The 72089-nt window shown below is 42.7% G+C and overlaps 1 protein-coding gene across 1 annotated transcript; it reads right to left on the minus strand.

The window, feature by feature from the left end:
* Positions 1–12688: 12688 nt before the first annotated feature.
* UQCRFS1 (ubiquinol-cytochrome c reductase, Rieske iron-sulfur polypeptide 1) lies at positions 12689–16773 on the minus strand. Its single transcript, XM_073307763.1, has 2 exons — positions 16495–16773; positions 12689–13477 (listed from the first exon to the last, which is right to left on the minus strand). The coding sequence occupies exons 1-2, from the start codon at positions 16703–16705 to the stop codon at positions 12867–12869; spliced, it is 822 nt and encodes a 273-aa protein (XP_073163864.1). The 5' UTR covers positions 16706–16773; the 3' UTR covers positions 12689–12866.
* Between the last annotated feature and the right edge of the window lie 55316 nt (positions 16774–72089).

Below are 72089 nucleotides of genomic sequence, written 5' to 3' on the forward strand. Positions count from 1 at the left end.
TTTCTAGCATGATACATATGGTAGTTACACAATAGAATTCGTGTCCGCTGGATCCAGAAATTCAGCATCAACTAGGAATGGGCTAGACATTGGTCTGAGCCTCATCTGACTTAGATTAGTGTAAATCAGGAGTGACACTGTTGAAGTTAATGCAGTTACACCATTGTAAAACTTCTGTGAGTTCAGAATAATTCCCAATATATCCACGATTCGTTAGGTAGAATTGTTGTGGAATGTCAGAACTTCCAGTAGGATGGAAATTCCATTTCTGACCAACCCTACTGCTGACCTAGCCTGTATTCAAGTGAGCTATAGGTGAAAGGTTCTACATTTCATTATGTATCCAATGTATCATTCATTCCTCTCAGCATTATCTACGTCCATATTGGATACATCTCTATATAATCTATGTAAGAGTTTTTTCAAAATTCTGAATTCGACTGTACACTAATTTCCTAATTGTGGAAATTGTGCATTAATTTCTTCTGCCAGAAGAATGTCTCTGGCAGAAGAAATGATCTATCCCCTACTAACATGTAAGGAGGCTAGAAGTGGCTGGGAGCATCTGTACATGATGCCATGTAAACCAGTGCCTCTTAACATAGGTCACCAGCAGAAGGCGCATTCTCTGGTTTGCTGGAGAGGAGATGCATGAGCATCAGGAGGCCAGTCATGGATATGGAAGTCTTGGGTGATGGGACAACTTCATACCCTTTTAGTGACCGATGGTGGTAGACATGCCCTGAAGTGGAGTGGGAAGGAGGGAGGACCATCTCTCACACCTGCATGGATGCACAGATGCTGCTGTGCCACACGATCTGAGGCTCCTCACAGCTCATGAGCCTGCGTTGAAACCCAAGAGATGTGACAGAATGAGGAGATCTGTCCCCTCCCCCTCCCAAAGGGGATTGCCTAGCCAGGTTCCTGCTTTGTGATCCCCACCGGGCTTCTTTTGTCCCCCTGTGAGTCTCCCTCTGATCTGGTGATTAAAAAAGTGAGAATTGAACCTATGACCCTTTTTTGTAAGCAGTATGTAACTGAGGATGAGAACTGGTTTCCCTACATTTGTTATAGCTTATCCTTAATAACTATACTACTAGTATGCTCCTAAGGCATGTATTGTGAGGGACATAAGGATGGCATATCTGACTCCTTTGGCACCAGAGAGAGGGAGAAGTACTGATCATTGGCAGGTAAGCAGCATCACTATCAAGACTTCTGATCCCCAGAGTAAAAAAAAAGCAAAAAAAAGCAAAAAAGCAAATTATAATCCTGATTTGTTTCAAATCCTTTAAGGCATATTTATTTGTCAACATTTTCCCAGAAAGGCATGTAAAGGTATATGGTGCCTGAAATCAACCAAGAGGCAAAAATGAAGGAGAAGAGACTTAAAGTGAAACCAAGTGGAAGAAAACTGTCACAGAATCTATAAGCGATGTTCAGATTTCTGTTAGTATACTTTTTGTTTTGACATCCTGGTCCATCTCCTGCCTACCACTTTGAACTGTGGCACACAGCTTCTATTAACATTGCCTAGGTGTACAGCTGGTGTCCTCCACAATGTAGTGAAGAATGAGAAGGGTTCACCAAGATCCGCATTGTTCCAAGCCTTGGAACAGAAGACTGGTTTCCTAATGGCATTAAATAGAAAAGAGGAGGCTTTTTTTAATAACTGTTGTGGGTCATAGCTTTAAACAAAGAGGATCAGCAAGCTCCCAAGATGGAAAGAGTTAAAAAAGAAGACCGGTGCTTCTTTTTGAGGTGGTGTTGGCTTCAGCAACTTTAGCAGGCATTCTGTTTTTGCAGCACTGGTGGGACAGCTGTAGTGAACATGATTTTCAAGCTTCTTGTAACCTAGAAAACAGTAGCCATAGTAAGGCCATTCTAATGGAGTGGGAGTGTGTCAAAGTGGAAGCGTTCAAACACCCACAGAATCTTTGGGAATACAAGGTGTCTGAGCCCAGAAATTCATTGTTTCTTCGGAATGGAATGAAAGTCTCTCCAAGACTCCAGCTAATGTTGTTGTTTAGATAATACAGAAGGGTGTAAATATTTCATCCACCATGGGTTTCGTGGCCATAAAAAAACAAAACCGCCAATCCTGTGCACCTTAGAAATCCTAGTTGGCAGCAGTGGTCAATATTTCTGCTCAATTGCATCTCAGCCCACCAGCTAATGGCAGCATTTGATTGGCATTGGTGTGCAGCACTGTATGAGGACAACTAGATATATCCTTTATACCATATGTGGCTTCATTTGGGAGTTTCTCTCTTGCAGTTTTTGGTCACAGAAGTAATTGAAAACTTTCTTACAAATTGTGGAACAATATTTGGAGGCTAGCAGTCACTAAATTCCTTTCTACCTGGTAGTACTTCATTGCTCCTCAGCTTCTGGAAGACCTTGATTTTTTTTTTTTTTTTTACTAACTGTTGTACATTAGCCCCATTATACATGCTTTCTGTGTGGTTTAAAGTTGGTAACTGAAAGGAGGGCTATGATTGTGAGATATCCATTTGCTGAGAAATCAATACCTGAGCCTTCCCGGACTCTGAACCCTGAAAAGAAAAAAGGAATGCAAAAAGAAAAGGAGTACTTGTGGCACCTTAGAGACTAACCAATTTATTTGAGCATGAGCTTTCGTGAGCTACAGCTCACTTCATCGGATGCATACCATGGAAACTGCAGTAGACATTATATACCCACAGAGACCATGAAACAATACCCCCTCCCACCCCACTGTCCTGCTGGTAATAGCTTATCTAAAGTGATCATTAAGTTGGGCCATTTCCAGCACAAATCCAGGTTTTCTCACCCTTCCCCCCCCACACACAAACTCACTCTCCCCTCTCATGTTATAATAAATTTGTTCAGAAATGTGTGCAGTGTCAGGACACTGCCTTATTTTTATTCACAAGGTTTTGCCATTAAGACAAATTTGATGTAATTTACATAGTAGTTTCATTAGCACCCAAACAAGGTCTTGTTGTTTTATATCTATTTGATAGAGCAAGGGGTTAAGAAACAGGACTTCTGGGTTCAATTCTGTATTCTTCAATGGACTTTGTAAGTAACTTTGGGAAGATAAATTAACCTTTTCTGTATCCTGGTATCACAACTATAAAATGGGTACAAAACATAGGCCAAACTTGATTGCCACCTTATCTCACAATAAAAGTTGCTTTGTTCAGAAATGTATTAATGGTCAGGTGTTGTATTTACATTTGAAAGCTTTTGGCAGTAAATCAAAATCAATCCAGGTTAAGCAGCCTGAAGGCTGCTCTAACTGGTACCTAATGGTAATAGACTTGAGAGATGTCATGGCACCTGGGAATCACCATGATGATCAGGGATGCCCTAGTCATAATCCATTATGCCACCCACATTTTCAGTACTGGCCTCATGGAAAGGAGTGATACAGAGCAGAACAGGGGCTCCTATCTCTTATGCAAAAGGAATTCTATAGTGGTCAACTAAATGAGCTTTAGGGCAGTTTTGTGTTGGGGAAACATCACAAAGTTGACCTATTGCAGCCCAGGATCTGGCCCATGGTTTGCGGCCATTCTGTGCTCTTCTGCAGATTTTGACACTGGGCAGATCAACTTACCAGTCCCCCTCTCAGTTTTCCTTTCTCTGCAATGGACTTGGTCTAATTTAATCACAGAGTTATGAGACTGATTTTATTGGTAAACATAAAGATTGAGATGACAGCCTCAAAATTTCTATGTAAATACTGTAAGAATAATTGTAATTATTTAGTCTGGTGAGGTGTATATAGTGTAGCACTCCTTTATGGCACAATTATAGCTGCAAACAATTTCCCTAAAGAGAGAGAGTGGTTTGGGGGTGCGGGGGACGGGGACGACTAATTTAAGGCAAAACAAAATAAGGTAAAACCTACAAACTGATGTCTAACCACTTCTTTATTTCTACTATTGAGTTTTCTTGCTGTCACAGCTGTAGTTTTGCAACTCTGTTCAATCCCAAAGATTAGAACTTTAGGCACAGACCTGTTGACACACGGGTTCTGTGTGATGTGTCCTGACAGAAAGCAAATTATCCAAAAGGCAGAGAAGAATCTGAAGGGTCCTCTAAGTTCAGCATTTTCTGGCTCACAACTATTTTGTGATGTAATAAAACAGAATAGAGAAGGCATTCAACAGAACAATAGCATAGGCTACTTTCAAGGTTCCTTCCCCACTCTGAACTCTAGGCTACAGATGTGGGGACCGGCATGAAAACCCCCTAAGCTTATTTTACCAGCTTAGGTTAAAACTTCTCCAAGGTACAAACTATTTTCCTTTTTCCCTTGGATTTTATTGCTGCCACCACCAACCATCTAACAGATATATAACCGGGAAAGAGCCCGCTTGGAAACGTCTTTCCCCGCAAAATCCTCCCCAAACCCTACATCCCCTTTCCTGGGGAAGGCTTGATAAAAATCCTCACCAATTTGCATAGGTGAACACAGACCCAAACCCTTGGATCTTAAGAACAATGAAAAAGCAATCAGGTTCTTAAAAGAAGAATTTTAATAGAAGAAAAAGTAAAAGAATCACCTCTGTAAAATCAGGATGGTAAATACCTTGCAGGGTAATTAGATTCAAAACAGAGAATCCCTCTCAGCAAAACCTTAAGTTACCAAAAGGCACAAAAACAGGAATATCCATTCCATTCAGCACAGCTATTTTATCAGCCATTTAAACAAAACAGAATCTAACGCATATCTAGCTAGATTACTTACTAAGTTCTAAGACTCCATTCCTGTTCTGTTCCCAGCAAAAGCATCACACAGACAGGGAGAACCCTTGTTTCTCCCCCTACCCCCTCCAGCTTTTTAAGTATCTTGTTTCCTCATTGGTCATTTTGGTCAGGTGCCAGCGAGGTTGTCCTAGCTTCTTAACCCTTTACAGGTGAAAGAGTTTTTCCTCTGGCTAGGAGGGATTTTAAAGGTGTTTACCCTTCCCTTTATATTTATGACAGCTACAGTCTGGAACTGGAAGAAAAAACAAGCTCCCAACATGGCAAAGACAATTCAGCAAGCTCACAGTGCTAAAAGAAATAAAAGGCAAGGTGAGCAGACTATCTTTGGGGTTCTGTTGATCTTAGCAACTCTGGCACATGTTCTGCTTGGCCATGTTTGGACTGTTGGTAGTGAGTTTGCTCAGTATCTTCATGCTCCTTATGACTCATTGAAGAGTAACAGCTACATTAAGACCATTCTAAAGGAGTTGACATATATTAAAGTGTGGGGCCAAGAGCCACAAAAACGTTGGGAACGCAAGGCAATTAATCCCGTATCATTGGTGCTGATGGACTGTGTGAGGGACTTTCCTTGGCTCTCTATGCTGTATGCATACAGAAATATTTCTGCCTTTCATCCACAAAGTGTATCCTACCTATGCAGAGGATGTCTGCACTAAACTTTTAGACCACAACGATCCTTCCTGGAAACAGTGGACAATATTTCTGCTCAAGTGCATCTTAGCACATCAGTTAATTACTGAGTTTGCTTGGCATTGGCAGGAAGACCAATAATGGACAATAAGATTTATCGTTGTTCAGATCGCGTGTTTATCTCTTCTAGAGTTACTGACTTTCAGAAGTCTCTGGTCAAAGAGGGAATGGAAAAGTACTCCTTACGAAATGTCGAAACTTTTTTGGACAGCTCTAATTGACATAGCATTTGAACTAATTTTTTCTATTTCACCTTACTTTATCCTGAAAATGTTTTATATTGTATTGTACTTTAGCACCATTTTACATATTTATTTACTGGTGAGAAAAGTTCAGTGCATGAAAATGGAAGGGCTGCTTTGACTAATGTTGATATCTATTCCTTTATTAAGAAATGAATAATTGAGTCTTCACAAAGTCTTCAATAATAAATAAAAATATGCTTTCATGTTCATATATTCATGTTCACAGTTTTATTATTTTTGTTCACTAGATTGTAAGCAGAATAAAATTTGATTCAGTTTAAGTAGTGGGTTAACTAATTCCTAAATTAGGATGTGTTTTCTCATATATTATAGTTTAGGGAGAAGGTGTGAGAAGCAAATCTTACGGATTTTATTCCCAATTCTGCTATCAGCTTACTCAAAGTCACAAGGCAAATAAGTTTATTTCTCTGTGCCTCACTAGCTCCATCAGTCATGTGGATAAAATACTTTCCTACCTCCAAAGATGCTGAGAGATTTCAGTAATTAGATCCTTACCCTTCAAACAATTTTATACTTAACTTTAAACAGGTGAGTTGTCCCAATGAGCTAAGTGCAGGATTGGGGCCCTAATGCTAATAAAATGCTTTACTTTAAAAGTCATTAAGTGCACCTGGATGGGTAAGGCTGCACCTGGGAATTATACTGTTCAGTTTTCTTAAATTAATAGAATCTGCATAATTTTTTATAATCAATAAAATTGTAAAACATTGTGAAAGTTAGCTAAGATTTTGTTGCATTAGCTAAGGTGTTGGCATTCAATACTTGATTACAAATGAAAATACACTAAGTACTATCTGTTTATAATTATCTAATCTTCAACAGTAGTATAAGTTGCTGCTTTGATGTTAAAACACCATTCTCCCCCTCTTATATACCATTACAGAGACATTCTTAAAGAGAAAGGTATGGCAGCTTCCCAAGATAGCATATGGGTTTGTAATTCAGTGAGTTCACAATAAAGAAATAATAATAACTGGAGATGTGGACACAGTGTTGGAGTTGTGTTGATGTTAGCAGTACTGGCAGGTATTCTGTTTGGTCATCATTGGAGCAGCAGCAGTTAATCTGCACAGACCTTCATTTTCATTATAGGCTAATGAAGAATCGTCAAAATAGAGACATTCTAAAGGAGTATGTCAAAACAGCAGAAGTCACTTGGCCATAAAATCTTTGGGAATACATGCAAGTTAATGCCACTCAGTCTTTCTTTTGGTGCATGGAATTGGATACCATCCAATCGAGTATGCTGTGTGATTAGCAGTTTAATTACACAGAAACATTTCTACTTTTCATTCACACCGTGTATCCTCACCATGAGTACTACAGCACCACCAAACCTTTAATGCTCAACGATCCTAAATGGAAAATATTTCTGCTCAAGTGTATCTTAGTCCATCTGTTAATTACTAAATTTGCTTGGCATGGGCAGGAGACACAATATAGAACAATGGGATTTATCACTCCTCATGCCATAATTTCTTATATCCAGGAAATATTGAACTGGTGGAATCACTAATCAACAAGGAAACAGAAACCTACTTGTCAAAAAGTGGAGCCACTTATGTAGTATAAGAATTTTATTAAGACTTTTCATTTTGATTCCTTATTTACTGCCATTTTCCTCTTGACAACTGGCCTTAACTGCATGTTATACATTGACCCCATTTTAAATATTTGTCATTTCTCATAAAAGAAGATCTGTGTCTGAAAATGGGAAAACATTTTTCAAGCCAGAGCCGTTATCTCTCTATTCCTTTTTTAAGAAATCAAATTTTGAATTTTCCAAAAGCCTGCGCTCTGGAGGGTTTAAGGTTAAAACAAAACTGAAAATATTCCACTCATACAATAAACTTGCACTTCATTAAAAAAATCTGAGTGTTAATGTGTTATATTAATTTCTTTGGCAAGATTTTGTAAGGTGAATTTAATCCAATTGACAGGTTTCAGAGTAGCCGCCTTGTTAGTCTGTATCTGCAAAAAGAAAAGGAGTACTTGTGACACCTTAGAGACTAACAAATTTATTTGGGCATAAGCTTTCGTGAGCTACAGCATTCAGTGGAAAATACAGTGGGGAGATTTTATATACACAGAGAACATGAAACAATGGGTGTTACCATACACACTGTAAGGAGAATGATCAGGTAAGGTGAGCTATTACTAGCGGGGGGGGGGGGAGGGGGTGGATGACAAAAAACCCCAACCTTTTGTAGTGATAATCAAGGTGGGCATTTTCAGCAGTTGACAAGAATGTGTGAGGAACAGTGGGAGGGGGGGGGGGAGCGAATAAACATGGGGAAATAGTTTTACTTTGTGTAACGACACGTGTCAAAGTAAAACTATTTCCCCATGTTTATTCCCCCCCACCCCTACTGTCAGGGTTCTGTTCCCGGTTGAATGACTGACCTGGTGTATGATGACTGTGCAAAAGTTTATCCTTCATTAAAATGTGTTTTGAGAATTAATTAATGCATGAAATGAATATTCTGGAAAAGTCATTAACAGTTATACTGCTCAATTTTGGAGTAACTTCTTCACTTAATCGTATATGTTTGAAGACATTGCGAAAGTTGGCTAAGGCTGCACTGTTAAGAGTCAATACCCTTGAACAACTGTGGGGGGTGGAGGACTTCAGGTCTGGGGCATCTCATGTTGCTGGGTTGTGACAGGCCACCAAGGTTTACAAATGGGTCCTAAGCCCAAAAAGGCTGAGAACCACTGATTTAATCTGACCTCCTGCATACCCCAGGCCAGAAAATTAAAAGAAATGAAAACCTTCCATTCAGTAAATCATTCAATATCCTTGGGGTAAAAGAGTAACAAAAATGAGGGATTAACTATAACAGGACCCTGTCAACTTGAAACTTGTCAATTCCTAACAGTAGAGTTAAAAACATTAGGAGCTAAGTCTCTCTGCAAATTTCTGTAGTTTTACATTTGCATCCTTTTAATATTTTTCTGCCCCTCAGTGGACAAGCTAGATGTGAGTCAACAGTGTGCCCTTGTTGCCAAGAAGGCGAACGGCATTTTGGGCTTGTAAGTAGGAGCATTGCCAGCAGATCGAGGGACGTGATCATTCCCCTCTATTCAGCATTGTTGTTCATCTGGAGTAGTGTGTCCAGTTTTGGGCCCCACACTACAAGAAGCATCGCTGCTATCTTGAGAAGATTTTGTTTTATCTAACACATCTGAGCGACGGTAGTCAGAGAAGTCAGGTACTGTGACATCATTGTGGACGTAACGAACACTAGTTGGAGCTGCAACAAAAAAGTAAATACTATTAACTGCAAGCATCTTTATAATAAAGACCTAGTACTATATTGACTATGATGCTGTTTTGTTTTGTTTTCAGGAATTCAAGGTGAAATTGGAAAGAGGTCCATAAGACTTTCTGTAAACAGTAAATCTGATAACTGCATATTGTTAAAAAAATAATAGTTACTACCCTGATGTGGAAAAATTGGAGAGTCCAGCGGAGGGCAACAAAAATGATTTGGGGGCTGGAGCACATGATTTATGAGGAGAGGCTGAGGGAACTGGGATTATTTAGTCTGCAGAAGAAGGAGGGATTTGATAGCTGCTTTCAACTACCTGAAGGGGGGTTCCAAAGAGGATGGATCTAGACTGTTCTCAGTGGTAGCAGATGACAGAACAAGGAGTAATGGTCTCAAGTTGCAGTGGGGGCGGTTTAGGTTGGATATTAGGAAAAACTTTTTCACTAGGAGGGTGGTGAAGCACTGGAATGGGTTACCTAGGAAGGTGGTGGAATCTCCTTCCTTAGAGGTTTTTAAGGTAAGGCTTGACAAAGCCCTGGCTGGGAAGATTTAGTTGGGGATTGGTCCTGCTTTGAGCAGGGGGTTGGACTAGATGACCTCCTGAGGTCCCTTCCAACTCTGATATTCTTGTATGAAGGACTCACTAAACAACAGAAATTGACTATGCCAGGGAAACAATATATATTACATATAAATTGTCAAATGCACAAAGTGAAGAAACTGTAAATAGACATTTTTCTTTGATCTTTATTACAGGATTCTAATCTACACTTGTAAAAAAAAATGTAGTTAATATCACATAGAAGTATGATTTTTAAATTGACAGTGCCCTCAAAAGGACTAGCAGGTGAAACTGGTTTATGTATTACTTCTGAATGGCAGGACTTGCATGCTTGCAAAGGATTTTATACGTGCACAGACATGACAGAACTTGTTAAAATAGTCAGTGTTTTTGAAGGATCAAATGGCTTGCTATAATTGTGATGAATGTTTAAAACAAGAGAATCCATGGGGATTTTTAACTACTCTTTAATAGGCTAGCTATTTGCTGTTACACAATAGAAGATGTTCAGATAAATGCAAGGTTCAGCTTGGGAGATCAGCCTCTCCTAAAAACGGGGGGCGGGGGAAAGGGGTGGAGGGGAGCTAAAAGTCTTAAATTTTCTGATGTTACGTGCCCAACAACAAATTGCAAGATTATTTTCCCCCTGAAATAGGTTTAAAACCAAAGTTCTTGAAGAATGCAATTTTCCATTTTCCTAAAAATAGGAATATAGAGAGAAGCTCATCACCAGCGCTTAAAAAGCTGTAGCAGAAGCTAAGCAGGTCAAAGTGAAATGATTACATAAATGTGGAACTTATGAAATTTACTAAGGTGCCCTATATAGATCATTTCCCAAATGTTGAGGAAAATCAGTGCATATGTGTACGCTGAAGGTCTTTATTTCAGGGTTTTTAAATAGACACTTGACTCAAACATGTTAGACTACAGCGCTTGAAAACTAGAGCCAACATTTTTAAATGTTAGGCTCCTAAATAGAAACCTAAATAGAAATGTTTAACCTAAATAGAAATGTTAGGCTCCTAAATAGAAACAGACTGGTTCACAGAACTTCTGAACAGCAGAATCTCACTGACTGAAATAGGAGTAGCAGATGCAGCCCTCATTTAGATCTACATATTTAACACAGTAAAATTAATATATTAAGAAAAATTGGAACAGATTTTTTTAATACTCATTGTGATACTTTATCATGCATAGGTAGAAGCTTTCAGGTTTCACTTATGGATGAGTAAGATGCCGTGGGTGCAGAGTAATTATGAACTTGCAGACTCCAAAGGAGCAGGGAAGCCCCAAGAGCACAAGTTCCAAGGCTCCCATCTCAGCTAGGTGTTCAAGTTTCCCCAGCAGGCCTCCAGGCAGAATTTAAAGTTATAGAAATTAAATATTTAGATTTGTTTAAAAGAATTTTGGCTGTTCAAAATTTCAAGAATACGTTTCAAAATCCTCCATGAAAACAGAATTCCCATTCTCTGCCCAGCCTTATATCTTTACAACATTGACTCAAGCATCTGGTTATGGCTAGTAACTAACATGAAAGGTTAGACTGCATCAACTGCTGTTCTGAATATCACAATTCTAATGAATATGGTGATTTACTTCGGTCACAGGGGAGTTATGGATTAGCAAATGTTCATAAAGTAATGTTATTTCCTTTATCTCCTCCTTTTCCCTCAGTGTAAATGTAAGTTGAAGATAACACCCCGTTATTGCTAGTGAACTTAAACAAGTAATTTGTTTTCAACTGTCAAGGAAAATCCAAGCAAATATACTTGTGTAGATGTAAATTAGGCACTCAGGTTCCTGGCATCAAATGAACCTAGGTGGATTCTGTGAATATCCATTAAAAACAAGGTGTTATCACAGAAATTATTACAAACCCTTAATTCTACTAATACAAGCCCATATTGCTGTAATACTCAACTATCCTTGCTTTCTCTCCCCCAAGGCCAGCTGAGGTACAGCAGAGACTGACAAGAAATATAGTGACTTGGTAAAAGACTGGATGCAATTTAGAAATGTTTATTAAAAAATGTAAAATTAATAGAATGGGATCTATGCAGTATAGGTAGAGGAAGCAGTTGTGTGTTTTTAAAGACACCAACTTAGAGGTATTCAGCTTAATGCCAGACAGTTGCAAACTGAAGTGTTTTATTTAACACTTTTATAGTTTCATATAGAGGTTGAAAAGAGTTGCAGAACTTTTACAGCTGTTATGAGGTTACATAAGTCATACATGGAAGAATTATGTACTCAGATATGGCAGTCTGTTCTTAAAGCCACGAGCATAGATTTTCCTATGTGTTATGCATATATTATATAAAAGCCACCACTGGGAACAGCATCTCCTTTTGTGGTAATGTTAAAATGAGGACACTTTCAGATTTAAGTGACAGACTAACTCTTCCAAAATACACATGCTTTAAAAAGGAAAGGATTATGACTTCGTCTCTCACATTATAATGATTCATCTAACTTTATGGACTGAAATTGTGTGAAAGCACAAATATAAATATTAGCAGTTCTAAAGCATGAATAGATGAATATCACACTTGCTGGTCAGAGTTTGCCTATGCTGCCTTTTTTTTTTTGGTATTTAGAAAGTTGAGTTCCCATCAGTAAACTTTATTTTGTTTGCTAGTTAACTGCTTCTATTGAAGAAGTTAATGAGATTAGAACTTGATTTTTCTGGCATACAACCACATACAGGAGTCTGTTTGAATTACTTGTTTTTATTTTTAAATCAACAGTTTAATCAATGTTTATCTCCATCTACCATCAAAGTCAAAACTGATGTATACTGGTGTAGAAAGCAAGATATTTCAAACTAAAACAACATGTCTATAATGATGAGTAGGATTTTTTTTTTTTTTTAAGAAGTATGCCTCTTAGAGATTAGTTTTTATCTGTTCCCTAAAACAACTGAGTTGTTCCCAGGTCAGGTTTTCCTATCATAGTATGCAAGGGTTTTCTGGAAAGTGGGACTGAAATGGCTACGGTTAAGTATGGAAAATTCTGGCTTAAGTTTTCTGTTCCAATGCTACATCACCCCATACTTATTACCAGGGCATCCATAACTTTATTAGGTAATGCCATCAGATTTCTTCAGTAATCAGACACTAACAGCAAGTAAATGACAGATCACTCAGTTCGATTCTTTATTGGGAAGCATTAAAGCATACTTAATAAGAGTGATTTTAGACAATTAGGTACATGTTTTAGGATCATTTAGGTTTATACCACACCAGAATATTAATCCTTTTTCCAGAATGTTCATACAGCAAAAGATGAAGCAGACAAATGTCCAGCTATTTAACCAACAACAACTAAGTCATCAGAAGCAAATTCGTAATATGGAACCTCAAGGTTGGCTGGAGCAGGACCTTTTCTAATTCTGCCAGATGCATCATAGTGCGACCCATGGCAAGGGCAATAATAACCACCAAAATCTCCAGCATTTGCAATGGGTACACAACCAAGATGAGTACAGACACCAACCAGTATAACCCATTCTGGTTTTTTTACTCTGTCTAAATCATGCTGTGGATCTCTTAGTTCAGTCAATTGTACTTCAGCTTCCTGATTGATCTCCTTCTGGGTTCTGTGACGCACAAAAAGGGGTTTCCCTCTCCACTTGAAAGCCATATTCTTGCCTTCCGGAATTTCAGACAACTTGATCTCAATTTTTGACAATGCCAACACATCAGCAGAAGCACTCATGCTGGAAACAAACTGGGTGACAATATTCTTAGCAGCATATGCAGAGGCTACACATGTTGTTGCGGTCAGAAGATAGGAAAACGCTTTCCTAGCATCGCTGCTATCTTGAGAAGATTTTGTTTTATCTAACACATCTGAGCGACGGTAGTCAGAGAAGTCAGGTACTGTGACATCATTGTGGACGTAACGAACACTAGTTGGAGCTGCAACAAAAAAGTAAATACTATTAACTGCAAGCATCTTTATAATAAAGACCTAGTACTATATTACTATGATGCTGTTTTGTTTTGTTTTCAGGAATTCAAGGTGAAATTGGAAAGAGGTCCGTAAGACTTTCTGTTAACAGTAAATCTGATAACTGCATATTGTTAAAAAGTAATTACCACAACAGGGCTGTAACTAAGACAATTTGGGAAACTTAACAAGTTTCTATCAAGAGACTGCAACCACCCACCAATCTCTGACACTATAAGCCAAGTCTATCTAAAAAGAAAAACTCTGATTGTATTCTGTTCACAACTGAGCTATGTAATGATTTAAAGAGCCCTGGCACAACTTAAAATACAGTAATAGTAAAGGACATTTTAAAATTCTATATCCTCTTAAAAGCTTGAAATCTGTTTCCTTGCTAAATCTTCCCTTCCTTACTTTTCTTACTGAAAGACTGCTTATGAACGATGGCTTACCACAATTTTAAAACTTTAAAAAACAAACAAGTTTGATTTTTAGAGACAGTGGTAGGTTAAATGGCAGCCTATTATACATGTTAACTTTTTACACTGAAGAATACCATGGGCAGCAGGGAGGGAAGACTGACAAATTCTTAGTGATTTTTTTTTTCATTTTAAAGTTCCCTGGAAACACTGGGATTAAGAAACATGGATTTAAAAAAAGCATTTAGACCATGAACCTGCAATTATTTATACATGTACTTTACTCTGACTTCAATGGAACCACTCAAGAGTGTAAAAATAAGCATGCATGTGTTTGCTGGATTACTGCACAAATTTAAGATGTTTCCCTCAGGTCTTCTATTCACACTCCAGTGCCAAACTTTATTGGTTGGATTCCCAGTTTCACAATTATTATGCCAAAATGGTCCACTGGGTCAGCACCAATGCAAACTTACGTGGCATTTTTTTCAGAAAAAGTGAAGGCTATTTGTCTTAACAAAAACTGATACTCCGTTAAAGAATAAAGTAAATATCAACTTAAAGGCTGAAAATGCTACCTGCCAAGATTGTTATGTACTGAAATATTTAGCCTTATATTGCATATTTAATTTGTTTTTCTAGAAATTCCCATTGGTAACATAAAAAGGTTAATATTTGAAAAGATATTTAATCTTTTCAATGGAGAAGTGTAATTTAGCATTAACCCTCACATATAGCATTGTGTGTATAAACTGTTTCCTATTACTTGCACTGCAAGTATTAATCAAATGCATATCCTGTTATTAATTTTACAGCAGAATGTCAGCCTCAAATATTTGTGTAATTGTGATCACTACAAAAGCATCTTTCCACAAGGTATAGTAGTTCCCAATATCTGTGTAAACACACGGTGAAGGCTATTACTACATGCCACTGAATTGGAAGATTTTGATGGCTTCTGTACAATGTAGCAGCACACAGGACAATTTGAATTAAGGATTTTAAGTGGGGTTCTTATGCTGGAATTAAACTCTGAAAACTGTAGTGTAGATTTCAATGTTTGTATCTCAATTACATCAGTTAAAGCCCAAAATTTTCAGAAGCAGCTGCTAATTCTGAGTGCAATTTCTGGTCTCAAACCAAGGCTGAGGTTGATTTTCACCCAAGAAGAGGTGCAGGTGCTCTGTGCCTCTGAAAAATCAAGCCAAAACAGTGTCAAGTTGGTCACTAAGAACTTGAGCCTCCCCCAAACACACACATTCAATGGCCACTTTAAGTGCAACTGTTCCATTTACAATAAAAATATTAACTAAATCAAGCAAAGGCAATCTGGAAACAGAGAGAAACTATTCTGTCCATTTTGTGCAGGCTTATATCCTCATTGCCTTATCTTCCCTAGAAACTAGGTTAATGTTTGGAAATCTTGAGAAATGTCCACAAACCAATGTTAAACAAGACACGAGTCACTATAGACAAGGCCAAGTGCCATTTAACATGTCAACTGGTCAATACTTGTGCATGCCCATGTTTATGGACTAACACGTGTAAGCCCGTTACTTTTCTTTTATATAGGAAAATGGAATAAATACTTCCAGTTTTAAAAACCGGAACATGGATAGTGTTATACTGAAATTTTGCATGGAAAATTTTCATGGAGACCCGACTTTGCTAGGTTTGAAAACTAAGTCCTGTGAAGTCCACCACTATACAAACATTCTACTGAAAGGAACTACCCTTGCATATACTATTGCAAAACACTGCATGAACTGGACAACAATAAGGCTGATGGCATGAGTCTCCTGGTAAGATTAAAACTATTGTTTTTGTAACCATAAAGAAGCCCCTCACTTTTGGTCTCTGATGTAGTTCTTCACTTGTAGTTAAAACAATTAAGTACCATCAACATGCTACATGCAGTGTTTTCTGTTCTCTCCCTCTTCTGGAGCTGTGAAGTGAAATCCTGCCTGGAGTACCTACGAAGGAGTCAAGCACAAACTCTTGTCTAAAATCACTGCTTGTGATCACGCAGTTTGCACTGGATTAGAGTCAATTACTTCCTCAAGTATGGAAACACTCCAACTGTTCACATTTCCCAGGGTCCCTCAGTCCCACACACAGGGGAGATTTACAGCACCCCTGCACCAGACCCTATGTGGGCTGAGAAGGCTTCGTCCGCTGGGGATAGACGCAAACACTTCCTGGGGTGCAGCTCAGAGTCAGTAACTCACAGCTGAGCTGTACGAGAAACCCGAGCACGAGAAGTGCAGCCCCAGCCCCCAAGGTCACTCCCAAGGCCAGGCCAACCTGAAGTGCGGCTGCAGAGGGGCCGGCTGCAGAGGGGCCAAACGCAGGCCTGGGTCAGTCCCCACTCACACAGTGACCTGAGGCGTACGGGGGCGGGGGTCTCACTGGGACTGCGAGCCTCCTCCCGGGCTCCCTCCCACCCCCGACGCCATGCGCCACAGCGACCCGAGCGCTGCTCCCTAGGGCAGCGAGGCCCACAGGCCCCAGGAACGCTCCCGACCCTGCGGCTCCATCTCAGCGCCCCGACCCCAGGCTGCGCCCACCGTTGAGGCTGGCGGTGGCGACGAGGCCTCCGCGGGGCGCTCGGCCGCTCAGCGATTCCCGGCACAGCACAAGCCGCTTCGGGTCCAGCGGCAGCTTCTCGGCCTGCACCACCAGCCCCGGGACCAGCGGCTTCAACGGACCCGGCACGGCGTGCGCCGCGGCCGACAGGTACGGAGCCAAGGGGCCGGCGCGGGCGGCCACGGACAACATGGCGGCGACTGCGACTCGGACAGATCACCTCAGTCACCGGCGGGCGCAACCTGCCGGTAGGCGTAACCACGCGAGGACGACGTGCCCCGCCTCCTGCACGTACGTACGTGCGCACACCCCGCCCCCTTGGCTGGGGTGGGGGCCAGTCAGGCTGCGCTTGCCGAGGGCACTGCGTGACGTCATCCAGGCATCCGCCTCGGCGCGCAGGCCCGGCTCTGTCCCGCCCCCCCAGCCTTGGGCTCTGGTGCCCAGTGGCCGTAGGTAGGCTCCATGCCAGACTGGGTGTCCTCGGGCGCTGCCAGGGCAGCACGGTGATGTCATTCGGAACACCACTGCGCCCCAGTGAAAAGAACAGGAGGACTTGTGGCGCCTTAGAGCCCAGCTAACTTATCTGAGGGGAGCGAGAGCTCACTTCGTCCCATGCATTCAGTGGACAATGCAGTGGGGAGATTTATATACACAGAGAACATGAAACAGTGGGTGTTACCCTACACACTGTAACCAGGGTGATCACTTAAGGTGAGATATTACCAGCAGGAGAGCGGGGGGGGGGGGTACAGGGTGGGAACATGGGACCTTTTGTAGTGATAATCAAGGTGGGCCATTTCCAGCAGTTGACAAGAACGTGTGAGGAACAGGGGGGGGAGGGGGCCGAGAATAAACATGGGGAAATAGTTTTACTTTGTGTAATGACACATGCACTCCCAGTCTTTATTCAAGCCTCAGTTAATTGTATCCAGTTTGCAAATTAATTCCAATTCAGCCGTCTCTCACTGGAATCTGTTTGTGAAGTTTTTTTGTTGAGGAATTGCCACTTTTAGGTCTGTAATCGAGCGACCAAAGAGATTGAAGTGTTCTCCGGCTGGTTTTTGAATGTTATAATTCTTGATGTCTGATTTCTGTCCATTTATTCTATTACATAGAGACTGTCCAGTTTGAATCATAGAATCATAGAATATCAGGGTTGGAAGGGACCCCAGAAGGTCATCTAGTCCAACCCCCTGCTCGAAGCAGGACCAATCCCCAATTAAATCATCCCAGCCAGGGCTTTGTCAAGGCTGACCTTAAAAACTTCTAAGGAAGGCGATTCCACCACCTCCCTAGGTAACGCATTCCAGTGTTTCACCACCCTCCTAGTGAAAAAGTTTTTCCTAGTATCCAACCTAAACCTCCCCCACTGCAACTTGAGATCATTACTCCTTGTTCTGTCATCTGGTACCACTGAGAACAGTCTAGAGCCATCCTCTCTGGAACCCCCCTTCAGGTAGTTGAAAGCAGCTATCAAATTCCCCCTTATTCTTCTCTTCCACAGACTAAACATCCCCAGTTCCCTCAGCCTCTCCTCATAACTCATGTGTTCCAGTCCCCTAATAATTTTTGTTGCCCTCTGCTGGACTCTTTCCAATTTTTCCACGTCCTTCTTGTAGTGTGGCGCCCAAAACTGGACACAGTACTCCAGATGAGGCCTCATCAGTGTCGAATAGAGGGGAACAATCACGTTCCTCGATCTGCTGGCAATGCCCCTACTTATACATCCCAAAATGCCATTGGCCTTCTTGGCAACAAGGGTACACTGTTGACTCATATCCAACTTCTCGTCCACTGTAACCTCTAGGTCCTTTTCTGCAGAACTGCTGCCGAGCCGTTCGGTCCCTAGTCTGTAGCGGTGCATTGGATTCTTCCGTCCTAAGTGCAGGACTCTGCACTTGTCCTTTTTGAACCTCATCAGATTTCTTTTGGCCCAATCCTCCAGTTTGTCTAGGTCTCTCTGTATCCTATCCCTACCCTCCAGCGTATCTACCTCTCCTCCCAGTTTAGTGTCATTTGCAAACTTGCTGAGGGTGCAATCCACACCATCCTCCAGATCATTTATGAATATATTGAACAAAACCGGCCCCAGGACCGACCCTTGGGGCACTCCACTTGATACCGGCTGCCAACTAGACATGGAGCCATTGATCACTACCCTTTTAGCCCGACAATCTAGCCAGCTTTCTATCCACCTTATAGTCCATTCATTCAGCCCATACTTTAACTTGTCAGCAAGAATACTGTGGGAGACCATGTCAAAAGCTTTGCTAAAGTCAAGGAACAACACGTCCACTGCTTTCCCTTCATCCACAGAGCCAATTATCTCATCATAGAAGGCAATTAGATTCGTCAGGCATGACTTGCCCTTGGTGAATCCGTGCTGACTGTTCCTGATCACTTTCCTCTCCTCTAAGTGCTTCAGAATTGATTCCTTGAGGACCTGCTCCATGATTTTTCCAGGGACTGAGGTGAGGCTGACTGGCCTGTAGTTCCCAGGATCCTCCTTCTTCCCTTTTTTAAAGATGGGCATTACATTAGCCTTTTTCCAGTCGTCCGGGACTTCCCCACCTCACCATGAGTTTTCAAAGATAATGGCCAATGGCTCTGCAATCACATCCGCCAACTCCTTTAGCACTCTTGGATGCAACGCATCCGGCCCCATGGACTTGTGCACGTCCAGCTTTTCTAAATAGTCCCGAACCACTTCTTTCTCCACAGAGGGCTGGTCACCTCCTCCCCATGCTGTGCTGCCCAGTGCAGCAGTCTGGGAGCTGACCTTGTTTGTGAAGACAGAGGCAAAAAAAGCATTGAGTACATTAGCTTTTTCCACATGTACCATTTTTTGGCCAATGTACATGGCAGAGGGGCACTGCTGGCACATGATGGCATACATCACATTGGTAGATGCGCAGATGAACAACCCTCTGATAGTGTGGCTGATGTGATTAGGCCCTATAGTGGTGTCCCCTGAATAGATATGTGGACACAGTTGGGAACGGGCTTTGTTGCAAGGATAGGTTCCTGGGTTAGTGTTTTTGTTGTGTGGCATGTGGTTGCTGGTGAGTATTTGCTTCAGGTTGGGGGTCTGTCTGTAAGCAAGGGCTGGCCTGTCTCCCAAGATCTGTGAGAGTGATGGGTCATCCTTCAGGATAGGTTGTAGATCCTTGATGATGTTGCAGATACAGACTAACATGGCTGCTACTCTGAAACCTGTCACTACGTCCCAGTGACATCAAGCCACGTAATGCCTGAGGTCACATGGGGCCTTATAAAAATGAGATATTGCGCCATTAATGATGTCACGTCACCATGAGAGAATCACAGAACGGCAGTGCCCTCCAGGGGTCACCTAGTCCAGTGGTTCTCAACCAGGCGGGCCACCAAGCTGTGCTGGCATTAGACTTGTTGGGGCCAAAGGCAGAAAGTCGAAGCCCTGCCGCATGAGGTTGAAGCCTAATGATCCAAGCCCCGCCACCCGGGGCTGAAGCTGGAGCCTGAGCAACTTAGCTTTGCAGAGTCCCCTGTGGTATGGGGCCCAGGGCAACTGCCCAGCTTGTTACCCCCTAATGCTGGCCCTTGCTCTTATATCCAGAAAAACAGTAGTTGTGGGCCGTGAAGTTTTGATTGCATGTTGTGGGGCCTCAGAAAGACAAGGGGGTTGAGAACCCCTGATCTAGTTCATTCATCTCATCTGGAAAAATGAAGTATGAATGTGTTTAGAATGTGTATGTTGTATCATAACATTGTGCCTTATATAAATGACATATTGTGCCATAATGACAAACTCACATGAAACCATCACCCCATGTACCAAAACACCCTAATTCTGCAACACAGATTACTGAACTACCAAACTGCTTCAGATAAACACCATCAGATCAGCGCAAAATGCCATCACAGCACAGAATCATCAGGTCATATTGAAGTGCTGTCATATAGCGACAAAATGTCATAATGTCACAGCCCAAGTCACTGTCTTGCCATTACAGTTTGAAAAAGATTATAGCACTGTCACATCATAGACCCATGATCATGCTTGCCAATAGGTCATCATAGTCATAACAACTTTGTCTTGTTGCTACACAGTGTCATTATGTTACATCTAATTGCTATTTAAGCAGATCCAAAATGGCAATCACATAAACATGTCACATGAAAACACTATCCTGTCACTCCAAAACATCATCACATCATCCCCGCCTCAGCATGATGACAGTTCACTGTTGTGTTTTTTGAATGCTCTTTTTTATTCTATCTGATCTTTAGACATTTATATTACACTCATGGTCCTGGTAGCAAAAGACACAATCCTACAAATGTGCTTAATTTTATTATCATACTCAGGGTCAGGCCTAAAGTTCTGTGCGGGAAGACACTAGCATCTAGACAAATAAATCATATAGATGATACAATACGAGGCACAGGGACATATACAACTTTTTTATTTTATCCGGGGAGGTGTGAAGGGACATGCTCTCACACTGTCAGGCAACGAGCGAGCTCCTCTGGGCCTTTCCAAGGAGAATCACCTGCAAGATTTGTTCTCCCTGGAGGGAGGAGGAGTTTAAAAGGGAAAAACCTGCCATGTGCTGGGATGGTGAATAGGTAATTGAGACAGGCTTGGGAAGAAGGAGCTAGCTATAAGCCTCACAGGATCTGAGCTATAGGCACTATGAGGGGAGCTGGGGCTGGGGCTGGAGCATGTGTAGACTAAGTTTAAAGGGCTGCCACAGGAAGACTGCCTGAGTTTCAGGTCAGATTTGTTTCTTTTTGATTTCCCATAGACTTTTCTTCTCCATAGGGGAGGACAGAGGGGAGAGGACTTGTCTCTTCTTTACTTCAAGTGGAGTGGACCTGAAGTGATGGCTGGAGTGGACTCCTGGTCCCCCAGGGTGCAAGAGTTAAAAAAAAATAGCTGTTGAATATTCTCTTTACACTAGTCATGTATTATAGCAGGGGCAGTCCCCCTGATAATTCAGTTTGTCTCATCAGCCCAAGAGAGGCACAGTCGTCAGATGATCTTGGTTGTTTGAAAGTCCTCTCATTGCCCTGGAGGATTAGCTGGCATTTGGTAGCGAGGCTGGGTTGAAGGTCTCTAATGCACCAAGTTCTAGTTCCTTTCTTTCCTGGCAGGAAAATGGCTCAGGAAACGCAATTTCTTCTTCTTGAGAAGGGCACCTTTCTGCGCCTCGGTGAGGCTCGTCACCAGTCTATGCTTCTCCTCTTTCTGCAAGCAAGCTGGCTGTTTGCCTCCCTGTCTCACAAAGGCTACTATCCTTTTTCTCCTCCTGTGCATGAGGACTCTGAGCTCTGGAGACCTGGTGTCTCTAAGGAGACTTGATGTCAGTCCAACCAGCTACAACTCCTCAGGGTCAGACTGCCCAGAGTATCATGCCTGGTTCTTCCATAGATCGTGCAGCTTAGGAAGCCACCCAGGCCACTTTTAAGTAAGTAAATGGAAATTAGATTTGCCATCTGTCTGGTGTATTTTTCTACTGTCTTGTGGTTGTCAGTCCAGAGATGTAATTTGCAAGGCGGTTTTATGGCGTGCATGTGTGGGCACATGTGTATTGAATGTGTAACTAGCAATGCATGTGTCATGGCTGGCACACAGGCCCCACTGTGCATGCACAGCATGCGGTGTGCTGGGCTCTCACCTGCTGGCTGCTGAAACCATAGTGGCTCCTCTCAGCACTGGGGACCAACTGAGAAGAAGACCAGACTGGTCACCCAAGGGCAAGGCTTGCCAGCAAGGAGGAGTAAGATCAGGAGTGGGATTGGGGCAGCAGGGGCTCTTGGGAGGGCAAGGTAGGGGAGTCCCTGGAGAGCTGAGATGCCTGGGAGATAGTGGGTGTAGGGACCAGAGGAGGCAGAGTTGCTGTTGGAGGGTGGAGGAGAGCCATAGTGGGGGGGGGGAGAATGGCCAGATGTGTGGAGGGCAAATCTATGGCCTCCCCATTTTAAATGGCACTCTTCAGGCCCTGGGCGCTTCTTCTTTCCTCTCCTCCTGCACAAGTTCCGTGTGGCCTTCTTGCAAAGGGAGGGGGAAGCTAGACATCATGGAGCTTGTGATCCTTTGGCTATGCTTTTGGAGACTCTGACACCCCAGCATGATGAGACCAGCATCTAAAGCCTTCCAGCTTCCACCTTATTTGTAGTCTGTTTCCCCCCACCCCCTTTGTCAGAGTCTCTGGGTGAGAGAGAAACCCAGGAGGTTACATAAGCAAAACATACAGGAAGACAATTAGGATGCCTCAAAGAAAAGAGGATATGAGCTAGCTGAAGGGTTTACATGGGGAACTGGTTGGGGTGTTAACAGTGTGTAAGATGCCTGGGTGTTAATGAATTTAGAGCAGTTCTACAAACTACTGACCTGAGCTCTTGGTTAATAGATAGAGACCCAAGGGATGTGTGCATGCTGGGGAAAATGGACTGGTGCTTTTGCTGACAGCTGGTCTGGATCTGAGAGAGGGCACAGAGGGGAGTGGTCCATGCATGGGACCCAGGAGGAGAAGGGGATGTTCTACATAGAGGGGAAGTAGGTAAACACAAGCAAGGGGGAGGAGCAGCACCAAGCTGACCACAAAAGAGAGATTTCAAGGAGCTGAGGTACGGCACCTGTCGGGGGTGGGGCACAAATATTTAAACTGCCTGGCGAACATATGCCAAGGAGTTGGCTGTGTGTCACAGCAGATTAACTCTGTGGCAGCCTAGGCAGAGTGGAACTAGGGTGCTGGGCCACAGGTTAACCATGTGACAGCAAACAGGGGATGTACAATGTGCATGTGACTGAATTCACACTCCTACCCTTCTGTATGTCTTGTGCACCTGGAGAGTCGTGTACAATGGGACCCTGAGGTGTGAATCAGTGGGGAGGCATCTGAAGGGTGGCAGGACATGGGAGCTGCATGCACTCTAGTCAAACCACATGTGGGGCTGGCAGGCAACCAGATGTGGTGAAGGGGCCTGTGATGAACCGCATTGCCCTGCCAGTGGCCTGAGTCATTATGGACAGCAAAAAGATTCTGATGTGCTGACTATGGAGATATTTCTTTTGACTCTCTAACTGGAAATGATGTAAGGGTAAACCCAGGGAGCTCAGATGCACACACATATCTAGGCCAGACCCACAAGCCAATAGGGCAAGATCACTGTCTACCCTGGCCAGGGAAACAAAGTCAATGCTGACTGTGTCTCTGCCCCAAACTTCTGCAGGAAGTGGGGAAACTGAGGTATAGCTGAACAGTACTGAGAGTTGGAACACCTCTGGGAGAAGGGGAAACTGAGGTTAGTAATGAGTACTGCCCACCAGAAGGTGCGGGAAAGCCACAATAAATGTACAGTGACTGCTTGGGGCAACACAGAGAAAAGGGGGGCTAATGATAAAAGCAGGCTTGCAGATTCTTAAGGCACAGACTGCAAGTGCTGTGCAGCTTGGGTTCTCCGCCCCTGTTCTGAGTCCTTTTTCTTGTAGAGCTTCTCTCAGGTGTTGAGATGTGGGGGAGTGATGTCATGATCATGATGTCACTCCCCACTTTATATAGTCTCTTCATAGGGCGGGGCCCTTTTTTCAATGCTAAATTCCCAGCCCCGTTTGTGGAAAAATACAGGTACCACAATGGAGTTCAGTGTCATGTAGTCTGGTCGCAGGCCTTGCTGAGTCAGAGCAGCCTTCCTATGAGCTTTTCAGCCAGCTTTTGAGTAAAGGCTAAGGTCTTCCAATGTCCATTGTCTTTATTGATGAGCCATTAGCACTGTCTAGCTTCTTCATTGTTGCACCTGAAAGGCTAGTTGTGGGTGTTACCCACAGTAAGTGCATTTGAAATATAGATTCATAGATATTTAGGTCAGAAGGGACCATTATGATCATCTAGTCTGACCTCCTGCACAACGCAGGCCACAGAATTTCACCCACCACTCCTGCAAAAAACCTCTCACCTATGTCTGAGCTATTGAAGTCCTCAAATCGTGGTTTAAAGTCTTCAAGGAGCAGAGAATCTTCCAGCAAGTGACCCGTGCCCCATGCTACAGAGGAAGGTAAACAACCTCCAGGGCCTCTTCCAATCTGCCCTGGAGGAAAATTCCTTCCCTACCCCAAATATGGCTATCAGCTAAACCCTGAGCATATGGGCAAGATCCATCAGCCAGATACTACAGAAAATTCTTTCCTGGGTAACTCAGATCCCACCCCATCTAATATCCCATCACAGGCCATTGGGCCTATTTACCATGAATATTTAATTACCAAAACCATGTTATCCCATCATACTATCTCCTCCATAAACTTAACGAGTTTAATCTAATAAGATACATAGTCAATATTTAAATTAACAGATACAAAAATGATACATGCACACAAATAGGATAATCATTGTCAGCAAATCATAACTTTTCCATAGACACCTCACAAGACATATCTTGAACAAGATTCAGCATAATTATGTCATCATATTATAATCATACCACTATGATGAATATGGGGTGTAGTGTCACAGGGGCCATGCTGGTATCCTGCATGTTGGTGCCAAATGTAAAATCTCTATTGGGTCCCGGGGAAGTATATTGTAAGTCGGAATCCTCACAAAGTTGGAACTTTAGGAAAGGTGGGAGTCAGTACTGGCCCTGGGAGCCTAGAGGAGCTGTCCTGTGAGGTCCCATTTTTGTGAAGGGATAACAAAGGCTGTGTGCCCAGAAATGTGTCAGAGAGCACAGGCGCTGCCTCCTTGGGTGCTCTGGGGATGGAGCACCCACAGGGGAAAAAAGTGGGTGCTCAGGACCCACTGGCAGCCCTGTGGATCAGTGCCTCCCCCCGCACCTCCTGTCCAGCACAGATCAACTGTTCAGTGGTGTTCACGAGGTGCTGGGGGGTAGGTGTGGGAAGAGGTAGGGTGGGGGCTTGGGGGAAGGGGGAGTGGGGGAAGGGCCTGGGGCAGAGTAGGGGTGGGAAGAGGTGGGGGGGCACCTTGGGGGAGTGGGGGCAGGACCTGGGGTGGAGCAGGGATGGGAAGAGGTGTGGTGGGTGGGGGCTTGGGGGAGTGGGGGGTAGAGCCTGGGGTGGGGCAGGGAAGGGGGTAGGAACTTGTGGGGAGTGGGGACAGGACCTGGGGCAGAGCAGTGATGGGAAGAGGTGGGGTGGAGCTTGGAGGAAGGTGGGAGTGGGAGTGGGGCCTGGGGCAGAGCAGGGCAGGGGGATGGGGACTTGGGGGGAGTGGGGGCAGGGCCTGGGGAGGAGGAGGAGCAGGGTTGGGAAGAGGCGGGGTGGGGGCTTGGGGGAGTGGGAATGGGGCCTGGGGTGGAGCAGGGGTGGGAAGAGGCAGGGTGGGGGCTTTGGAGTGGGGATGGGACCTGGGGTGGGAGCTTGGGGGAAGGAGAGGAAGTGGAGATGGGATCTGGGGAGGAGGAGCAGGGATGAGAAGAGGCGGGGTGGGGGCTTGGGAGAAGGGAGGGAGTGGGAGCAAGGCCTGGGATGGAACGGGGGTCGAGCAACCCCCAGGATCTGAGTAAGTCGCACCTGTGCCAGAGAGGCCAAAGAAAGAGACTGTTCTGGAGCCTACCCAGGCCAAGGGAAGCTTGAGCCCATAGATCTAGTGTGGTGGGACCTAAACATAGCATCCTGTCAAGTGTCCAGCAGGGGATGCTTGACTAGAGCTGTGACATTGTTTGGAACCTTTTCAGATATTTAATGAGGAATTTTATACCACAGCTAAACTTGTCCACTTTTAATAAATGAGCTTCTGCTCCAAACTCAGTGTTTCCTTTATTTATTAATGCAATCCCTAAATTGTTTGAAGGAGCTAAAGCGCCCACAACTAGGGTGACCAGATAGCAACTGTGAAAAAAACAGGATGGGGGTGGGGGGTGAAAGGTGCCTATATAAGAAAAAGTCCCAAAAAATGGGACTGTCCCTTTAAAAATGGGACATCTGGTCACTCTACCCACAACCCTATCTCCATGGAGGAGGCAGTGTGATATAGCAGATGGTCACTGGAATGGGTCAGGAGAATTTGCTTGTATTTCCTGCTCTTCTGTTGGCCTACTGTGTTACCTTAGACAAGTCACTTCATCTTTCTTAGACAAAAGAAGGAGAGGAAATAGAGGCAATCTTGCTTATTTAGACTGTTAGGTTTTCAGGACAGAAACTGGCTCTCAGTATGTTTGTACAGTGCCTTGTGCTGGGGCCTCTAGGCATTACCGTAATACAAATTAATATGAAAACAAAACACATACCTTACACAAAAAGGAAAAGTCCCATGAACTGGCTCCAAAAATGTCAATCTCTCTTTAATGTAGTATTACTGATGTTATTTTGATCATCCCTTGCATCAGTTTGACCTTTTTCCAGCAGGAGAAAGGTCAAACAGGATACGATTAGTACCACTCCAAGATCTTTTGCATTCCTCTTGCTCTTGTTGAGTTTATCCTGAGCCCTGAAAACCAGCTGAGCATTATTCACAAGTCCCCAATCATTTCTGGGGTCCCACTTTGAAATGTCATCACTCTTTTATTTTAATTTTTGAGAACAATGCAGTAATAGAGGCCCACCTGCACTGAGGTCATTGCAGGATTGGGGCCTACCTACCTATCATCTCAATATCATTTTTACATGTTGTATCTTTAAGAATTATTGTATTGATCCTTACAAAAAATGTAAATAAAACATGAGGAACATTTCAAAGGGGGACTCAAAAAAAAAATGTAGAGACTTGTGAATAGTCCCCAGTTCTTTTGCAGAACACAGGTTCATGCTAACAAAAGCAGGATGAACCTACAACATCTGAAAGTTAGAAATTTTATCCTGATTGACTTCTCTCATGATACTGGCTGGAGTTATTGAAGAAACATCTGTAAACATTATCTGAAGAACAATTGTAAAGTTTTTGAACTAAGTTATATGTTCTTTTCTTCCTGCATGTGCAACTTAGGGGTTTTCCTTCAGTTTGCCCCTGACCCCCTAAGCTGATCCAATTAATTTTTGTCCCATTTTTCTAGTCGTCATTTCAGTTGCAAGGGAGGAAAAAAACAGTGATAATCTTTCAATTTATGTCTGGAAACTTGTGGGTCGTAAATTTTACATCCTGTTTGAAAAATGTAAAGCACGTTTTTTACCACATACTTGTTATTTTTATCACCACACTTCTGTGACCAGGCTCCAGTTTCTACAGCTTCAGTCTCTCTTACATTGCTTACCGTCAGCACGTTCTGTCTGGAACTCAGACTCCTATGGAAGTCAAACAGTTCCCCAGAAACTCATTCTCATCATCAATGATTAGCAGGGTGGAGGAACACAGCAGCTGTAGTTATCACCAGAAGTATATATTCTCTCATTTTGGGACCACAAATTATCCCTATACCTTAGCCTCAGCTGCACACATTTGGGGCCCAATTCTCCACTCCATTACATCAGTTTTACATTGGTAGAGAAGAGTAGAGAGTAAGGCCATTTATTTACATTTTGACTGAAATAGATTTATTACTGCAGAACCTGTGTACTAGGAATTTTACGACCCAATGCAAATTTTATTTTTTAAAACCCATTGTTTTCAATGGTATTTCTCTTGATTTATGCCTAGGTGAGTGAGAGGAGACTCTGGCCCTGCATCAGCACCTTTGATAAGCAAACTGTGATGTGTTCTTGTTTTCCTTTAGTAGCACTTTTAAGAGTCATCTGCCTTTTTGTTTCTTTTAAACCCAACCTAAAGGACAGCAAAGAAACTGATTTCATCTGCCAGACCATCTAAAACATAGAGAACGTCAGTTTGCATGCCACTGTGGAGCTTTTCAGATGAGTGTGTATAATCTAAATTTGGAAAAACTTCCTTATATATAAGGACATGCAAAGCCATTAAAGGCCAAAATTGCTCAGTTGCTATTTAGATTTATAAGACCCCCAGAGATGCCTGTCTCAATCTCGTGGCACTTTGGACATGTACACCTCTATCCCACTATAACACAGTCCTTGGGAGCCAAAAAATCTTACCGTGTTGTAGGTGAAACTGTGTTATATCGAACTTGCTTTGGCCTCGAGCATTCCCATTATTAATAGTCACTTCCCGCCCCGACTGACCCCTCAGAATCCCTGACCCCTCCAACCCCCCACCACTCCCTGTCCCCTGACTGCCCCAACCCCTGTCCACACCCCTGCCCCCTGACAGGGCCCCCCCGAGACTCTCATGCCCTATCCAACGCCCCTGACCGCCCCGCCCCCCAGAACCTCTGAATCATCCAACTCCCACTTGCTCCCTGTCTCCTGACTGCCCCCCTGCCTCTGCTCCTTATCCAACCCCTCGGCCCCGGCCCGGCACCCTTAACACGCTGCTCAGAGCAGCGTGTCGGAGCCAGAAACGCTGACGCGCTGATCCACTGGAGCGCGCAGCCCCGCCCCCCAGAGCGCTGCTTTACCGTGCTATATTCAAATTCGTGTTACATCGGGTCGCGTTATAGCGGGGTAGAGGTGTAATTAAAAATGCAATAGAAGTAGCCACCCCCAAGGTAGAACAATAACTGAATAAACCACACCCTACAGATAAATTACAAAAAGAAATTCACTCCCTCTTTCTTTAATATTACCCTTCGAGCAAACCTTCCCTCCCTCAAAGATCTCTTTAAAAGTTGAGTTTTGCAGTTTGCCTTGAGGGCCAGCAGACACGGGTTGTTTCAGACCAAGTTTGGGGAGTACATTTGAAAGGTACGGCTGGAGAAGGCCTTATCAGTTCCCTCTTCTACAGCTAGGAGACTCTCGCTTTGATGCTTCCATATATCTCAGATGTGGCATCATAGTAGAGAGAGGCAGCAGCTGCTTTGGAAAGCATATCCTATAGTCAATACCAACATCGCAAATTCCACCTGGAAATGCTAGCCCAGCTCGAGGAGGGATTTGTTCCTTTGGGCAGCGCATCCAGCCCTTCTGTTACTTAGGTTTCTTTTCAAAACTTGCACTAAAGGTTCATGAGATTTGGGAAGGGGAGGAGAATAACAGAACAATTTCAGATTTAAAAATTCAAGAAACTGGAAGATCCATCTGTCTTCAAATGATTGTGGAAAATAAAGTTTTTCATTTTACATTGTATAGCATCACTCTCACTTCTTGACTTTGTCACTGCATCTAAAATAACAATATCTGGTATACAATACTGAGCAGATGCATTAATTAAAGAATTTAAGGGCATGGCTACACTTGCAGATGTAGAGCGCTGTGAGTTAAACCCTCCTTCGGAGAGTGCAGTAGGGAAAGCGCTGCAGTCTGTCCACACTGACAGCTGACAGCACACAGGCATGGCCACATTTGCGGCACTTGCAGTGGCATTGGGAGCAGTGCATTATGGGCAGCTATCCCACAGAGCCCCTCTTCCCATTCTGGTGCTGTGGCTTGTGGGAAGGGTGCAGGGCATTCTGGGTTTGCATCCCAGCAATCTCTGTGCTTCCGTCCACATTTGGCGCCATCTTTCAACGTTTTTTGTACTGCACGCTCTGTCTTCCCTTTCAGTCTGCGGGAATGGAGCCCGAACTGCTGAGGAGTGTGCTGACGAGTCTTGCCAACACGTCACGTTTGGCTGTCGAGTTATTCCTTGATCCAAAGTGACAGTGAGGGCTCCAATGATGATATCGACTCGAGTAACACATCTGACACGAGTTTGCTTGTGGCATTCACGGACATGTTCAACACCATGGAACGCCGCTTTTGAGCTCTGGAAACAAGCACTGAGCGGTGGGATCACATCGTCATGCAAGTCTTGGATGACTAGCAGTGGCTGCAGAACTTTCGGATGAGAAAAGCCACTTTCATGGGACTGTGTGAGGAGCTCTCCCCCACCCTGCGGCACAAGGAAACGAGATTGAGAGTGACCCTGACGGTGGAGAAGCGGGTGGCTATTGCAATCTGGAAGCTGGCAACTCCAGACTGCTACCGATAGGTCGCTATCCAGTTTGGAGTGGGGAAGTCAACCGTTGGAATCGTGTTGATGCTAGTTTGCAGGGCCATTAATCGCATCCTGCTCAGAAGAACCGTAACTTTGGGTAACGTGCATGACATTGTGGATGGTTTTGCACAAATGGGTTTCCCTAACTGCAGAGGGGTGATAGATGGCATGCATATTCCAATTCTGGCATCAGCCGACCTAGCCTCCAAGTACGTTAATCGGAAGGGGTATTTCTGTATGGTTCTCCAGGCGCTTGTGGATCACCGTGGGCATTTTATTGACATTAACGCAGGCTGGGCCGGAAAGGTGCATGACTCACGCATCTTTTGGAACACTGGCCTGTTCAGGAAGCTGCAAGCTGTGACTTGAGAGCAGAAGATCACCGTAGGGGAAGTTGAAATGCTCATTGTGATCCTTGGAGACCCTACTTACCCTTTAATGCCGTGGCTCATGAAATCCTACACAGGGAGCCTTGACAGCAGCAAGGAGCAGTTCAACAACAGGCTGAGCCGGTGCAGAATGACTGTGCAGTGTGATTTTGGCTGTTTAAAGGGCCACTGGCACTCTCTGTATGGAAAGCTGGACCTGGCCGATGACAGCATCCCCGCAGTTATATCCGCGTGCTGTAGCCTCCATGACATTTGTGAAGGGAAGGGTGAACGATTCACTCAGGCATGGAACTCCGAGGTTCAAAACCTGGAGACTGAATTTGAACAGCCAGAGAGCAGGGCTACTAGAGGGGCCCAGCAAGGAGCTGCAAGGATTAGGGATGCCTTGAGGGAGCAATTTGAGCCTGAAAGCCACCAGTAATGTCTGGTGCCCTGCACGGGAGTGAATTACAGTGGTTCCAGTGGTAGTAGGAATCTGTGTTTGCTACGCTGACTTGCAGTGCCTGTTTCTTTCCTGGGCTACGGTATCTTTTACTTTATGCAATAATAATATTTTCAAACCCAAAATATCCATTTATTGAAACGAAACACAACTACTTGGGAAACAAAGGGCAAGGGGGTGGGGCGAGGAATGGTACAATCACAGATTTGCAAATGTCCTGTTCTCATACTCAGCCTTCCTGTCTGGAGTGCTGTGCCATGAGTGCTGCACTTCAAGATGGCTACACTGCATGTTGATGGGGGTTGAGTGCAGTGGGTAAGGGTTGTAGTTGTCAGGGCTGGGTGGTGAAGCTACAGGTGTTGGAGGCAGCTGGTGGCGGTAAGAACCCGGATGTTGGGGAAAGTGGGTTGGAGGTGACATGGGGGCACAAGGGAAAGAGTTTTGGGACAAGAGCTGGGGAGGGAAGGCGTGGTAGTGCTCCGCCTGCCTGGCTACAAGTGCCTGTATCGAGTCCACTTGGTGCTCCACAATGCTTATCAGCCGATCTGTGCTTTGCTGCCGGAGCACCGCACTTTTGTGCCGGCACTCTTCATTCTGCTGGCGGATCTTTCTTTCACTGTCCTGCCGCTCCTGCACTTTTTGTTTTTCATTAGTTGCATGCTGCATTACTTCATGCAACATGTCTTCCTTGCTTCTACATGGTCTCTTTCCGATTCTTTGGAGTCTTTCAGCTGGTGTTAACATGGACGGCTGAGATCTCAAGGTTGCATCTGTAAAGGCAAAAATGCAACACTTAACAGAGGCAGCATTGTTCACACCAGACAGAGCAATGGTTCCCCCCTACTTAAGGACTTACTTAAGGGCTTACTTAAGTCTACACAATAGCATAATTTGCCCATCCCAAAGCAAGTCCACGGGAGCCCCAAAATGGTGAGTAAGCACAGGGTCAAGTGTGACTGATTGTTTCACGGCTGTACTGTCCTCTGGGTTTCTGTGCCTTAGAATCATAGAATATCAGGGTTGGAAGGGATCCCAGAAGGTCATTTAGTCCAACCCCCTGCTCGAAGCAGGACCAATTCCCAGTTAAATCATCCCAGCCAGGGACACCTTAAAAACCTCTAAGGAAGGAGATTCTACCACCTCCCTAGGTAACACATTCCAGTGTTTCACCACCCTCCTAGTGAAAAAGTTTTTCCTAATATCCAATCTAAACCTCCCCCACTGCAACTTGAGACCATTACTCCTCGTTCTGTCATCTGCTACCATTGAGAACAGTCTAGAGCCATCCTCTTTGGAACCCCCTTTCAGGTAGTTGAAAGCAGCTATCAAATCACCCCTCATTCTTTTCTTCTGGAGACTAAACAATCCCAGCTCCCTCAGCCTCTCCTCATAAGTCATGTGTTCTAGACCCCTAATCATTTTTGTTGCCCTTCGCTGGACTCTCTCCAATTTATCCACATCCTTCTTGTAGTGTGGGGCCCAAAACTGGACACAGTACTCCAGATAAGGCCTCACCAATGTCGAATAGAGGGGAACGATCACGTCCCTCGATCTGCTCGCTATGCCCCTACTTATACATCCCAAAATGCCATTGGCCTTCTTGGCAACAAGGGCACACTGCTGACTCATATCCAGCTTCTCGTCCACTGTCACCCCTAGGTCCTTTTCCGCAGAACTGCTGCCTAGCCATTCGGTCCCTAGTCTGTAGCGGTGCATTGGATTCTTCCATCCTAAGTGCAGGACCCTGCACTTATCCTTATTGAACCTCATCAGATTTCTTTTGGCCCAATCCTCCAATTTGTCTAGGTCCTTCTGTATCCTATCCCTCCCCTCCAGCGTATCTACCACTCCTCCCAGTTTAGTATCATCCGCAAATTTGCTGAGAGTGCAATCTATACCATCCTCCAGATCATTTATGAAGATATTGAACAAAACCGGCCCCAGGACCAACCCCTGGGGAACTCCACTTGACACCAGCTTCCAACTAGACATGGAGCCATTGATCACTACCCGTTGAGCCCGACAGTCTAGCCAGCTTTCTACCCACCTTATAGTGCATTCATCCAGCCCATACTTCCTTAACTTGCTGACAAGAATACTGTGGGAGACTGTGTCAAAAGCTTTGCTAAAGTCAAGAAACAATACATCCACTGCTTTCCCTTCATCCACAGAACCAGTAATCTCATCATAAAAGGCGATTAGATTAGTCAGGCATGACCTTCCCTTGGTGAATCCATGCTGACTGTTCCTGATCACTTTCCTCTCATGCAAGTGCTTCAGGATTGATTCTTTGAGGACCTGCTCCATGATTTTTCCAGGGACTGAGGTGAGGCTGACTGGCCTGTAGTTCCCAGGATCCTCCTTCTTCTTTTTTTTAAAGATTGGCACTACATTAGCCTTTTTCCAGTCATCTGGGACTTCCCCCGTTCGCCACGAGTTTTCAAAGATAATGGCCAATGGCTCTGCAATCACAGCCGCCAATTCCTTCAGCACTCTCGGATGCAACTCGTCCGGCCCCATGGACTTGTGCATGTCCAGCTTTTCTAAATAGTCCCTAACCACCTCTATCTCCACAGAGGGCTGGTCATCTCTTCCCCATTTTGTGATGCCCAGCGCAGCAGTCTGGGAGCTGACCTTGTTAGTGAAGACAGAGGCAAAAAAAGCATTGAGTACATTAGCTTTTTCCACATCCTCTGTCACTAGGTTGCCTCCCTCATTCAGTAAGGGGCCCACACTTTCCTTGGCTTTCTTCTTGTTGCCAACATACCTGAAGAAACCCTTCTTGTTACTCTTGACATCTCTTCCTTGGGAGAGTCAACAGTGGCAGGGGGCCCCTATACTGAATACAGATCCCACATTTTCTACAGGAGTTCATCCTGGAAGATATCTCGCTGCTGAGGGTGACCTGGGAAGCAAGGGGGGGTCTTCTACTGCAATGCAGATTCCGCCCTGGCCCATATGCAGCTTGCCTGTGTACAGCAATGGTGCCCCACCCCTCATGGCACAGTGGCGTGGACAAGTTAGCCTTTCTGGGACAAGGACCACAGTGGCTCTCCCGAGGAACCTGCGCAAGCGCATTTGCTAAGTTCTGGATGAGACCTTTGAAGAGATCACTGAGGCCGATTACCATGATGTGAGAGAGCACATCAATGCCCTATTCTGCATCTAGGCATGCATGCAGCCCTAACCCTCCTCACCCCAAGAGCCCGCACCAAATAACTTCCTTCCCAAAATAAAAGCTGCTTACCGGAAACCTCCTCTGGTGTTTGTCCTTCTCCAAGCACCTGCCGCCACAATTGGCTACCTTCCTCCTGCCTTGAGAACAGCTCCTGGCTGCATGCATCTAGGGATTCCGGGGTGTCTTCCTCCGCCTCAGCACCTTCGTTCCTGCTTTGCTGCTCCTCCTCCTCTCGCGCCTTGTTGAACTGGGCTCTGAGGTGTCCATGGTGGTACTCGGAGTGGAGGTGGGGTTGGCCCCAAGTATCGTGTTCAGCTCTTTGTAGAAAATGGCAGGTCGCGGGGGCAGCACGGCTGTTTGCCTTGCAGGCTTTTCAGTAGGCATTCCGCAGCTCCTTTACTTTGACCTTCACTGCAGTGCGTCCCACTCATGGCCCCTTTCCATCATGTCCCTTGGTATCTGCCTGAACATATCATAATTCCTACAGCTGGAGTGCAGCTGGGACTGGACATCTTCCTCCCCGCAGACGCTGATGAGGTCCAGCACCTCACCATTGCTCCATACTGGGGATCGTTTGGAGGCATGGTCACCAGGAAAGATTCACGGAGAGCACTCCACTGGCTGAGCAAACAGGAAGGGAATTTCAAAATTCCCAGAGAATTTAAAGGGTGGGTCTGATGGTTGGTCACCTGACGGGCAGGGCAATAGAGTTCAAAGTGATGACCAGAGTGGCTAGAACAGGCATTGTGGGGCACTTCTGGAGGCTGATCAGAGTGCACTAACGGACCAGGGTGTCCACACTGGTGCCGCAGCATTCCAGCGGGGGGGCAGCAAACATTATTCCACTTGCCGAGGTGGAGTACCAGCAGCGCTGTAGCCATGGAGTCAGAGCGCTCTACGTGCCTTGCCAGTGTGGACGTGTAGTGAGCTAGTGTGCCTGGGGCTCCTTTATTGCGCTGTAACTTGCAAATGTTGCCAAGCCCTAACTCTGGCTCTAGTTAAGCTCCACCTGGCAGGTCAAACTCTTGACACTTCCTAGAACATAGGATAAATCTAGTATAGAGATGTTAACAAGATCGAAAGCTGTTCCGATCAACTACAATTCCAGCTCAAGCCACCTCTCCAATTGCAGTTCATCAGGCAATCAACCCACCCCATTCACAAATAAGTGTGAAGGATTGCTACTCCTTTTTGCTGCATTAGAAGCTAGTGGTTTGAATTCTAGCAGTTGCCAGTGTTGTCATTAGTAAATTATTTTAAGATTGTCTATTGAGGAAAAACTGTTATACCAATTTGGGGCCCAATCCTGGTAAAACTTATTCATGTAGGTAATTTTATTCATGGGAGTAATTTAATAGGCATTTTCCCCCCATGAAACTAATTCACTTGAATAAAGTTGTTCATGTGCATAAGTCTTTAGAGGAACAGCCTCATAATCTGAAAATCCACTCATGTTAGCAACTTTCCATACTGTCAGTAATTGTATTGACCTTTTCTTACTATAATAGCCAATCTCATTTTTGCTTTTACAGAATACATGACAAAGCACAACAGCAAAAGCCAAACTTTACCTGTAAGTGCTAAAATCTTTAATAAAAACTTCTTTACTTCAAAATCAATGACACTGGAGAGAAACTGAAAAATATTTTGTAGATAAGCTGTATTTTGTGGTCACAGTTATTATTTATTTGTAGAAACCTCCTAGTTTCTACTCTTTATCTGCTGTAATATTTGTTTCCAAAATCTTATTCTAAAGGATATTATTTGTAGTCATTGACTCCAAACACACATTAGAATAATAAAAATTGTTTGTTAGCTTACTTCGTGGAGTCTTAATTGAGCTTTTTCTCTGAGCAGAAGGCTGCAATAATTAAACAATATATCCCATAAGGAGATTTGCTCATTAATAAATTATTTGATTACTAGGTATAATAAGTGTGCCTCCAATCAATACAATCGCCTAAAAGCTCCAAATTAGAAATAGTGTAATAAAATTTAAATGAAATGTACTGGGATTTGGTAGTTTTAATTACAAGGAATGATTAATTGATCCTTCAACTACTATTGAACTACAACTTATTTAATTCTTAGCAATTTAATTTGTCAGATCTGAGCTCTGATAACTAACAATTTGCCTAATTAATGTTAAACCTGGAGCACTGAAGTAACTGTAGTTAGGAGTGAAGTTAGATACTAAAGTCCTCTGAGGTCCCTTCCAACCCTGATATTCTATGATTCTGTGTTTGAAAAGGGAAGGCATATGCTGTGTGAACTACTGATTTTATGAATCAGCATCAAGTCAAGAACCAATACAATGCTGTTGCAAAAAAAGTAAATGCAATTTTAGGTTAACAGACATAGAATGCAAATCATGGGAAGCGATAGTACTGCTCTGCTTGGCGCTGGGTTAGGCCTCAGCTGGAGTACTGGGTCCAATTTTGGTCCCCAATGTATAGAAAGGATGCAGAGAAACTGGAAAGATCCAGAGGCGAGTGACAAAGATGATCAAAAAGCCACAGGAGTAAAGGCTGAAAGAACTGGATGTGTTTTAGTTTGGAAAAGAGGCAAATAAGAAGGGACAGGATAGCCTTCAGATATTTGATAGGCTGCCATAAAAAAGGATAGAGAAAAGTTGCTCTCTCTTGCCCCAGAGAGCAGGACAAGAGGCAATGAGTTCAAATTGCAGCAGAGCAGATTTAGATTAAATGTCAGGAAAAAATTCCTAACTGTAGAACCAGTAGAACAATGGCATAGATGTCTTGGGAGGTTGTGGAAGCGCCTTCACTGGAGGCTTTCAAAAGGAGGCTGGAGCGATCTGTCTTGGATAGTTCAGACTCCACGAATCCTGCATCTCGACAGGGGGTTAGGGCTTATCTACACTGGCACTTTACAGCGCTGCAACTTTCTCGCTTAGGGATGTGAAAAAACACCTCCCTGAGTTCAGCAAGTTTCAGCCCTGGAAAGCGCCAGCGTAGACCGTGCACCAGCGCAGAGAGCCGCGCCCCTCATGGAGGTGGGTTTTTTAGAGCGCTGGGAGAGCTCTCTGCTGCGACTACACAAGCCACGTTAAAGGGTTGCCGCAGCAGCACTTTCATGTTGCCAGTGTAGGCTAGCCCTTAGACTACATGACCCTTGTGGTCTCTTTAACCCTCTGATTCTGTGAAAGTATATGGATAGGTAATATACTGATGATGCACAGATACTCAAATGCTGATGTCTGAGTCACTTTTATTGTTGCACGTGATGTGACTGACTCAAAAATGAAGGTTAAAAAAACATTATGCAGGGAGGGAGGGGCAGAGCTGGGAAGATCAGCATGTCTCTTATTTTTGATGGCACAAGCTCCCTAAAAGGAATGTGACTAAAAATAGGTAGATTTAGCAGTTTAAAGGAGCTACAGCAAAATGCTATTTCTGTATTATCTGATGCAGACAATTTGTTGTGCATAGTTTCCGATCTAATTGAAATAAAACAGCTCCTTTATGTGGAATGGGGGCGCTACACTGGGATCACCAGATGATTATTGGCTTGTTGAAATGATTTTTTCCCCATTAACTTAAAGGGGGTATTTAAATTCTGACAGCTGTGAGAATCCTGGACAGGCTTCTGTAGCTGAGCTGGGCACAGGACTAGAGAAATAGGGACAAAGGTGGCTTTACATCCCCTTTGTAGCTTCCTGATCCTTGGGTTATCCAGGTGCTTAACTAGCTTCTTTCAGAGTTTCCCGTCTGCTGGTCCTGTGCTCATGCCACTAGATCACATCTCGCTACACCGTCTAGTTTGGCTAAATGAGGTACTTGTGATTTTTTATTGAAAATATAGGTCGTAATACATCAAATACATACCAATATTTTCTTTAAAATACAGAAAGTATTAGGACTCAGAAATGAGTCTAAACACAAAATAAACTAAACTAAAACACAAAATTGGGTTAGTAAAGAGGCATTTTCTCCTACTAGAAGAATACAAAAGACATGGTTTTTTACCCTTGTGTAATTTCAAAATGGCTAAGCAGGCTTTTGTGTGCGTGCGTTTTTTAAAATTTGGTTAAAAATGTTGCTTCTTGGTTCATACCATACATGCAGAGCAAATTTTTACAACCAAGTTATAAATTGCTGAAAATTAGAGTTTGTCAGCACTTCAACTTTATCTTATCTGTAGCAGTCAGAATAGACCACTATAATAATTATTGTTGCGCCTTTTTTATGGAGAGTGTCAATTCAAATTGCTCAATTAGTCTGTCATTTAAAGTGAGTTAAAAGGTAATTTACATTAATACAAATAACATGAGATGTCACTGGTGCAGCATTATGAATTAGCCACAATATGTTGTAATGAGTTTAGCCTGTGTAACTGTGCCAGATTCTTTCCTGACAGCGTGTTATTGTTGAGTTACACCTTTTCAAATGTTAACTGCAGAACACGTTTTAAAAGCCTAATTGTCCCAGACAAATGGATCTTACCACAGGGCCATGTTGTTTGAGCTGTTTGCTATCTTGCATTATTTGTATGCTCTGAAAAGTCAGTGTTGCTAAACTTGAGACTGTAGGGTTTCTGGTTGGTTTTGATCTCTGTGCATGAATGTTTTCTTTGAATATTCTTCTTTACGGGAAAAAACACTGAAGAAAGAGTCTCTCTCAGTAAATCGGCAGGATAGTTGTAAGCAGTTGTCCTTCTCCCACAGTCAGGAAGGAGGGGCATTTCACACTACACAGCTGGGACAAGGGTTAGACTAGCTGTCGGTCAATATAGCTGATACCACATGGCCAGAGGGTCACTAGCTGTGTCACTTCTCTATAGTCACTTTGCATGAGTTGATTTCTGTAGTACATAAGCCTGTCATTCTGGCTAAAGTGCAGTTGCTGTTGCATAGCCAGTCAATATTGCAAGGAACACACATAGTTTACATGCTGACCTGCAACTGAATGAAGAATAGAGAAAGTTTTTCTCCTAAATGGGAGATTTTCCATCTTAAAGATTTTTTGATACCCACGTAGGATGCTCATCCAGATTTCTGCTTATCTTCTGCTGCATAGTGGGTTCATAGGGGAAGCCCAACGTGGGTGTCTTCACCGAAGAGACCCTTACCCTTAATATCTCAATCAAGGTAGGAGAACCTACTGAATAGATGAAAGTCCCCCTGCTCATCCAGAATAATGGTTGGTGAAAGCAATGTGAAACAGTCTCCTGCTGCCTCTTCACTGAACAGCCGCTCTCCTTTAAAACCCAGTTCTATCAAGACTCCTTCCTACATGTTTTCTTCACCAATAGTCTTCCCCTGAAACATTGTATCATGTCTTGTCTCTCGTCTGTAATCTCTTCAGTACAGGGAGCATATATTTAATGATGTATGTCGCTTTCTACAGCCTCTGGATGTTTCTTGAGGATCTTCCATTCAACTGCTGCTGAGGTATAAGAATGCTTAGCCTGAGAGAATGGTTAGGATCATTGTGTAGGTGGCATAATTTCAGGCCAGTATGGTCCCAAATGTTGATACCATGACTAGATAAATAATTCACTTGCAGAATTAACATTGATAATTAGGTTTCAGAGTAACAGCCGTGTTAGTCTGTATTCGCAAAAAGAAAAGGAGGACTTGATAATTAGGGCTCTGGTTTATACTCTAAATGTAGCAGAAAACCAAAATGACTAAATGTAAACTAGAGTTGTATACAAAAGGACAAATGCAAAAAAATTAATAGTGAATTCCTGCAAGCCTTCTATCTAGACACAGTGGGCCAAACTTTTCTACTTGTTGGTGTAGCAGAATTTGGCCCAATGCCTTGATCCCTGGGTCACAATATATAATTAGACATGAGAGTGTAGAAACAGTGAGGACCCAAAACAGACAAGACACAAGATGAGGAAAAGATGATTGTACTCTGCCAGCCTCAAATCAGTCAAAAAAACTCCAAAAGAGTCTAAAATGTAGGCCGCTTGTTTATACATCTCTGCAAAAAAGATAATTAAACCTAATCACAGAATTCTCAATCAATAAAATTGTAGATTAAAATATAAATAAGGGGGAAAACCAGGTGGCAGCATGATTATCATTTTGACTGGGGGTGAGGGGGAGCCAGCTTGGGAAATGGGAGGGAGCTAGCTCTCCCTCTCCCCTGAATCTCTCACATCCTTGCTGGACAGGGTCTAGGAATAATGCACTGGGAGTGTGCATAATCCTTGTTGTGCTGTCGAGAGTGGTTCATTGCTGTGAGTGGCAACCTCAGGGCAGGCTCTCAAGAAGCAGGGCAGAGACCCCAAACTAGTTTTATGTTCTATCATTAGATTTCATTAACCCAGTGACAAGCGTGAACTCCTAATGCACTATAACAGTCTTACCAGAGAGTCAGAGGGCAGCACTATGCTGCAGCTCTACGCTACAGCCTAAGTCAATATGTGAAAAAGCCCCCCAGTTCCCACTCCAAACAATGCAAATTTCGCACTGTCCACATGCCTCACTGGCACTATACTGGTGGGAGACGCTCTCCTGCCAACATAGCTTCCGTTTCTCACTGAGGTGGAGTAATTATGCTGACAGGAAAGCGCTCTCCCATCAGCATAGCACATCTTTACTGGACACGCTACCATGGTGCACCAATGTAGCACTGTAGTGTAGACCTGCCCACAGATAGTCCCCTTTGGCATTCCAATCTCTCTTGCCACCCAGGCAAGCTGGACTTAGTAATAATTGGTTCTTTACACACACAACATCACACCAAAATTCAGGTTACTCCCAAAGGATCAGTCACTTACCCCAAGTCAGTCGGTACCTTAGATCTCACACCACAGCCAAAGTCTGTGCTTGACTGAGGCCTAAAGCCTTGGCACCAGCGTAAGACCCCTTGCTGGGGGAAGAATGACTTCTGACACTCAACATCAATCAAATGCTGGCAGATCAAATAGAAGTTGTGACACAGTGTTTTGAGACTGGGGACTGTAAAGTGTGGGAAATGGAAATGGCCGCTGGGTGGGGGTGTGCTGTTTTCAAGATTTCCATCACATCAGATAAGGCATCTCAAAGGAGGGTTGGGGGATAATAATATGAAAGAAAAAGTAATACAGGCATTTGAAATGAATGAACCTTATATGATAGTTTAAGTGAGAGAGCATTAAAACCATTATAAAGGTACAAAATCGGAGCCAGACTACAGATCAAACACTTACATGGATGTTGAGGTGGACAAAAGGAGTCAGATACACTAAGATCACACAAAGATCAGGAACAGCAGCAAGAGCTATGTCCAACAAAGAAAAAGCCAGAGGCTAGCTGCTCATTGCCCAGAGCTGCATCAAAGGCTACTCAACCAGGCAAAAACCAAAGGCTCAATAAAGTTGTCTGGAGTAGCATCAAATGCAGCCTATACAAATATCATTATGAGGGGGGGAAATGCCCCCACCCCACCCCTTCTGGAAAAGGCAAGGTCTGACTTCAGATTGAGTCTACTATAATGCTTTTTAAAAATCATTTGAGGGACAATACAGCATCTATATCTGTGGCTCACATGTGGCTGTACTCTTCCTTTTAATTAGACCTGTAGATGGAAACAAAATATATAATTGTATTTAAACATGTCACCACATTAAGATAAGTACACAAGAGCCATGCAGTAGGAAATCCAAGTATTTTTGGCTTTTCTGTGTGCTAATAAATTAGCCCATTTGGGGTGGACAGGAACTACTGTCTGAGGCCTAATCGGATAATGAAAAACAACATTGTTTGCCACTTAAGCATCTTTAAAAGTAGGTTAGGGTTAAATCACCTCTTCTTCAACTTCCTTCTATCCTGAATTAACGTGGTTCCTGCTGGCCAGTTAGTAGGTTGTTCTATTCTGGCTTTTAGCTTCAGTACTGAAATTGCAGCCATCATTTACTACTGCTACCCTGTCCTTCACAGACTTCAAATACAATATGGGGTTTCTTGTTCTTTGTCCCTTCTGTGCCCATGTGCTCTCAAAGGCTACAAGGGTTATGTGGCGCTCATCATGTCATATACAAATTCCATAGACTGCAAAGGTGTATGCTGTACAGACATGCAGATGGCACAATAGAAGATGTATTTTGAACATTCATTGAGTTTTCAAGAGGGTTTTAGACTAATCATACTTCCTATACAGCTCTATTGTCTGAGTGTAAGTAATAGCAGAAGCTGTGAACTGTGACTGCAGCACTGCAGTTGGGAACAAATCAAAGACAGTGATGTCTGTTCACAGACATCTTTATGGCAACAGAAAATGGGCTCAGCAGAGACAGCAGGGTACCTTAGGGATGCAAAATGCCATTTAAACTAAGAATGAGAATGAAGACAAAAGAGATGGTAAACGTTTTCCAAATCATACAATGTCCAATCAGATGTTGGTCATTAAACTCTGCTATAGACCTGTCTCTGTTGAAAGGTTACAGGACTTTGGCTACTAACAAGATTAAAACCAATTTGATGCATATAATGGCAAAATACGAGCTCTTTCCGACACTCAGAGTGGTTGGTTCCCAAGAATCAGATATAAAATGTGCAAAATCTCATTTGTTCCTTAAAATAAACAGATAGGGCTGCAGGAACAGGCTCTTTCTCAGGTGAGTAGATTGCCTGAAGTCAAAGGAGCTGATTCTGGTCTAAATTAACACCAGTTTTACACCAAATGAAGTTCTGTTGACATCAGTGGAGTTACTCCAGATCTATGCTGGTGTAAGCAAGAGCAGTATCCGATCTGGTGAAGAATCTAATTTAGCTATATGATGTTGTGAGGAGCCCTGATACCAACTGTTGATCCACTTTATGCCTGGGAAAGTGGGGCTTGATGGCTCTTAAAATTTTCTTCAAACTGATCTAATTGCAGATGATATTCTTACTCCTATACATCGTCTTCCTCCTATTACTAAGCAATTTGTTTCAATAATAACCAGTAGAAATCAGTTCATTACACAAAGGAGAATTTGATATTATCATTTTGTTGCATTTTAATTTGATGTCTTTACCATTCCTACATTGACAAGAACAAAAGGATACATTATAGGAAAATAAATGAGGTTCTGACTGATCACCTTCTATGCAAGGCCTAAAACAATAATCCTCTTGTTGAGACTTATCATATCAGTATATATTACAGGCCCAGTCCTTCAGCCCCTTCTCATGGGAGTAGTCCCATTGGGGCTGATTCTGCTCCCCATCACATCAGTGTAAATGTTGATTTTCAATTAGTGAAACACCTTGTTTAATAAAAGTTAATATAGCATATTTATATGACTAAGAATATAGATCCTGATTGAAAGCCCATTTAAGTCAATGGAAAGACTCCCAAGTTTTGGCAAGGGAGTTTTTCCATTGACTTCAGCAGGACTAGGATTTTAACCTGAGGTCTTTATTTAAAAAGGGAAAAAGCCTTGGGCCCCAATAACTACAGACTCTTACATATGTAAGTAGCTTTATGCTGTGTAATCAGAGTCTGTTATCCCCATTGGCAGCAGTAGTCTAATTTAGACTGAAATCTGAGTCCTTGTGAAAATTAAACTAAGGGCACTAAATGGAACATAATGTAATACAGAGAAGCATAATGCATAGTTCTGCTTTCTTTACAAACTACACTCAGTCTTTCTAGTACCAGGCCTCCCATGATTAGGTACTGCAATTGTACTGAATAGTGGCAAATTGTGTTTTAGCTGTGTGACAAAGACAAATGCCTTCTGTAGGTAGATGGAATTTTCACTTTTGGCTTAAGGTAGTTGTGAACTCATGTCTTAAAAGACACAAGGTAGTGGAATATGTAGATCACTGAGCCACTTCACCTCCAAAATATCTTCTAGAGAGGCAAATTAGTACTCCTATATTCTGTCCTCATCCAGAAGTATATTATGGAACTTCTCAGAAAAGACCACTGCACTTTGAAGTGGGCCTGCCATGCAAAAGGGTTTAGAGAATCTGAAGGAGACATGGGTCAATTTCTCATGAACTTTACCTAGGCTAAATAAAAGAGGTGCCAACTAGTCAAGAATCCTCTAACTTGTGGATGGAACAGACCATGGCATCTTTCCAACTGGATATAATACTACCAGTCTTGAAAGACAGATGATAAAGAGATGGCAGAGGAAGCAGCTGAAACACTGGCAGACTTGTTAGCAGTCTACAGTTAAACTATCCGCTTCACTAATCCAAAAGCAATAGGTCCCTTGTGCCCTCATTAATTTAGGTAGGGCACCTTTATCACAGATTTTATGTAAAATTTTCATAGAATAAATATATGCCCATTTTTAACATCAGGAAGAGGGTAAAACACAACTATTGTTCAGTACATTATGAACAACCATACATTTAAAATACAATAATAATTTGAAACAAAATTTCTTCCTGGCTTGTATTCTGTGAGGAACATTTTAGCAATACTTTGCCAGACACATCTTAATTTTGTAGTCTCTTCACTGTCATCTTTCTTTATTTTTGTAATGTAATGGAGTTATTGATCACTGCAAGTTTTGTCCCCTTAGACATTTAAGTACTGCAGTCTGTTTGAATAGCATACTGCAGCGAGGTTCTTTTACCACTATATTTCTAAGCACTTCAGCAGTAATTCCAAAGATGTTAGCAGCTTCTCTTTTTCTTCACTTTACTATTGTGCCTATTCTGTCTCCTTTAAAATCATCTCCATCTTTGTGTCTTTCTTGCTAGTCCACTCAGCATTGCAGTTTTATTTACTTAGGCATCTTCTGGAGATTTGTTAGCAAAAAGTAGAGGGCCTGATTCTCCACTGCATGACTACAGTTTTACAACGATGTAACTCAATTGAAATCAACAGTGTAAAGCTAGAGTAATGTAGTAGTGACTTAAGGCCAGAATGTCCAACCTGTGGGAAAAACTATGGAGACTGAGATGTTTTCTGACCCAGTAGCATATGTAGGATTTCCAGCTGGGGAGAAAACCAGAAGATTCTGGAAAACAGACTTTTTAAAACATAAAAAAGACAAGCTCAAAAGAACACATAGATTTGACCACACTAAGGACAATTGTAGAAAAGACCATCCAACAGTATTAGTCACAAGACAAACAGACTCGTGTACACTGATGGTTCATCAGACAAATCCTTCAAGAATGGTGATTGTGGTATCTTCATCCAGTGGAATAATAGAGCGAATATAAGGAAGAACACTGGATAAGGATATATCAGCTCAAACTGAAAGTTATTCTCAGTGCACCTCAAGAAATAAACAGCAGAAATAGAGGCGGATGTTGTGACGTTTGTTGACTCTCAGGTGGCAATTCTTGGTTCCTTTTGAAGAAACCAGAATGCTAGCAACGATGCAATTCATAATGAGACTCGGAAAGTGCGGCAATATATTGACTTTTCCGTGGATTCCATCATGTGTTGGTGTATATGGGAGTGAGGTAGATGATGACTGGCCAAAACTGGAAGATTGGAAACTCAGGTTGGAATGACAACAGTTGAGAATGTTGACATCCTATTGAGGGAAATAAATAAGCTGAAATAAATAGTCAAAAGTTGAAAGATTCTCTGATATCAAAGCTTCTTGGAAAATAACATCCACTATGATGAGATTGTGAATGGGGCACACTGTAGAAATGAAAATCAGTAGAGATGGGACCAAGATATATCTACTTTACAAGATGTGTGAGGAGCAGGCTTTAACATCTGCCATGCTTTTGTTGTGAGTAACGTGCAGTTTTTTGGATTGGATGCCTTGGATCAAGCCCTTACAAAGGACCCTTTATGCGTTGCCAAATTCATTCTCAAATTCCATGGCCTGATAGGATTATTGTGGGACAAGATGATGACGACGACAACAGAAGGACTTAATTCTCAATTTTGATTCATTTTACTGTTCTTATATCGCATATAGAAACGGGCTATGTATCTTTCTACTGAGTTCATTCTGAATTAGAGTGTTCTACAGGATTGCAACAGTTGTAGTATTACATCCAAATTTGCTTTCCCAAATGCAGAATAAAAAAGCCAAAAGTAATCGTATTAATTGGAGTTAAAACATACTTTTATGTCCTATATAAAGCATAGCGAGTACAAGATAATTGAATTACATTTGCAAAGTCATTCTGTTCTGGCTCTCTTTCTGTACGCTGCTTCTGAGCAGAGGAGAAAATAAATCTTTCTGTGGATTATAAAATTCCTTCTGTCTATCATTCAGATACCGTCAATAAAAGGTGTTTTCCCATAGCCAGTGCACATTTTTTTTCATTAATTAAATACAAATACTGTAGATGAGTGAGCACTTGTTTTCTTTAGGCTTCATCTTGCATTTACTGAATTCAGTGGGGGTATTGCCATTTACTTCAATGGATGCAGTAGCCTACCCTTCTGTGAATAAAATAAATTATATTTTGTTGAGCGGCAGATGATCCAGTGATTAGGGCACTAGCCTAGAACTCAGGGGACCTGGGTCCAATTCCCTGCCTCCTGTATGACTTTGCCCAAGTCACTTAGTTTCTCTGTGCCTGAGTTTTTCAGCTGTAAACTGGGATAATAATACTACCTTTAAAGGGGTGCTGTGAGGATAAATATCTTAAAGATTGTGAGATTCTCAGATACTACAGTAATGGGAGCCAGAGAAATACCTAAGATAGATAGAAACTTCTTGTGCATTGGGCTAATCAGAAGAATTTTTAGTTTACCTCCCTTGATCTTTCTCTTTCTGGGAGGAAAAAAACTATACAGTTAAAAAAAATCCCTAAATAATCAACAGAATAAACACAAGCATACTGAGGAACAGCATCAAGACCTAAAGAAATAACTAAAAATAAATTGGCCACCTCCAACGAAGATGATAATTTTCAGAAACAGTTGTATCCACAGCTTGAAGTAGAAAGGAAATACTGTATATAGAAGCAAAAATTCATGTAAAAATACTTATCTTCATTAGAAAGGGGAGGGGAAAGGACCCTATCAAATAATTCATGTAACTAAATCATTGCCAATAAAGATTAAAGGGGGGAAAAGCTGTTATAAAAATGGGATAAAACAAAACCCTAAATGTTCAAATTAATAGGGTTTTTTAAAGATTTATCTGAATCAGTATGTTTGGATTACGGATGCTCGCAGGAGAGTGTATATTTACAAAGCAGACAAATGAAAATTCTCTGCATGAAATAAGGAGGACAGTCTTGTGTTCCTCATGCACAAAAACTCTTGTTGAATTCAATAGGAGTTTTGGGAGTTCCAGGAGTGTAGTTTTATTTCTTTCATGTCTTATGAGATGGTGTGTCCTTCCTTAATTCTTAGTAAGGTTTCAGCTGAAAGCAGCATTCCTTTCCCGTATTAAGTGTTATTGCCATGTGCCTTTAGGGCCTGACCAACATCCTACTGAAGTCAATGGGAGTCTTTCCTTTGACTTGAACTGCAGTGGGCCTGGGCCGTTCAACAGTTGCTGTGTTCTAGATGCTGGGTTCAGCCTCAGGTCTACTGTCAGTTGACGAATGAAGGAGCTACTGATCCTGCTAGGGAGAAGGAATAGTTCTCTCTCCTCCTTAACCCCCAGTACATTAGTCTAAGGGAGAAATCCTGGAAAAATGTAAGTTAATGGGAGTTTTACTGTTGACTTCAATGGACCCAGGAGTTCATGCCAAATTTCCCTGAAGTAAAAGAGCCTGTGAACAAGCCATATGGGATTTTTCTCCTCTGAGTGAATGAGAGGATTCTTTGAACCACTGGATAACTTCTTACATCTTCCTGAGAATAAGAGAGACCTGGATGTAGAGTAAAATGTAGGTTTTCCCCTCCGGAAGTGATGCACTCCGTACCAGACTCAGATTCATGCTAAACCGAACTAACATATTGTACCTTATTTGGTCCATGTAGACCCTACTGATAGGTACTAAAGTGCACTAGGGAATAGTACTGTTTCAAACAGCACTACATTAATGCGCACCAGCAGGGCCTACACGGACCAATTAATGAACAACATATTATTGCACTTTTATAAATCACATCCTTGTAGGGCTCATAACCCCACCATGTAGACAAGGTCTATGTTGATTATTCTGATTGTTAATTTTGCGTAAAGAAACTTTTCTTTTCAGCTGCTTCTTAGAAACACCCCTTTCCTTGTTACCAGTTGGTCCTCTGTTGACATGGCAAACACACAGTGAGGAGAAACGATGCTCTATTGCTGCGAATTACAGAGTTATCCAGGGCAATATGATGAAAATGGTGTTTTTCTGAAATTTGTTTTATGGTAATAATTTGGTCAATTATTTATCTGATCACAAATCCATCTGTCAAAAGGCACAGAAACTGAGTTAAGTTCTTAAGAGACCTAACAGATCACATACATCATAATATACAGGAAAATTTGACACAAATACTGAAGACAATATATGACACTTTGTAACTTGCTTCATCTTCCATTACCAAATAACCCTGCTTGTACCATTTTAGAGAGATAGATTGGAGATTAGTCAAAGATAGCTGCCAGTTAAATTTCCTCAATATTTATTTTGAAGGTTTCTTTAAAGTGGTTCCCCAAAAGTTCTTTACTTTTTGAAATTGATTCATGAGCAGAGATCAATCAGCAAAAAGTAGGAATAATGAGTTCCTTTTAATATGATTGCATAAAACAGGATTTTAGTCAACAAAAAGACTCCTGCAGGCAGAGTTCTTTCACCTGCTATGGGGGAAAAAATTCTAATTAAAACAAAAAATGAAATAAGGGGAAGTCATTTTTCTGTGCGTTTGTTTCAGAAGGAGCGAGCACTCTTTCTTCTCTCCGTGTAACTCCTTGTAAACCAGGAGAGCTGCCCTCAGAGCAGTTTAGTAAAAAGGAAAAGCTCTCCACAAACATTGTCTCACTTTTCCACATACAAAAAGAGAACTCCCTTCTGCTATGCCCTCCATGTCTGGGTGAAATCCTGACACCTGCCTTTCTCTCTACTTAAGTTAATTGGATTTTTGTCACTGACTTCAGTGGGTCCAGGGTGTCACCACTGGTTTCTTAGTACTTCAGAATGTTTTGGGCTGCAGAAAATTGTATCCCATGCTTCTCGCTGCCCAGGGATGGAATCTGGCTTGGCACAGCTTTGATTGCAACTGGATTCTTGTGAATTATATCAGGGGATTCAGTATACTCAGCAAAATCTCCCAATGTCCTAACAAATGGTGACTTCTCTTTCACAGGTGACTAAGGGCAGGTCTACACTTAAAACTGCATCGGTGTGCCGCTCTAGCACTTAGGAGCATCTCCACTTATGCCAATGGGGGAGTTTCTCGTGTCGGCGTAGTTAATCCACCTCCCTAGAGGTGGTAGCCAAGTCGACAGGAGAAACCCTCCTATTCCTATCGACATAAAACCGTCTACATGGGGGATAGTTCGGTATAACTATGTCACTTGGGGTGTGGATTTTTCACACTCCTGAGCGACGTCATTATACTGATAAAGGTTTGTCGTGTAGGACTGGCCTGTGCTAGGAAGAGGCTTAAAAAGACCACAGAGAAAACATACTGGGCTTTTGGCTGTAAACAAGAGAGGAAGGATAGTCCAGTGGATAGGGCCCTAGCAAGAAATGAAACCTAGGCCCTGCCACAGACTTCCTATGTGACCTTGGACAAGTTACTTACCTTCTCTCTTTTCATAAAATGGAGATACTAGTACTTCCCTACCTCATAGGAGTGTTGTGAAGTGCTTCAATACTAGGCATTGGGGGCCACATAAGTGCCTAAGATGGATAGATAGCTTTGTTGCAGAAGTCAGCCAAGGAAAGCAAGAAAGAAAAGGACCTTGCAGTCTGAAAGATGTGGAGGGGATAATGTTCTTAGGTGATCTGAGCAGGCAAAGCACTCTATAGGATTACAGGCTAACCGAGATCTAAATAATCCATTTCATTTGTGGCCCCCAATACAGCGTTATAAGTAATTTCTATGGGGTTTGTAGCCACTTTGTAGGGGTTGGATTAATGGTGTGGTGTGAAATATGATTCTCAAGGAACAAATTTGCATGAGCTTTATTCTTTAGTGGAGGTTTCCTGGCAAGTTGACATTTTCTCTGTGTCATGCTCTTTTTATAGTTATTCTAGGCCAAGTGGGAAGGCCCATTGACCATACAGATCAGAATTCATAAATGAGGCTTTTGGAGGTGAAGGTAGTTGCCTGGTGGTAGGAAATGGAACATTTCACCAGTTCAGATTCCACCCAGGATAGTAGTGACTAAACAATGGTACCGACCATTCGGTGGCTCAGTTTAAATGTGTGGATGGTCTCAAAATCGATCCTAGTGGACCGGTCTTTTTATCAGAGACCACCATTACAACTGGCACCCTTGAGCAAAGGACAAGGATTGAGCTAACATACCTTCTTGCTCATAAAAGTGGTGTCTCCGTAATTAAGGCATGGTCTTGGGAGCTGAGGGGAAGCTGGTACTGCCATTACCCATCTTGTGTCCATTCTGTGGCTAAAGAGACTAACCCAGTTTCCAGTGCTGCAAAACTGGCATTTTTTATAAGCATTACATTCCCTTCAAATGTAAAACCCATTCTTCTTTCTTCTCTTCTCAACAGGAAGATAGACTATTACTTTTTGTCTGAATAAAATAATTTTTTGGGAAAAGAATTTGTTTGTTTTTTTAAGTTAAATAAAAAAGTAAAACTCCCAATGGATTATGATTATTTTACTGGAATAAATTATTCTGATATCAGTCACAGAACACTAATGTATTATGGTACAAAAATGGGTGAGAATGGTGTTACAGTACATTTTATTTCGTTCATTCCTCCTGCAGGTACTAATTTAATTCATTTTCATTGGTTAATGGAATGTCTTTGAGCTCAAAATATTATGCTCAAAAGCATCCGCAGAACACACAATGAGATTACACCTGCAGTTCAGAATGAAAAGATAAAAGGAAAAGACACTGCTACTTCCTGAGGAGAATTAAAAAGGGGAGGGGAAAAGCCCTTTTTAATAATGGTTCATTTTCTTCCTCTTTCGTACAAAGTGATAAAAGGAAATAAATTCATGCTCCAAATCTTAGACATAGAAAAAGGGTCATTATATAAAGATGTTATCTTCATGGGGTTGGGGGGAACTTTGTCAGAAGTTGTTAATGTTGAAAGCATGAAAAGTGGATTACAATATCTCAAGAAAAAACTGATTGTCAAGATGACAGAATAAACCTGTATATTTATTTTCCAATTTTCATCTCAATATGAAACCACAGCACGGTATTAAGTTTCTGTACAAAAGAATAGAATATGCTGGTCAGCGGCTTGGTGGAAGGGGAATTCAGATTTATAAAGCATATATTGGGTTTGGTAAAACAGAAACATGTTCCCAAATTAACATTAGTGTTCTTTTCCTAGAACTATACTTGGAGGAAGTCCACTTCTTTCCTCCCTGCCAGATGAAAAGTACTGGAAATAATTCTTCCATACACATGACACTAGGATGATATCTGAGCATTGGGAATTTTGTGAGAGTTTCAGGAAAGTCAGTTGTATTGTATCTGTTGGGAATAGGGTTGTCAGGCGTCCGATTTTCTACCAGAATGCCTGGTCAAAAAGGGACCATGGCAGTTCCGATCAGCACAGCGGACTGGGCCGCTAAAAGTCCAGCTGGCCGCAGTGGCCGATTCTGTGTGGCTCCTGGAAGCGGCTGGCATGTCCTCTGGCTCCTAGTGGAGGGGTGGTCGGGGGGCTCCACGTGCTGCCCCCGTCCACAGGCGCCTCACCTAGCGCCAGTTGCACAGCTCCCATTGGCTTAGGAGCTGGAGGGACATGTCGCTGCTTCCTGAGAGCCTCCTGAGATCAGCGCTGCCCACAGCCCGAACCCCTCTCCCGCCCCAGCCTCCCTGTCCCAGCTCGGAACCCCTTCCAGCACTCAAATTCCCTCCCAAAGCCTGCGCCTCATCCCAAGCCCCAGCCCTGAGCCCCCCTCCCCCCAAACCCCTTGGCCCCACCCCAGAGCTCGCACTCCCAGCCAAAGCCCTCACCCCCTGCACCCCAACCCCCTGCCCCAACCTGGAGCCCCCTCCCTAATCCCGAACCCCTCATTTCTGGCCCCACTCTGGAGTCCGCACCCCCAGCCCAGAACCCTCCCACACTCCAAACCCCTCAGCCCCACCCCCCCAGCCCGGAGCCAGCTCATGCACCCCTAACCCCTCATCCATGGCCCCACCCCAGAGCCCGCACCACCAGCCCAGAGCCTGTTACCCCCTCCCATCCTCCAACTCCCTGCCATAGCCTGGAGCTCCCTCCCACACTCTGAACCCCTCAGCCCTGCCCCCTCCTGCAGCCTGCACCCCCAGCCGGAGCCCTCATTCCCTCCTACCCGCCAACCCAGTGAAAATGAGCGAGGGTGGGGGAGAGCAAGTGACGGGTGGGGGAGGGGGGATAGAGTGAGTGGGGTGGGGCCTCAGAGAAAGGGCAGGGCAGGGGTGGGGCCTTGGGAAAGGGGTGGGGGGGAAGGATGTTCAGTTTTCTGCAATTAGAAAGTTGGCAGCCCTAGTTGAGAAGATAGTGTAGACAAAAACAATAGGGGCAATAGAGTGGTTAACCAAGGAGAGACAGCTATCTACACAGTAAAGAGGAGAAAAATGTCCCCGTTCACAAAAAGGTTTGAAAAGCTGTGTGTGAAAGGGATGCCACCAGGCATCTTTAATTAGGTGAGACAAAGATAATTCTTCCTCCTCTGTGTTAAAAGCATGGTTCCGGTCTAAAAAGTGACTGTAAATATGGCACCTGATTACTCCATGGAGGTGCTCCCTGTTTATATTCTGAATCTGAGCTGCAGACTATATTGCCAACAGTAAGTTTGCACTGTTTTTACTCCTCTTAGCCCTCCAGCACCAACACAGCTAAGAAAGGGGGAGCTGGGTTCTATTTCATGTAAGTATCATATCAGAATTGTTTATTACGTTTAGTCATTTACATCTGGGCAACCCCATTAAAGGCCCTGAGGTTACATTGGGGGACATTGAGGGCATGGTTTCAAGATAATGTTATTTCATGGGTGTAACCAAGGACTTAATCTGGCCTTCAGAATGTCTGTTTGTGTTGCAGATGTGCAATAAAGAAAAAGTCCAGTTTGGTTCTCAGATCTCAGGGTGGGTTTGCAAGGCAGGCAGATTACAAGTAAAAAGATTTTTTTCCGCCCTAATTGAGCCCATTTGTTAAAGAAACCCAGAGAGACTGTAAACCCCAAACACCACAATGTCATTTTTAGAGTCCCCTTTCAGAGCAGAATTACACTTAAATTGATTACTTTTGCTAGTAGTTGTGCAGAAAAAGTAAACTAATATGAACCTTCACCTCCAGCCAATATTTCAGTTATCTGTAATTAAGTCCAATTTGTCTCTTGGTTTTAATTTTATCATAAAAATGGTTACTTTTTAATGTTTCCATTAAAATGTCTACTCTTCCATCCCCTTCCTCTTCTCTTACACTGACTACCCAGTCTGTTGATTTTCCTATCATTTTACTTTTCAAGTGGATGGCAATATAGTTTTTTTTCTTCATTGAAGGAAGAACACCTTGAATAACAGTCCACCTTTTTACTAAATATTTCCATGAGCTTTTGAGAGATACTGAGTAGTTCTGAGTCAGTGGGTTAACCAGCCCTGGAAGTTCAGTCCACTGAAAGGTAGAGAGGTTTGAGATTGGACATTACATACTTAGAAAAAAATCATGTTTTTACTAATACTATAATGCTATGCAGTCAAAGCATCTTTCACATGAGGATCTCAAAGCGTTTGACCAACTTTAACTAACCATTTCTCACAGTGCCCCTATCTGGTTGGTAACTATTCAGTTTCCTCTTGGTTTTGGAAATACTTTTCTGAATACCTGTCCACACTAGAGGCAAAGTACATTAGTTGTGTGATAGTACAAAACTGATGTCCTAAACCTTTGCTTTTCCGTTATAATGTTTGCATGTCTCCAGAAGCACAGTTTGCTAGCTGACTCTGGTCTGTATTCCCATTGCAGGTTTTTTCTCCTGGTTTTTTTTTTCTTTAACATTTCTCCCTTTTTCTTTTTTTTTGATCAGGGTTTTGTGGAAAGAAAGGGGGAATTGTAACAGGTGGCATATTGCTTAGGTGCTGGAGGGTCTGCGGCTGGCCCACCCTGATTACTAAAGAGACACACCTGGGTTGGATCAGGTAATTCCCTACAAAGGGCAGCAGATGGCTGCAGCATAGAGTGAAGTGCAGGAAGTAAACAAGGTGTCTGTAGGAAAGACCCTTATGGCGGGGGTATTAACTAGAGTTAGAAACATGGGCCTCCAGCCATGGAGGGTAGTGGCCTGCCAAAGCAGAAAAGACTAGAGGCCTGGGAATAAGGTGTTGCTGGTAGTATAAGGAAACTGTGGGCAGAGAGCTGAGCTCCTGTCCCAAAGGACTGGGACTGGTATCTTTGGGTGGAGCAGACTGGGCTGAAGGAAGAACTCCCTGTGTGGGAGAAGAGCTTGGGGTGAGTATGAACTCTTGTATTATGACTGTGGCCTTTATTCTGGGGGTAGTGTTGATTGTTTGAATAACTTTTGCTGTTAAACCTGCCCCAGATGAGGGCGTATTAGCCACAAGAGAGATGGTGGGGAACTTTTAAGGGGCTGATAAAAGGGGGCCAACAAGGACAGGCTGCTTGCAAAGCAACTTCTGGCCATGATGGGGTGCTCAGCAAACTGCCACCCGTCTACAGGAATGTTGAAATGGGAGAACAGAACTACTTGCTGCATAAGACTGCCGAAACATGCTTGTATTATTGTTTCCTTTCCTGGTCACTAGTAGTGCTTGCTAGTTACCAAATGCCCCCTAAAGCTGTGTGATTAATACTCTCTTCTGATCAGAGAAGAGTGTTGCCTCTAAACAATGTTTTTCTGCATCTGTCTAATTGGCTGGCCTAAGTGTTCTTGTAAAAGGGAAACTTGTTAAATGCATAATCTGTGTCTCCATCCATCCAGGCATGGTCCTTATTACTGTAGTACCAGAGCAGCTGTACAACATAACCCCTCTCTACATATGTACATTCACAGCCATTGGCTTAAGAGAGCTTTGTTTGATGAAATGTGTCTGTTTGGTAAACGCACACTAAATCCTATAAAGAGAGCTTTTTTCCCCTAAATTCCTACCTTTTGGTGCTCTGGAATCAGCTGATTTGTTCTTTTATTGGATATTTACTTAAGCTGTATTATTCTGTTCTTGCATATGTTTAATGCTTTATTGTGGGGAGGGGTGCAAAAATGTGTTTTGGCAACTGAGCTCGCATGTAACTTCTGTTAATTGGTCTGTATCATTGGTTAACTAATTAGTTTCAAAATGTTATCATTTTTACACTTTACCTCTGCAGAAAATCAGTGGAAAGATCTTGGGATACTTGTGGAAAAACTTTAATAGAGTAGCCTGTTCTTATGAGGTCACTGGAGTTCCCTTGGCTTAGAAGAGAAGGTACTGCTGGCAAAATATATTGCCACAAGAGCCTTTCTCTCTGAAATTTACTGTCTCATCCCCTTGATCCAGCATAGCTCAAATGTGTTGACCTTCACCATCTTTCTGAACAGACAACTTGAGGAGGATTAAAATAGAAATGGATGGGGATTCTCAAGGGAATTTGACTAGGTGTGTGTTTTGATGTCTTGTTGCCTTGAGTTTGTATGGAGGTGGGGGAATGTGCTTTGATTATCTGGAGTCTGTAATGATTTTTTTAAAAAAAATCTTATTTCTAACTGATGGCAGGAGTGGCTGGTTTGTTTCAATCCAAATAAATAAGGTATCACCTTCTATCGGTTCCCAGAGCTATAAATCAAACTCGTCATTTCTGTGCTCATGACAGGGGGCAGAATCACTGAAAAGGAAGGGAAATATATTTTAAATAGTGTCTTGGGAAGCAGTAAAGCACAATATTTCCAGTCTTGAAATCTATGGAGATGTTTGTTTAAATGAGATCTGCTCCAGACCTCACTGAAATCAATGGGAGTTCTGTGGCACTGATGCATCTCAGGTTGCTAGGCATCTGGTTTTCAATCAGAGCGCCTGGTCGAAAAGGGATCATGGCGGCTCTAGTCAGCACCACAGACCAGGCCGTTAAGTCTAGTCAGCAGCATAGCAGGGCTAAGGCAGGCTCCTTCCCAGCCCTGGTTCCACATGGTTCCCAGAAGCAGCTGGCATGTCTGGCTCCTAGGCCTGGAGTTGTCTTCTGAACCCCTCATTTCTGGCCTCCCCCCCTCTCCCCCCCGAGCATGCACCTCCGCTCGGAGCCCTCGCCCACTCCCATACCCAGCCTGGTGAAAATGAGCAAGGGTGGGGGAGAGTGAGCGAGCACTGGAGGGAGGGGAGGGGAATGGAGTGAGTGGGTGGCCTCAGAAGAGGTGGGGAAATCAGAAAGTTAGCAACCCTTGTCAACTGTATGTGAATTTAATGATCGTATTTGGCACTTACGTACTACAGTGGTGAGCACCGTATTAATTCCTAAGATAAATGGACAGATTTCAGTAAAAGCAGGATAACGTCCATCTTGCAGTTATTTAAAATCTCATATCTATCTCTGTTCCTGCCTCCCCCCCCCCCCTTGCCTGTACTTTTTGCCCACCGAGGAGAATTTGCACGCTGGAATGGTGGGCATGTTCTGTAGTTTTTGTCTTATTTTATAATAGCTTTCTATTTGTTTCCTTCTGATATCACAAAAGTGTTTTTTGCAGACTTTAGCAGATAACCAGTTTAAATAGTGAATATCTGATGGAAAAGGTTTTATGAATACAAAGCACTGCAAATCTCCACAAAAGGTGAGCAGGCTTTAATAGAGTGAGATGGTCTCCTCCTTTTTTGTGCCATCACATCATTACTTTCCATTTGTTTCTTAATGTAATAGTATATTCTGTAAATATTGTTGCTGCTGACAAGAACGTCAATTCCTGATGTTCATGAAGGCTGCTCAGTATTCTAGCAATAAATAGCAGGCTGGAGGAACAATCACTTGAAAGTTTATTTCTTAACATATATGCCCTCTTGCAAAAGAGACAGATGCAACTGATGTTTGCTGCATAATGCTTTTGGGAAAAGGTCTTGACTTTAACAGAGAATTCACATGCAAGTGAGAGAGAGACCTTTCGAATATATTTTTATTTATGCATTAGCTCTTGTAAATGTTTGCCTAAGGGGAAAAATGGTTGGGGGAAATGAGAATTGTGGGGGGAGTTTGTGGGGTGGGGTTGAAGGGAACAGTTGTGAGGCAGATGTCAGGACCACAGGGTGAGAGGAGGATAGGAGAGGCACCACCAACTGGCAGAGCTAATCCCCAGGTCAACCAGCGGGAGGGGCCACTGTGATGAGTGGAACCTGTGATAGCACCTATGCATGTGCTCCACTTAAAGCTGGCAAGTAGTTCAGTGCATGACTCGGTTTGATGCACATAAGTGGCTGCAGAGTCAGTGTCTTAGTCAACATACAGTAACTCCTCACTTAGTCATCCCGGTTCATGTTGTTGCGTTGCTGGTCAGTGAAGGAACAGGCTCGTTTCAAGTTGTGCAATGCTCCCTTATAACGTTGTTTGGCAGCCGCCTGCTTTGTTCACCGCTTGCAGGAAGAGCGGCCTGTTGCGGCAAGCTGGTGGGGGCTTGGAATCAGGGTGGACCAGCAGCTCCCTGCTCCCCTAAGTTTCCTGTGCAGCAGCCACCCAGTGCAGTTCAGCTGTCCCTCCTCCCCCCCATGTGCTGCTCTTGCCCTCTGCCCTGGAGCTACTCCCCAGAGCCTTCCGCTTGCTGCGGGGGGAGGGAGGGAGAAGAAGGGGGCTAGTGTCTGTGTCCCCCTGCTCCTGCACCCTGCTTACCCCATTTCCAGAGAGCGGGGGGACATATGACATGGCTCAGGACAGAGGGAGCTTGCTGGCTGCCGCTACTGTCTCAACTTCCTGATCTGATTAAAAAGGCAATGTACCTAGAGTGGTGTCAGCATACTTAAAGGGGCAATTCCTACCTTTTGGTGCTCTGGAATTAACTGATTTGTTCTTTTATTGGATATTTACTTAAGCTGTATTATTCTGTTCTTGCGTATGTTTAATACTTTATTGTGGGGGTGTGTGTGCAAAAATGTGTTTTGGCAACTGAGCTCACATGTAACTTCTGTTAATTGGTCTGTATCATTGGCTAACTAATTAGTTTCAAAATGTTATCATTTTTACTCTCTCTCACACAGGGTGCATGTCTGTCTCTGTCTGCCATACTGTCTCCACTCCCACCATTCCTGCTGCCTTGTAGAGTGTGAGGCTACATTAACAGTGTGTTAACCCTTGAGGGCTCAGCCAAATGCTAGTTCATCATTTAGCAGTAAGTTATTTCCTGGGGAATATCCTACCCTCTAACTTCACCACTTCAACCAAGCTTCACAATCATCATTGCTGTGTACAGTATTAAATTGTTTAAAACTTTGTGTATACATTGACACACTTTTTGTCTGGTGAAAAATTTCCCTGGAACCTAACCCCCCATTTACATTAATTCTTGCAGAGAAATTGGATTCGCTTAACACTTTTCAGGAACAGAACTACAATATTAAGTGAGGAGTTACTGTATTCATTAATTGGCGTAAAGAGCAAATTAGTATTCTCAACTCTTTATCAATATTTCTGGCAAGTTTCATCAGTGAGCACCGAGATCATCCAAAGAGCTGCAGAGAGGTTTGAAGTATGGGCAGAAAATAGCAAAATGAATTCCTTCTTAATTTATTTGTGGGGAAACCACCTGAAACTCAAGCAGGAGAAGCTTGGAAAGCAGTAATGCTGTAGGAGCCCTAAGAATAACAGCGATTGTGTAGTGGTCCCAAAAAAAATCAAAGTCAGTCTTTGGAATGGATGCAAAGAGACTGTGTACAGAAGGAAAGTAATTTTCTCCATGTGGCTCTGGTGAGAGCTCACTCGAAATAATGTACTTGCTTCTGGGCATCTCCGTATCGGACACTGACAAAATAGAGGGAACTCAGAAAAAATTCATAAAAATATCAGCAAAGATAAAGAGCATAAGACGTATCCCCTTGCAGGGTTCTGTGCAGGGCAGATAACAGTGAATCCTGTGAACACCCAGAGGCATTCTTTTTCCTGGAGGCAGAATGCCTTCTGGTGCTTCCCTTGGCATGGTACGGCTCTGAGCTGCCTCTTGCTGCAGGCATACAAGGCACTATTGAGCTCTACGTAAGCAGCTTGATATCTGAGTATTCCCCAAAGGCAGACCACAAGGCTATGCCTGCTGCACCACTCTTGGAGACGATGCCACGTACAAGCCGATGTGTGTCTCACATGCTCCTTGCTCTGCCACACCCACCCCATTATTTACCTGGCTCTGGGCCTAGCCAGAATGTGGCCCAGAACAAATTACTGTTCATAAGGGCTTCTGTCTGGGAGCAAAACAAACTCTCCAAAGGCTGGTACATGGATGCTGAGGAAGAAGGTTGACTTTCTTTTAGTCAATCTCCAGGCCCAATCCTGGGGGGTGCTGAGCACCCCAGCTCCGACTAAAATCTTTGGCAGTTGCAGGTGCTTATCACCTTTTGGGTTATGGCCCCAAGTCTTTATTGACTTGGATCAAATCCTATCAGTGCAGACAAAGGAAAGCCACAGATGGATTACAGCTGAATGAAGCAGCTGTAACTTCTCAGATTATGTCTACACTGCAGTTGGGATGTGTGATTGCAGCACCTGTAGGTGTACCCATGAAAGCTTTGCTCTAGCTGAGCAATACTCAGACATCAGTGGTTCAGGAGCCTAATTAGCGATCAGTATTACCCAAAACAGCCACAAGAGGGTGAATTCATTGTTTCATTTACTGTAGTACTAGTCGCATTTAAACCCTGTGATTGGGAAATATTTAGCTTTTTTTTTTTAAATATATAATTCTTACAGCAAATAACCAAGTTAGTTATTAACTTTAACATAGTAAAAACATCCTGATTGGTGATTAATTAAATCACCAGTGTTTTTAATATGTGCTCCAAAGAGTCCAGGCAACTCAGAGCTGCTCCTGAGCCTCAGTCGGAGTTAGGGTGATCACCTTTTCAAAACACAAAAGTGGGACACATGCAGGAGCTCTGCCCCCCCGCCAGGCCAGAAGCCACAGCTGGGCTTTGGTAAGAGCTGCTTGTGGAGCCTGAGACCCTTCACCCACCCTAGGTGGTGGGCCAGGGTGTCCGAGAGCAGTACCCACCCCCTGGGGCACAATGCCCAAGGCAGGTGAAGGTCTGGGGCTCCCCATAGCAGCCCATGCTCCCTGGGTAGCTCTTGCCATAGCCTGGCCAAAGTGGGGTTGGGGGGGGGGTGCGAGAAGTGCAGAGTCAGCACCTCATGGCAAGGGGGGGCTAACGCCACCTCAGCAGCGCTCCTCCCGCCACAGGAAGAGGCTGGCACCAGCCCTGAGCCTCAGGCAGGCACAGAGAGATGCCTCCGGGAAAAATGCTGTCCAGAATCATTCAGCCCAGGACTGGGACTTGAACTCTGGAGTTTGGCACTGTCCTGCCCTATTCAGGATGGGTGATCACCCAAGTCTGAGTATTGCTGATCTAGCTCATCAAAACTAATTTGAGTAGCAGTAGTAATGAGGCTGTGGTAGGATGAGCTGTAGCCCTGAGTATGTACCCAGGGTCCTGGACTAGTGGTGCTAGCCCATGCAGCCACATGTACTGCCACGGCTGCTTTGTTACTGCTCAAGCTAGCTTTGATCTTCAAATCAAAGCTAGCTTGGCTTTGTCTACATGTGCTGCAACCCCATAAGCTCGATAGAAGGCGCTGAGAGTATGGCGCATTGCTGTCAAAGGTGAGGAGGCTTGCTGCAGCACATTCTTCAGGAGGGAGGCTAGCTGGGGAATGCAGAAGGACCTCTGTGTGCCATGGAGGGAACTGCTCCTTGCTTATTTGCTCGGGAATGTGTAGGGGTGTAGACTGCTTTATGGGAGGCTTTTAGTGTTTTGCTAGGTTTCCAGCTCCACACCTTGAAATAGGCCTAAAATCCCTTCCTCCCTTTGTTTCCAGCATACTCTGTCCCCTCCTACTGGTCTTCCCACTCTCCTTGCCAGTGAGGACCTGTGGGGTGGCTGTTATTGACACTGTTTCAGCTAAGTGGATTGTGGCGATTTTATTAAATAACATAATCCAAAGATGTATAAACCTGGTAAGAAAGCAGCTGCAGAGAGGCTTACAAAGTGGGGGCACAGGATTCTATGCTGGAGTTTGCGGCCAGACTCCACCTACCTGTTTGGCGGGGAGAAGAGTTCCTTTTGAACTGAGGGAGAGGAGAACGTGGATGGGCTGACTAGGGCTGGAATGATCATCTAGAGTTCAGAAGAAACTTTTGGTGGACTGTCCAGGCTCCAGGGACTGACACCACTGCACAGTCAGGGAAACTCCTAGACTGACAAGCAACATAGATGGTACTCAACAACCCTGTTAAAGCTGTTGAGGCTTTTTGTTTTCCTTGTCTAATGTCTGCACTCCCAGCAATTCCAGTGGAATGGGATATACCTTTTAGCAAATCTGGATTTTGCAATTGGAGAAACTTACTGTCAAGGCAAAAATTTTTATTCAAACATGAAAACTGCTTAGTCCACTTTAATACAATGGCTGATTGGACTGCAGCAAAGAAAAGAGAAGCTAGAGGTAACTTTGCTGGATTGTCACAGAAATGTAAATCAAGGTCCAGATACTCCAATGGGAGAACAGGGGGTCTGAACCGCAAAGAATATGCAATTGAATCAACAGTTTGTATACAATGGTATAGTGTGTAAGTATTTCAAGCAAGGTTTCTTAAGGAAACTTCTAATGTTCTGAACCTGATGGTTATTATGAGAAATATACACACCCAGTGGTTATAAACTTATGTATGTGTGTATAAAATCAGGCTCCTAATTTTTGCTGCAAAATTCCGCTCCACTGTGCTTCATGTCCCTGTAGCAATAAGACTGGGAGGGGTCACTTCCCCAACAGGTACTTGAAGCTAGCTTCATTGTCCAATCATTGCACAACCCAAGAAAAGACAATGATGGACCACTAACATTAATGGAAAAACATCGAAACAACCTGAAAGTGAAAAGAGAATCCTAGTCATTGAAAACTAAGAGGAGGAAACTTTGCCAGCCTGAATAACTGAGTCACCATGCCAAGTGGTGGAAGACTTTTAAAAACAGGCTCTTCAGCACCTATAAACTTTAAATCCCTTATCTTGAGGAAAGCTCCAAAACTTGATATGGTAGATCCACAATACAAAATATATATACTAGTTTTATTTCAGTTTGTTTGCTCAATATTAATGAATTATACATTTGATTATATTTTGTCATTTACTTTTTCATGTCCTACAACTGCTGCTTTGGTGTCCTCCTCACAAATTGAAAGAAACAGGTACTACTTCAAAACCTGAACAGAAATTCACCAGTTGGCAGTGATAAATGAGTTACCTCTGAGAGAAGATCAAGATAGCATAACCTTCAAGGATGTAGATCTTACGCTGAACAGCTCATAAGTAAGCTGATGAAGATTCCTGAAGTTTACTGCAGGACAAGATCCAAAATTCAAGGATGCTCTAGAAACCATTCTGAAAAATGCAAAGTACACTTCTGCTGAAATTCTTGGATTAGATATTGAGAAGGTGAAAGTTGAAATGGCGGTATTTAAGCCACCGAAAAAAGAAATTGCAAAGAATTTGAAGAAGCTCTAGGTCCTGCCAAGGAATTAAAGGAAGCTTTCCCATGTAGTTTTGTTCCTTGGAGCATCAATTGCAGCTTTGAGAATTCCTGTTCTTGTTTGAAAAAAATTCTGTCACTCTTGAAGGATAAGCATGGCCCATTTTGGAGGAGGAGAGAGTAAAACTTAAATTCTTCTGTCCTGTGACTTGACTTCAGAATGGCACCTGAATATCTTTGAGGAAGAACTCAAATGCAATTATCCAAGAAGACTTCAGCTTTAGTTGTTGTATGAACAGTATTTAATTTAAACACTCATGTTAAGATCTGTACTTCTTATATTTCTGAATCTTTGACTTTTGAATAATTGAATGTTATAACTGAACAATCACAAATTTAAATTTTGTTTTTTTAAAAAAAAAAAGGGTTGTGACCTGCGACTTTCACTAAGTACATGCAGTTTGCCTTCCCACACCCTCATGTCAGTGTCTTAGCTATAGGGCATCTGCTCCTGAAAAGTGCTGAGCTCTTTTGACACCCCCTGACCCCAGGGAGCTAGGCATATCTCTTGCAGGGAGCTGGCCAGCCAGAGACAGCTTCCTACGTTCCCAGACAGTCAGGGGAGACTGGGAACTCCCCTTAATTTCAGTGGCTGCTCAGCCCTTAACGAGATTAGGCCCATGGTTCATAAGTAGAAACATTTTGAATGTCAAAGACAGGCAGAATAAACAACTTTAAGTTGGGTGCATGTTGCTTGATGAGTAATGGCCAGCAGCACTAATCATGATGAATAAATATTCTTATGTGGCTGTTTGCAGTGATGCTGCAATTTTCCATTACCAATAGAGGCTGTAAAAGATGAGTAGCAGAGATAAGCAGACAGTGAGACACTCCTCTCAGTGAAGCATTCCCTACCATTGAGCGCTGCTGTTCTGGCTGATATGGATGTCTACTGATATTTTATTCTGCTATTCAATCTTTAAATGGATGCCAGATATTCAAAAATACTTTCTGCAAGACATTTGTTTCATGCTGCATCTACTGCTCAGATTTTCTGGCTGCAGTGGAGTTGCAAGTCAATATTTTAGTTGGTAGAATGGCAGCAATTTTCATTTTCCAATGGTCAGGTGTAGAAAAATTTGTGAATGATGGCATTACTAACTGCTGCCTTGATATCACAGGCCCCGTTGTGGATTTTAGCATATTCAATGTTTTTTGTTTTTTCACCCCTCTCGCCCCCGCAATAACACTTATCAAGTTAAGTAACAATTCTGTGATGCATATGTGCAGCAGCACCTTCCTCAGGTGATTAGTCCCAAATACTTTGATGGGGCTATGCAAGTAAATATTGGTGGCAAAATCATGCTGTTGGCAGTGTCATCCTTAAAGTTCTTCATCACAGTGAATGTTTGTATAACTTCCATTTTCTTGAGTTTTTTTTCATTGTACCATTGTCATTTCAGGTGGACAGAGGACTGGCCACCCCCATGTGCTGTGTGTGGTGGGGGTGTTTTTTAAAACACCTTGTCCACAGCCAAGAAGATGAAAGGGTGGGCGCTGAGAAATGTAAATGTTCATGAGCTGTGAATTCCTCAAGGAAATGCTTATCCTTTGTTTTAAGGATGCGTAAGCTTATTCTACTTATCAGACAGATTTTTGCAAGTATAAAATCTCATTAGCAGAACAAAAATGGTATCACAAGGCATCTGGTGGTATTGAGAGATCCTCTCCCTACCATATCTTCTGTGAAATGCACTGTAGTTATGTTTTAAGCATTGGGGGTGGGGGGGGGAATCCTTGTGGAAATAGTGCTATTCCTTCATTAAGATGAAATGTTTAGATGGGCTAGGGAAACCCTGTTAACTGTAAAATTGACAACATTTTTGCTTGAACTCTGTGCCACAGAGACTTCTTTCGGGCATTTGGGGTCCTTATGGGTGGCAGGCAGGTAAAAGCCGCTCAGGGTGCTTCTTAATGATATACAGCAGAGCACTTTTCATGAGCTGCAATAAGTAAGATACATCACTCTGAGGATCTATATCTTTGACAAATAAACTCCTTCACTTTTTTGTATGTGAAGGTTGCAGTAGTGGGATGCTTAAAGACATGTAAACATTTTTTAATTTGTTTTAAAAAAAAATTGAAGCTGTAAAAATTAAAATCTGGCAACTACTCACTTAGTCAGTACTTTAATCAAGGGCACTCTCTGGAAATATAAGTAGGAATATGAAAGACCTGCAGTTTACATGGGGCCACAGCACATAAGATGCATAAATAAAGATGTCAGAGGAAGAATGAAAATGTTAGATTTCTTCTCTGGACCAAGAGAATAGTTTCAATGGCCCAATACCACTATATTTAGAATTTTTCTGGAGTCCAAGGTACAGTTTGAGCAGAGTGGGCCTTCTTGCAAATATTTTGCAGACTACTCTTGGCCAATCTGATGAAGGACCTCTTTCTGATTTGGCCAAACTGGACAAGATTCCCTTTGTCCCTTAGCTGTTGAACAAGGTTTGCTATTGAGCAACAAAAGGACTTTCTCCCCAACTTTCCTGTTCTGTAGATCAGCAAGTACAAGCAACCAGTGCTGGGGATTTACACAGATACCATAAAGAATTTATAAACTATAACTTGAATTGATGCAACATTCAGAGCAGCAATTGACCTACAGGCAGGAGAAGAAACTGTGCTTTTTATTTATTTATTTTTTTTGGGAGGGGAGGGAGAGGGTTAGATCAAGAAGACTGAATTTACCACTTTAAATTGTTTCTTTACGTCCCAAGTTCTGGGTGGAATCAACTACTCATTCCTACCATAAAAAACAATAGTTATGATACAAGCACAGAGACTTAGCCATATTTAGTCAAAACCATTCTCACCACTGCCTAGCAGTGTAATTCGCTTTTACATCACTCCACTTCAGAATTAAATAAAAATAACACTCATGATTTTCAGTAGACGTATACAAAGTTTTTTACATTAGCTTTGCCCTTTTAACATATTACTGTTTTAATGACCATATGAAAATACAGCTGTATAGATGTATTTGTATTAAATTCCTTTCTGCTTGTAGTAACTGTAATGCCGTATAATAAACAAAATGCACACATTCTCTCTAAGGAGTCTGTTTATGGGGTTCCCCTAATACTTGTTCAGCTATTTCTGGCCTGTTACAGATAGTATCACATGCAGCTTCTGCTCTCACTGGCTTGCAGATTACTCCTTTTAATGAATTTTTGTTCATCTGGTAACATAATGCTTCCACCAGATTCCTTAATTCTGTCCCTTTGGTTGTCTGTGTCTTCAGCTGGCAAATCCAATGCAGCTGCAGTTTTTGTAAGTTTTTTCATTGTTGGATATTTGCCATTAAAATCTCCACTCTTTAGTCTCATGTTGCTCTGATTCCAATTAATGCATCTGTATATCTTTTTTTAAAATCTCTATTTGCTATATACTTAACTGTAGTTGGCTTCTGTCTGCCAACTGAGCTTTGGAAACAATGACTTGATTAGCTTAAGAATTTCAGCAGATATGTCCCATAATGCAACTGTTGATTCTTTTTGGTCTGCTTCCTCAATCTTCATTTCCAACTTCTAAATTAGTCTTGTCTGTCTGGCATTAGAAGCTGTGGTGTGTGTGGTTTTTAACTCTCCTCTAAATGAATCCTATTGTTCTTTATAAAATCTATTAACTGACGGTTAATGCTACGTACAGAGGAACAATTTTGCCCTTAAAGTAACTAACTTCAATGGTGAAATATAGTAACTGATGATAGCCTAGAAAAACTGATTACAAATTACAAAGGTCCATTCTTATCTACCTGTTCTGCTCAAGAGAAGAATATCACCAGGGCTTCATACTCTAGTGTCTTCACAATCAATAGCTGATCTAATTCAAGGTCCTGATAAACCTCTGAAAAAGACAGGGTCCACCTTCCTCAAAGAGAACATGGTGCAGAGGTGGGTGCAAAAATATTGCAGACCATACCCAAGATAAAGCTTGTCAAAACTAGGGCTAGTGCATTCTTGACTGTAGAACTCTCTGCCAAAGGTTGAATTCACACAAGCTTTTGCTTAATAGTTGAGGTGACACACTGGAGCACTTGCTTCCCCAAGCAGATATCCCTCATGCCCCTGAAACATAAATAACCTACAAAATTGGACTCCACCAAAGCTTGAGCAGGGAAATATTTCTTTAGATAGAAAAATGCTGGAACTTAAAACCATTCAGGGTGTTGGCTGATATATGGCACACAACAAATGCAAAGTCTTAGGTGCAGATATAACACAGTATGCCATGTACTTCCTAAAATACAGGAGGAGTTTAGGGTGGTAGGATGTAATCCTCAAATCAGAATTGTGACAAGACTGCCAAGGTTTAGCACTCTTAACTTGTATTTTAAAAACAAAAATTCCAGGGGTCTTTAAAGATTGTAAGTGAACAGGACTTCAATTTTATGTTCTATCTGAAAGCCAGCAGCTCAATAATATTAAATACAATAGCAAGACAGTAGTTCACAATTGAAGGTAAGCATACTATCTGCTGAATCACCATTACCAGATCACCTAGGTTGCTCACTGAAGACTCAATGTAAATAGTAACCATGGTCTGGCCCTGCTTAGCTTAGTAAATTGAGGCCTGATCTAAACTTGTTCAAGTCAGAGGGTGGTTTTCTGTTGATTTCAGTGGGCATTAGGTAAGGCTCCAGCTGAACACTGTCATTTAAGGTACTAGGATAGCTTAATTTTGGATTTAATAGGCCTACACTTTTTTACGCACACACGCTTATAAGCAAACTTTCAGAAGTTGCTGCTGATATAGGGTACTTTTAGTTTTTTGGATGCTTCAAGCTGAGTTCCAAGAATTAACCCAACTTAATGGCCACTTCTGAAAATTTTGGCTTGGGCCCATATTCGATTTTTCTATATGCAGTCACCTGTTGGCATCAATGGGAGTTGTGAATAAAACTCTGGCATGGCATGGCCCTTTATCACGATCTGTTTATCTTTCTTTTCCAATATGCCTACCATCATAGTATCTCAGTACTAATGCGCCTATATAATCCTGAGATTCTGCAGAAACATTTTAGTTCTCTGTAGAGAGGTGTTTTCGGGGTATTAGTATGATGGAAATGAATTCAAATTCTTTAAACCACTGACAATCCTGAATAATTATCTCTAATCTTCTTTTGGGGGGTTTCATCTCTTTAGCTACTATCTTCAGTACATTCCTAGGATGGATTTTAGGACCACAGGATGGATGATCTTGTATGCTATGGTCTATCTAATAGGACAAACTGGAAAGAGTCCAGCAGAGGGCAACAAAAATTATCAGGGGGCTGGGGCACACGATTTACAAGGACAGGCTGAGGGACCTGGGCTTGTTTGGTCTGCAGAAGAGTGAGGGGGGATTTGATAGCAGCCTTCCCCTACCAGAAGGGGGGGTTCCAAAGAGGATGGAGCTCGGCTGTTCTCAGTGGTGGCAGATGACAGAACAAGGAACAATGGTCTCAAGTTGCAGTGGGGGAGGTCTAGGTGGGATATTAGGAAACACTATTTCACTAGGAGCGTGGTGAAGCACTGGAATGGGTTACCTAGGGAGGTGGTGGAATCTCCATCCTTAGAGGTTTTTTAAGGCCCAGCTTGACAAAGCCATGGCTGGCTGGGATGATTTAGTTGCAGTTGGTCCTGCATCGAGCAGGGGGTTGGCCTAGATGACCTCCTGAGGTCTCTTCCAACCCTAATCTTCTATGATTCTATGAGAAGTGTCTTCCTAACCCCTGTAAGTTGTTGGATGGCTTATGCTCTGACCTATGAGGGTTTATCACTCTTTATAAATGTGTTTGTTGTTGTTTTTGTTATAATGTACTTTGGATATTCTTATCAACTACATTAGTTTTTAATTTTTTTGGTATCCTACTAAGCTCTTGTCCTGAATGTTTTACCACATTGGGTTCTGTAAGTTTAATACATGATGTATGTCTGCAATTTAAAAAAAAAAAAATTCTGTTTCAATTTTTTTGTGACCTATGAAAATGTGGCTTTTGATATCCTGGAGTTTTGCTCTTTGAAGTAACTGGACTAATGTGATGGACAAAACAGTTTTGTTAAAAGAACCCATGTAATCCTCAATCAAATGCTGAACTGAACCTAGGAAGGCTTTTGTTGATTTGAGCTTGACATCCTATTATGCATTAGAAGGCACTAATGCTGACACACCTAGGTGTGTTTTAGAATTGAGCTTTTAGTGATTCTTTCTGCTGGTTAAGCCGCTTCGCAAGTATGAGTTGAAATAGCACCAAGAGCATTCTTTCTTTAAACTATTTTGTCAAATTATTACAAGAGATAATGCACGCTTAAATCACAGCACAGTTGTAAAATAAACAGGAAATTGCCTTTAATATTCTATAGTAGTACAGAGTATTTGATTTGTAGCCGATTTTATTTTTATTGTTTAATCCTATAATACTTGCTGCACTTTATTTGCTGGAAGCTGAGATTGGCGATCTGTGCATTTTGGTTTTTCATTATCAATCTAGTCTTCATTCCAATATAAATAAAGGGCATGGTACTAAGGGAGGCAACAATGCAGTTATCTTCTCTCTTCCTCCTTTGGTCTGGAAATTGTTCTTTTAGTCATTAAAGATTTGAATTTGTTCTTTTTTTGATGTTTTAATTTCATAAACTTTTAAAGATGTGTATGAGACTGACTCTGCATTTATTCATTTGTGTTCAACTGTAGTCAGCTGTACATGTGGTCTTCGGTTCATTTCATTTGTCATGTTCAGTTTTCAAGTGGGAACAATTGGCAATAAGTACTTTGGGCACAGTGAAAAATTGCTATCCTTGAAGAATCTTAAAGGAACTCAAGGCTGTCAAGGTATTACGTTCTCCACGTACCTCAAAAGCTATAGATTTTTCAGAAAATATGCTGTTCTTCTATTATACATGTTGTGAATATCCTGCCCTGAGATGTTTCCACTTGAGATGAAGGATTATGATCCTTGACAATAATGGATTGAACCTTTTAAAACTTTTCCATCAGAATTACTGATTCAGCACATTTTAATAATTTTTTATTTGATGTTCAGGAAGTTTCATCTGTAATAATTGAAGCTGATCTCCAGAAGCCATGCTGATAGGCATATTAATGCTGCTTTTACTGGCCTGCCAGTGTACGGTACACAGCATGACAAAACAAATGACTTAAATCGGGACATTGGACACTGACAGACCCATGCTAATTAATAATCTTGTCAATGAAGCTCCTGACAGAGCCCACTGGAGGCTGGTTGGGAACCTGATAGATTTAGTGAGAGCACTGTGTTCATATATTGAATTGCATTGTAAATCAATTAAATGTTTTTGCTAACCCCTAATTAATTGTTTGGCTATTGAGCTCCCCTCCCCTGACTATATCCATGCTACAGGGCTAATAAAACTTCACTTGTATTAAATGAAATACTGGATTACCAATTAGACAGTATAAGTCAGTCTTTCAGCTTCCAGTTGTTGCATTAGTAACTGGGTGGTTGGAATGGATATTGAAATACAGAATGGATAAATGCAGTTACAGTAGGAATTAGATTGCTTTACAAATTTGAATGGGAATCCATAAATACTTGTTTGATTTGGATTAGGTGGATTATTTCATATCTATTCTAAGATTTAGAAACTGTCCTAAACCTGAACTCCTCGCCTGAACATCCCAGAATGTTGGGCAACTCTGGAGCAGAACTCTTCAGCTTGAGCACTTCTCTGCAAGCGTCACACATACTAGGAAATTAGAGGTTTGGCAAATCTTTTCAGCTCTATTTTTTGTAGGGGCAGCAAAGGGACTTGTTTGAGTTTACAAATCCTTTTTCTTCTAATATAAACAGAGATGGGGAAAACTCAGTCTCACTGGGTTCACGTTTGGGGCGGGGTGTGGGGAATAAAGGGCTGTGCCAGAAAACATTACACCACTCAAGCCAGTTCCCATGACACAATTTCTGTTGACTTCAGTGGTGCAGAATCAGACTTATAGAGACTGACAAACAGAGCAGAGGAGCGAGAGTTTAGTTGAGGGAAAATATGAACATTCTGGTTTTGGCACACTGTTGCAACACACTGCCGCACATACCTAGAGTTGCGGGCTGCTGTTACCTCCCTAGCTGAACAAGAGTGAGCATTGCTAGAAATTAGACTGAGAGTTAGCTCTCTGCCACACCGGTCTGTCTTCCTTACCAGCAAATGCCTCGAGACACTACAGGTAACAATCGGTGAACTCCACCCCCTGAGCTCCCCAAAGATATGGCTCTAACATATTGTACGTATCACTGTGTCTTCACAGAAGATATTAAGTTTTCTGTGCTTTTTTTAGAGTCAGTACATTACCCAATCATGTTAATAAGCTGTAAACACACCGCTCCCTTCAAACACAGCACTGAGTTCACTTATAGTAAAAAAATAAAACAAGTCTAGTAACAAAAGAACAGAGGTTAAGTGATACCAAGTAGAAGGAATAAAGATAGAAATGGTTACAAACAAATAAAAGTAAACATAGGTTTTATCCATTAGAAAACACAACTTTACAAATTACAGCCTTTGGTGAGGAAATGTCCTTGAACAATCTTTGTTTTCCAGCAATAGCTGGTTTATTCTTAGTGAGCATACCCAGAGATTCCAGTGTGTGGGTTTTCCTTCTCCCGTCAAGTGAAGGATAACTTAGTCTTTCTGTGTGTCCTTGTACCTCAAGGTCTGCCTTTTATTTCCAACGTCCACTTGATCCCCTGGGACTCAGTCTCCTGGAGGCTGAATCTATCTTGATTTAAGTTGGTAAGCATCACGTGGGAGCGTCCTGCTGCAATTTTACAATATAAATGTTCTCTTCCTGCAACTTCTGATATGAATGAATAGCCCATTGAATTTGACCACTACTGGTTGGAGGTGTTGGCCTCCTTTCATTTATCTAGAGAAAACCTGCTTAAACCAGGCATCTTAGGGGGAGTTGATAGTATGCTTTAAAGTCTGAGACTATCCATAATTCCATGTACAGTATTGTCACCTGCATTTCA

Source organism: Lepidochelys kempii, chromosome 12 (genome assembly GCF_965140265.1).
Source record: "Lepidochelys kempii isolate rLepKem1 chromosome 12, rLepKem1.hap2, whole genome shotgun sequence".
Taxonomy (NCBI): domain Eukaryota; kingdom Metazoa; phylum Chordata; order Testudines; family Cheloniidae; genus Lepidochelys; species Lepidochelys kempii.

Excerpts from the sequence above, each read along its gene's own strand:
- UQCRFS1 (XM_073307763.1), bottom strand. The coding sequence starts at position 16,705 with ATGTTGTCCGTGGCCGCCCGCGCCGGCCCCTTGGCTCCGTACCTGTCG. Across the intron at positions 13,478-16,494 it reads CGCCACCGCCAGCCTCAACG|CTCCAACTAGTGTTCGTTAC; the intron begins GTGGGCGCAGCC and ends TTTTTGTTGCAG.